The following is a 67,529-nucleotide window of genomic DNA, read 5'->3' on the forward strand; positions in this document are numbered from 1 at the left end:
GCAAGATATGGGAAATCATATTAGAATCTCATTTAAAAATCTCTGCCCTAGGGAAGGAGGAAGGCTCCAAACCACTCCTCCCACAGCCAAAGAGTGTATTTTAGAAATGGGTTCAAAGATTTTCATCCTGGGGTGGATCTCTCTCTCTCTCTCTCTCTCTCTCTCTCTCTCTCTCTCTCTCTCTCTCTCTCTCTCTCTCTCTCGCCAGAGACACTGTTCCTTATTTTCCGAGGTAATTTAATGCACGTCTCTAAAATGAGTACTTAAAAGAAGACTCCTGCATCTTCTCAGCGTGAACAACCAAAAGGCAGAACACCAGTCCTCACAAAGACTGGTTTTCCAACCTCTGCATTTCTGAGGTGCACGCTATATTTTGGTAGGGAGGTTGGGGTGAAGGGAGCAAATTTATTTCTCCCACAGCCTAAACTCTTTAAAAAGAAGTATATATCAGGAGTCTCAGGACAGATGTGGCGAAAGCACCTCTGGATGTAAGAGAAACATCTAGCTAGCTGCCTGGCTTTGCATCCTCCCTGCCTTTTTCTTTTTCTCAAGACTTGAGGATATTCCCTAAAAGCAACTCTTTGGGACCCAGCAGGTACCCAGAAATGGCTCCAGTGCCTGATTCTAAAGATCATCTGAGGAAGCTTCTCAGAGGGAAGGCAGAGGCTATGATGATGGATATTTTGGATTGCAAACAAAATGGCGACATTTTTCACTTCTGCCTCTGAAAGATACAATCCAGGGAGAACGGGGTTTATTTCTCACATCAGATGCTCCTCATCCCCAGACGCAGGCGGTTCCTCGCTTCCAACTCTGAAAGGGGTGATGATGGGGATGCAGTCTGAGGTTTGCATTTTCTGAATTTGTTTCCTTCTCTGCCCAATTCTTCAATTTGAAGATGAAAATGTTTCCTTTTACTGTGCCTGCCTTTGCCTCTGCCAGCCAGTCAATAGACAGCCTTCTCTTAAATCCAGGAATGGAAATGTAATATTTAGTTCCTGTAGCATCAAATAAAAGAATAACTTATAAAACTGCATTTTTATTAGAAAGATACCCATCTCCTTTCTCTCTCCCTCTCCCCCTGGGGCCATAAAAAGAAAGCTGGGAGGGAAAGAGGAGAGGAAATAAATACAGAGAATACCAAATACTAAATTCTGGGGGAAGCTGATGCTGGGATTCAGGCAGTCCAGGAAGGGCTCAGGGAGACGCTCCAAAGCTCAGCTTTCCTTTTGCTGGAGACCTGGGTGAACCTCAGCCCTTTCGAACTGCTTTTCTCCCTTCGCGGTAATGGACCACGAAGACCAGGAGAACGATTGCTCCTGGAAAAGAGATCGGCATCCTCCGGGCGGCTGGTGATTCCCCGGGCTAAGGCGGTGGCTGGTCGGCTTTGACTGGGGCCGAGCGTGGAGGAGAGGACCGCCCTGCGTTATACCCGGAGAGGCCGCTGGGCACCTGTGCGCCCCCCGCCGCGCCTCAGGCCGGGCTGCCTTTGTTTCTCCCGCACACAGCACTCCGCTGCCCCTGCGCCCTCGGCCTGCCTCTGCGGCAGCTGGGAATCAGGCAGCCCAGCGGGCCAGCAGCAAGGCGTTGCCTGAGCTGCCTCTGCCAGCAACCCCGGACGCCGTCCCGAGAATTTGCCCGGCTTCCAGGCGAGCCGCCTGGCCAGGCCCCACGCCGGAGCCGCAGAGCTGCTGCGGCCTGCTACACCAGCTCGCCTTTGCTTGGATTCTAGCAGACCCCCATCTTCGGCCAAAGAACCCTTTCTCAACACGGATATTATTCAGAATAAAAACTTTATTATTATTTTTTGTTTGTTTCTCAGAATGTGAGCAGCAAGGAATGTAGAACTCTCAAAACAAATCTAGCATTTTTCGCGTTTACAGATTGTGTTTTTTTCAGTTTTGCCAGATGTTACAAACCAAAAATCACTGTTTTCAAAAGCTGGATCCTCTCTGGTTTTATTGCATCATTACCATTTTTATAAAGGAATTATATTTCCCTTTCAAATAAAAAAATTTTTCTATGTACGCCAATACACTATTGAACAAAAGGCCCAAGAAACCTTCTGAACAATCAGGGTACAGAATTTCTTTAATATAAATACAGACGGATGGGGATAAATAATATTTAAAACTTAGATTATTCAATGCTTGCAAAAAAAATATAAATAAATCTGACTGTTCACCAGCATACACACACGGAAAGACGTACACTTAAGTCATCCTTGTACAGGGAGCCCCTGTTTCAAAGCGCCTTTGATTTTTTTTCTCGCTCTTTACAAGAAGTGCAATTAAAAAAAAAAAAAACTAAAAATTTTTTTAAAAAGTAATCGCTTCCCCTCGGGAGCCATAATGTACGAACAAATTCACATTGAAAACTACTAGAAAATTTGTTCATATACCCTGTTTCTGATCAAAGAGTGGAAAAGGTAAAGAGTGCAGGGCCAGAGGCCGAGCGAGGGGCGGGAAGAGATAAATATCGCTACTGATACTGACAGCCATTCCAGCAACCAAGATTGCTACGTCACATAAACTATAAAAACGCGTTACCAAAGAAAACAAAACGGGGAAAGGGAGTGGGGGATGAAGGGCGGAGGAGAGAGCAAAGGGAGGGGCTGGAAGAACCTAAAAAAAAAAAAAAAGGAACCAAAGGGGGTACTCTCCTGGCACGCAGCCCCGAGCCCACCATCACAGGTGGGTAAGCTTGGGCGCTTCCTGAATTCTTCCCTGAGAAGGATGGTGGGCGGTAAGGTCCGTGTAGGTGGGGTGCGGCTCCCCTGGCCCGGGCCCATGGTGGTGGCCGCTGCCCAGCGACCCTGCGCCCCCGTAGTCCATGGCGGCCGAGCCAGCGTGGGGGAGGTGAGTTAGGCCAAAGAGGGCCGGCCCAGAGTTGCTCATGGGCTCCACATAGCTGCCCCCCACGAAGACGGGGCTTCCCTGTAAGTGTGGGGTCCCATAGCTGCCGTTGCCCTGTAGGCCATGAGCGTGCGGGTCGTAGTCGGTGGTGCCGCCTGTGCCCGCCCCCGCCGCCGGGTAGCGCTTCTGTGGGGGCGGCGGGGGCGCGCAGCTGGGCAGGGGCGCGGGGTAGGAGGCGGGGTAGGCGCCCTGGGGGGGCTTGGAGAAGGGTGGGGGCGACTGGGGCTCATACGGGACGCTGTTGACCAGCGAATGCATAGAGTTCAGATAGCCGCCGGCGCCGGGGAGAACAGGGCTGCGACTTGGGGACTGGCCCTCTGAGGATGTCAGCATGCCCTTGCCCTTCTGATCCTTCTTGTATTTCATGCGGCGATTCTGGAACCAGATCTTGATCTGGCGCTCGGTGAGGTTCAGCAGGTTGGCCATCTCCACCCGGCGCGGCCGGCACAGGTAGCGGTTGAAGTGGAATTCCTTCTCCAGCTCCACCAGCTGCGCGCTCGTGTAGGCCGTGCGCGCGCGTTTGGACGAAGTTTGCCCAGGAGGACTCTTGTCGCCAGCGCAGCTCTCTCCTGCGAATACAGAGGAAAGAGAGAGGAAGAGCGGCGTCAGGGGCTGTCCACGGCCCCGCCCAGCCTCTGACCCAGCCCAGCCCCTCCTTCCTCCAGGCCCCAAAGATTCCTCCATCTGTCAGAGCCCAGAGAAGAGTGGAAACTAGGTGCTGTCCTCTCTCCTGGCCGGGGAAATAGTACAGGTAGCTAGTCCCTCATACAGCCAACGAACAAATTACAGGCTTCTCCAAAGTAGAAAGAACAAAAGCAGAACTCGCAGTTTGTCTTCCTGGTTTGTATTTCCCTTTTGGAGCTGTTAACTTTCTGACTCATTTACTGGTACTTTGAGCTTATCAGACAACAAGCTGCCTGTGGGCAAGTCTCACCATCTTCATTCCCTTCACGGTAAATGAAATGTGGGACACCTAATGTACACACTCAAACCTTCTTTCTCTCCCTCATTGTCTGACTGATTAGACAGTAGCTTCAACTGGCTACTTATTTATCTCCCAGAAGAATTAGACAGAGTGGAAACCCCAAACTGGAAGGCTTTCTCTGCCCAAAGGAAGGTTCCATTGAAGGTATTCATTTCTGGTGGGGAAGCCCAGGCCCCTCATGCTGGGTCCTATTCATTAGGATTCCCCATGTCATCCAGCAGGCTTCCAAGCTTTCCCCACTAATCTTGTGCCCTCCTGTCCTCCCTGGCCCCCCAAATCGTGGCTCTGGAGGCCCCAGATGCTCATTTTGAGAGCAGAGCACTGGCAACTGGAGAAGGCAGGGGCAAAGGTAACCAAGATGCTAGGAAGCCCAAGGCTGGGGGCCTTTCCTCCAGTGGAATCCAGTTCCAGGAGGCCCATGTGGTTCCCATTAGGATGACAAGTCCACATCACCTCCCCAGGAGATCTCTGGCTGCCTTAATTGTACTAAAACTGAGCAGGGCCTTCCCAGAGGTAAGGCAGCCACTCCATCTGCTGAAACAAAAACTGGCTCTGATTATAGGCTAAGCATTGATTCTGACTTGGAGGGAGACTAGGCCTGCCTTTATTCTGTCACATTTCAGTTTGGGGAGGATGTAACTGTTTCATTAGAATAAGGGAGCTGTGCAAAAAAAAAAAAAAAAAAAAAAAAAGAAAGAAAGAAAGAAAAGAAAAGAAAAGAAAGAAAGAAAGAAAAAAAGAAGAAAGGAAGACAGTGGAACTCAGGTTGGTTCTGCCTAGAGGTCCTAAAACAAGAGTGAAACGAGAAGAGATTCCAACTTCACTATGCCCCACTTGCCCTTGGAGAGGTCCAGAGAGACTCCCATGAGGTCTACATATGGAGTTTTCCGACCCACAGAGGCCTATCATCTCCCTAAGGTGCAAAGGTTCTGGAAACCTTTCTTTTTTTTCGGGGGTGGGGGAGGTTGGAGGAGTATGGGAGCAGTAAACTCTGGAAATCTTCTAGTGCTCCCTGACTGTGGCTGGAAGTAGCTCGGGGGCCCGATAGCCAGGCCTGAGGACCCTCCTCCAGAAGGCACCCCTTTACCTGAGCTGGAGCCGCTGGTTTTCTGCTTTGTGTTTTGCCGCGACTCTTTCATCCAGGGGAAGATTTGTTTAGCCACGGTGGGCGAGTTGAGCAGGGGGCTCTTGGCCGCGCTGGCGGGGGCAGGGTTGCTGCTGGCATTCTGAGTCGGGGAGACGGAGGAGGGGGGCGGGGGCGCGGCAGGGGTGGGCGCGGGGGGCTGCGGCGGGGGCTGAGGCGGCTGTGGGGCGGGGGGCGCGGCCTGGGGCGGCGGTGGGGGCAGGGGCGGCTCGCCCAGGCCTGGGGGCTGGCTGGGCGGGCCACTCAGGGTGCGCAGACACGCTTCGCTCAGCTCGTGCGCCTTGGGGTGGCCCCCAGCGCTGGCTGGCGACTGGAGTGAGCAGGCAGGTCGGTGGTACTCGCCGTCGGCGCCCAGGGCGGAGGACGCCGGGTACGGCTGCTGACTGGCATTATAAGCAAACCCGTTGGCTGCCTGGTAGGGGTAGCCACCGTAGATCGCCGAGCTGTCGTAGTAGGTCGCTTTTTGCATTGCGTTGTTTCACGATCGCGATGATCGCACACTCTGACAGGGGCTTGACACCCGTGAGGGCGCACATTGGCACGCCCCCGCGGTCACGTGACGCTCCGCCGCCAATGGCCGCCCTGCGCAGACCTGGGGAGGGGGGCGAGAAGCGCAGCGCGGTGAGGGCTCTGCGCAAATCCATCTTACTCTCAATAGCTAAGTGACATGAAAGCCATAAAAGAAAAAGTGGTCAGCAATATTTAGCAGCACGACTTGGCCCCGGGCGCAGGGAGCCGCGCTATAAAAAGCCGCTGGAATTTACTGGCAGCTACAAATATTTGCTTAACTTGCGTCTGGAGTTGGGGGATTTTCCGGGGAGAGAGGAGGTGAATGAGTGAGGGCTGGAAGCCGAGTCTCGGGATCCGGGGTCCAAAAGCAGAAAGGCTTGATAGGCTAGAAAGGAACAAGGTTGGGATCCTTCTTTCCCAGGGAAGAAGAAACTTAGGGTGTCCCTTCGACTCCGCTCTTTGGACTGTGCAGAGGGCCAGAGACTCCCCTCTGCGGATCTTGGGGAAGGGGCAAGGAGGCAAAGGGGATCTTTCTCCCACAATCAGTCTTTAGGACTGATATTTACCAAGAGAGGCCTGAGATGGGGCGACTTCCCACCCAGCCCCTTCTCGGACCTTCATGTCCCTAAGAGGGGTTTCCACAAAAATTTTTCCGGGCAATTGCCCTATGACTATGCTGGATTTCAGAAGCAGAGCATCTTAGGCAGTTAATCCACCCTTGTTCTGGGATATGACCCACCTCCTTCAAATGAGCTCCTTGTGGCCAAGAAAGGGGGAGAGAAAACTTTGGGTGGAACAGGGTGTGCACGCAGGCGTATGTAAAAAGAGAGACCAATACCAACACCCCATCCAGCAAGTCACAACTCAAATCCTGGATAGTTCTTTTACTCTTTTCCTTTCCCCATTTCTCAGGCTCTTCCCAGCAAAAAAAAAAAAAAAAAAAAAGAGGTGGGGACCTCTTTCCCTCACTTATAGAATGTTCCCAGACCCTTCTGCCTTGGACTTTCTGAGGTGCTGTTATTCAGGGCAACTATCAAATTCTACCTGTTAAAACATGATGGATTAGAGAAAAAAAACAACCCACCAGGAACCTGAAAAACCAGCGTTCATCTCCATGACCACGGCTTGAACTCTCCTTCCAACTTAACGATAATAGGTTCTGTCTTAGAAACTGCTGTGTAATTTGATGTATGGGGGTCATTTGGCTCTGGACGAGGGATGGAAGCACAAGCCATAAAATCCTGCCAGAGTTCCCTGATCTTTGTGTGCTGTTGTTATTGTTGACATTTGTTACTTGGCCTATTTACCTGCTTCAGAAACACCAAGTAAAAGGTAACACTGAAAATTTAAAAAGCAATTGAAAACCTTCTCAACCCTCTTTTATTTAGAAAGCAGTTTGCAGAAGTGAAATCTGTTTTCTTTTTATTTTCAACCCTTCCATGGTCAACCCTCTGATTCTCAGCACAGAGAAGTTCCATGTGAATTTCATATATTCACACACACACACACATACACACACTCACAATGTTAGTCTCTGTGACCATTTTTAAAAAATGATGGCAAATTCATGAAGAAAATGGTTTACAGTTCATGCCCCAACTATGTGTATTGAGTCCCAGAGTTATTCAAGTTTCCAGGAATAGCAGATACTTTGTTAACTAGAAAAAAAATAATAATGTAATAAGCAACTTCCAGTCGATGCTTATATTTTTGTTTTTAATAATAGAACCCTTTAAATTTCATTATTAAACCAACGATCTAACCAACATCTGAAAAACAGGCACAATTAATTTTCCAGAACCTCAATTAAAAATTACAGCGTCACTTATCCTGAGTTGTTGTACATCATCATGAGCCCTGGAGGATTGTTTCTTTTTTGGAAATAGATGGGAAGCTACAGATACCACGATTGAAAGCAAATAAAGGATAAAATAAAATTTAAAACCGAATTGAAATTTCATGTCTCAGTTTCCTGTTCTTTCACTGAAAACAGTTCCTATTGCATTTGGCAGTGTTAATGTCTGCCATTATACATTTTTAAGACACCAGGCTTGTGTAAAATAAAATGTCAGGTTAAGAAAATTACTCTAGACACTTGAACAGCAACATATTAGATAAAACAAAATTAAGTTGACTTTGAACATGTAATATTTCTAGTGATTTGTTAATCCATTTTCACAGCCTACACCGACCTGCTGCTTACTTAAGCCTTTTCATCAAGTTGTGCATTGTCTCATAAAATAACAAAAAATATCTTTGAAAAATCAAAGAGCATACAATAGCCCCAGAAACTTAAAATATGAGTTCAACTCTGAGATTTCACCAAAGTCCTTCCTATTGTTTGAGGTCGGCAAACTACCACCTTGGAGCTCACATAATTCCCCCACGACCGGGTCCCCAAAGTTTGCAAAGAAGTTGGAGATTTGCCAATCAGGAAACTTTGCTTTGTACCCCAAGCAAGGGCTTTGAGTAGGGGGAGATTCCTCTGCGAAGATCTGTTTCTGGACAATAACTCCCAGGTGCAAGATCTAAAGGAGAGTTGGGGAAGCTAAATTGAGTGCAGGAAGCAAGCCCTATTGTCTCTCTGGAAGATATGCCTAAATTCAACTCCTTCCTTCAGACGCCGCTCCCTCTTTCCACTCCCTCCCCTTCCTCAGCCTGCCCTCACCCCGAGTTTGAGCGGGAACGTCGAGTGAGAACCCACTCCTCCCTCCCCAACCCGGAAAAGTTGAGGCTGGGCTAGGGGAGAGGGAAGAGGTGGGGGCGGGGATGGGAAAGCGGCCTGAACTCGAAGTGTAAGGGTATCAGTCACTGCCGGGAAGGAAGCTCCGGCTTGTGAACTCTTCTTGAACCGAGATTTAAGTCTGCAGCCATAAATCACCGAGACGTAAACTCCGCCATTCAGCGCTGAGAGTGGCCGGTTGTGGCCCTGCTTACCTTAACTTCTGATGAGCGCCGCGAGCACCGGCTCCGGCTCCGGCTCCGGCCCCCGTCCCGGCTCCACCGCCCGGCCGGGTCCCCTCGGCACGGGATGGGCACCGACCCTCAGCATCAGCCGAGACGGCGGGCGGGCGGGAGACCCCGAGGCCCGGACGCCGCCGCGCAGAGCGTGGCCGCCTCGCTGCTCCAGCACCGCTCGCCCAGGGCGGACTGGGGCGGCTTGGACCCCCCTCCCACCCAACCCACCCACCCTCCCTCCCCTCCCCCACACCCCCGCCCCCTGCCCTTCCCGAGGGCAGCAGCCGCGGCCCGGAGATAGCGCTAGCGCCGGCGCGGGGCTCTGCCTGGGCTAGTGGCACCGACTTGGGTATGTTTCTTATGAATATTACACGCGGAGCAGCGTCTGGTCGGGGGCTCGGTGGGGGGTGCTGGGGGCGGGCGGGAGGGGAGACCAAAGCGGCCGGGGAAGCGCGGGCCGGCGTGGGGGATGGGGCTGAGGCTAGGGGAGGGACAGGAGCGAGAGGGGGAGCTCGGCGACGGCGGTGGCGGGAGGAGGGCAGCCATCCCCCACCCCCAGCGCCCTCCCTCCCCTCGCTCCTAGGCATCACGAAAGTCCAGGAAAATTATGCTAATGAGGACAAACGGCTCTCACAAAGGGGCACTCTTGCCGGGCTTTATTTTTTAGGAATCCGTTTGAGAAACCTTGTAACCCTCTGTCCTGGACATTTCGAGTTGGGGAGCAAGGGGAAGGAAAACAAGAAGTGAGTTCCACAGTCTTTAGGCAGTTTACTTCACCTGCCACCCCCAATCCAGGCACCCTAAAGCCAATTGGGGATGGGGGGATAGGAAAAGGCCTTTTTCCAGAGACTTCCCCAAGAGACAAATGGGCTGTCCTTGGTTATATTCCTAGGCAGAAACCGTTGAAATCGTGGCAACCAGGAGGGAGGCGTGGGGAGAGAGGCACATTTGCCCCGGCAATGAAATGGGATGCTCTGGGCTCAGGTACACACGAGGGTGCCTAGAGACCTGGGTCTCTAGCTCTTGTGAGCCCATTTCACAGTACAGACATACAGCTCACCCACAGGGAAGTCAGATAAAGTTCTGACCCCAACACAAACCAACATGCATGATTTTTTTTTCCTCATTAGTGGGATGGGGGGACGCTGAGCTGAGCTTAGGAAAGGCCCTAGTTTGCCTGGTAATATTGCCACAACTTTTAAAAGGGTAGTCTTCCTCCCAAAGCCTGCCTCAGCTCCCCGGGTTCAGAAGCAAACTCTGCAAGGGTATGAGTGTGGCAAAGAGAGAGAAATAGAGCTTTCGTGCAATTCCAAGGCGTCAACCGCGGGTCCTTCTCAAAGGAAGGTGTTAAAAATATAAGTAGTATGTTTAAACTGTCAGGGAGCCAAAGTGTCACCTTAGAGCAAAAACAAAGCCAGGGGAAAGGAGAGAAATCAAAAAGCACTCCCGGCCAGGGTGGCCTCATGCATACCAATGGTTTTTGTCATTTATGGCTGGGCAAGATTTATGACTCGGCGCCCCAAAGCTGTAAACAGAGCACAAAACAGCAAACACTTGCTCCTTATGGCATATTGCGGCAGCGCAACTTGAAAGGGAGGCCAGGCTGGGCCGCGTAGGAGGTGAGAGTCGGCCGCAAAAATCCGCTCCGCGGCATTTTCTCTTCAAACCTGCCCGGTCGGACGTGGCATTTGAAGAAAGAAGGCGTGGGTCAATAATCAACCCGCACTTTCTCCTCCAAACTGCTGACGCGACTCTCACCGCCTTCCCAGCTAAGCCAGCTGCAGCGAAGACCAGTTCTCCGTGAGAACCTGCTCGGCGAGGGGACGTGCTTGGCCGAGGACGCCTGAGCCAGGGCTGCGGGGCCGGAGCGCATACCTTTCCACCAGCGCCAAGATCTCGCCTGGCAAAACGCGGGGACTGGACCTGAGGAGCCGCGGGAGCTTAGATTAGGCCAGGGCTTCCACCTGCCCCCAACTAGGGCTCCAGAGGGCAGAAGTGGGTCTCCGACCTCAACACTAGGGTCTGGCGTCCTGGCACGCAAGATTGTGGGTGCCTCGGCCTCACGCCTCTGAAATTCAAAGGACTGGCTTTGGAGAAAACGCAGGAGAGATGATTAAAAAATAATTTATAACAGCAGAAGGTTTTTGTTGTTGTTGTTGGTTTGTTATTGTTTTTTAAGAGAGAATACTGCTTGTTGATTTCTACCTCCAGAAATTACCCGTCGCGCCACTATGCCCTTTCTAGGCAAATCCCGCAGCAGTGCACCGGACTCCGCCAAAACCATCAAGCTTTTCTTTGCTGAGAGGACTCCCGTGGCTCCTCCAATTCCCTCAAATTTCCGTGGTTCCCGATGTCTCATCCAGGGGACTAGAAGAAAACGTTTTCTCAGCACTAGAAGAATACTCGGATCAGCAAAGGCTCCCGTGGTGCCTTTCTACCATTCAAGGGGTGTCCTGAACCCATCTGAGAGGGCCTTGGGAGACTCTGAGGCTGTCTGTGCAGCCAGGGAGAAAGGTGAGGAATAATTGTTGGCAAGAAGAGGCATCGAAATCCCTGAATGGGAAGGAAAATTATTGATGAAATATACTTGCCTGTGGGGGTGAGGCTGGCATTATGAAGACAGGGGGACCAGCCTTTTTAATAACTAATAGTTTAGCTATAACGGAGTGGCTTTAGCTCTTTCCTGGGAGAAAAAAACGAACCAGTGCTCTATAAATGTGGCTATTGGCTTCTCACTGTGCACGCTTTTATGCAGAACCAGCTAGAGAGTTCATCGTTAGATATTTATTCTGCTTGCTGGCACTGAAGCAACAATAAAAATATGCCTCTAACAAACCTCTATTCCCTCTCTCATTCTTTCTAGCGAAGCTATATTATTTATGAGTCTTTAACTGGGTCAAAAATGCACCAGAACTGGGTCATAAATCATATAAAATGCTGACAAGTAATTGAACAGCAATTAAAACTTACATTTTATTTCCAAGGGGTGTTTTAGAGCACTTGAAGCAGCTCAGTTAAACACGGTTATCGCCAAGGCCGGCATGGGGGAGGGAAGAAGCGGCCCTTCCATTCCCGGGAAGTAAATCCCACTCAAGCAGGGGAAGCCTGATTTGATTTTTCAAGTACAGAAAGAACTAAGATTTAAACAAACAAACAAACAAACAAACAAACAAAAGTAAAAGGGGCAAAACCAATTCCTGACTCCTCGTAGGCATCTCTTTCCCTGCTCCAAGGAGCAGAGAGGAAAGCAGAGTTTCCTCCACCTTTCCAGGGAGTTTCCACCCTTCTCAGGATGCAGGGTCCCCGAAGCCCAAATAGGTCAGGCCTTCCCCATGATTTGGAAGCACATAGTTTAACTCTCATTTGTCTCCATCCTGGCTGCAGCTCCCTTTCTGGGGCTCCAAAGCCAGAGAGATGTCTGCTTCTGCTTCCTGAGGACTCTGCCTATGGACCTTCCTCCAACCCAGGGCTGCATCGTCCAGTTCTCAAACTCTCTATGCCAGCTAAAGGTGGACAGGGAACACCCAGACCAATCACACAGATGAAGCCCAAATCCAGCCCCTGCTCTCTCCTTCCTCTGTTTCCCAAATGTTAGCTCTCACACACACACCCCTGCCCCCTGCCAAGCCTTGCCTAGATCTAAGCTTTCTCTATCTCTCCCTGGGTAGACGGTTCTCGGGGGAAACAATGGGGCACCCTCCGGGTCAGGATCCTTGGGTCGGGCTGCGGAGAAACATGCCCTGCACTGAACAAAGTCGCCGGAAACATCATCAATAAAATGGCAGCGCATCTGCACACTTCATTCATCGATTTCCCTCTTCCAACTGCTCAGACAGCCCAGGTCAGTCGTAACCCTCCATACCTGGCAGGCAAATGCCACCAACCCCAGAGAGATTCCCCTGCTCACCCACCCAGCCCCCACCCCTCCAGGCGGTCTCAGTGCTTGGGCCACCTCGACTGGAACCAAGACAGCGCTTCAGGATTCTCCCTCTGCCTTAGGTTCAGCTCCCGGGACTTCATCTCTGCCCTGCTGCAGTGAACAAAGCCATCCTGGTGCTGGAGGCCACCGAGCCCACCTACTAGCCCCCAAGTATCCCCTCTTTAACACCGTCAACACTTCCCAGGGAATTAAATTCAGAGTCTAAGGCACTACTGGGAATCCTTCAAATGGTTTCGGTTCTAAAAGAGAAACAAAGGAAGAAAGAAGCTGAGGGTCCTCTCCATAAGCCAGGGTCCCCTTGCCTGACCTTTGTCTCTCACAGCCATAACTCACTCTAGATATGAAGAATCAGTGGAAATACCTTAAAATAAATTCCATCCTCCTGGTGTGGCCTCAGGTCCCATCAGCTAGCTCGCCCAGAACCGCTCCATGAGTGCTGAAAACTGCAACTCGCTCCGAGAGTGCTCTCCGGAGAAGGGGAAGGAGAAGGAGGAGGTGGGTACGTGGGGGTGGGGGAAAGCTCTCGCTCTGTAGAGAATCTAGAAAACGTAATCACAGGCGAAGCCTGCCTGGGTCTCCGCTCCAAATGCCACAATAATGTGCTGTATTATGTGCTCACGTGGTCATACGTCAACTTAAATCTTTTTATTTGAAATAGGGAATCACTGAAGGAACGAGGTTTCCAAGCAGAACATTTAGTTTTGGGGGAGGAGACGGGGGGGACCTTGACCAGCAGTCAGTAAGAGTTTTGTCTAGGCAGTAGGATGCTAGGGGCCATCGCTCCCCACACGCATACCACACAAGGCTGTTCTTCTCCACTTACATTTCTTTACATACACTCCAAACACAAGGGAACAGCAATGCTGTCCATATTCTTAGAGTCCATTTAAATTTCCTTAAGACCTCCAACCCAAGCACAAGCTGAATCCAGGACACCCAAGCACTCCAGTCTCCTCTGGCCCACAGGCCAGCACATCAAAAGGCAAGGGCCAGGCCCAAAAATGACTAGCCTGGTCATCAGACTTCCTCATGGCCTGCCATTGTATGGAGCTTGCTAACACCCACACCATACACCACAGCCACTGGAGAAACCAAAAGGGCTCATAATTACCTGACAAAAGATTAAAGCATCTGCTCCAAGTCCAGTTGGTTTTGTTCAATGTGAGCCCACTAGGAAAAATGTGCTTGGCTGAAGAATGGTTGGTCAGGGTTTTGCAAAATCTGGAGAGACCTAGTGCTCTGGCCAAACCTGCATTTACACATTTCCTCAGTGCATAGCTGAGTGATACATGAAATTATAGGTTTCTAGAGATGAAAAATGTAAGGGGAAATGATCCAATTGTCTCTGCAAAAGAGGAAAAAAAGAACCAACCTTCACTGGCATCCCCTGAGTTAATCTGCAAGAAGACTTGGGACCCTTTCTGTAGGGGGGGTCTTTCTGCCTTCCCCTAAGACAACTCCATATCCACCACCAGCTCTGCTCAGGAAGAATCTGGCTGAAACAAATAAACTGCCCCCCCCCCCCGTTTCCACCCCAACTCCTACCTTCTTCTTGGTGACATTGCTTGCTGATTTCAACACTTCACCTTTTCAGGAGTTGGCTAAAAAGTTCCTCTTTTCTGGTCTTATTTTCTGAACTTTGAGAGTACTCTGAGGTTGGTGAGCTCCTCACACCATATCCTTTTGTTCCTAGAGTGCGGGTCTTTGGATGGTTATGCCTAAGTGTGAGGACTCACTTGGTAGCAGCTGCAAGAGGCTGTGTGTGATTCCTCCCCTTCCTTCCTACTCTGCAGGGGAAGAGAAGGGGCCTGATAAGAATTGTTAGGCCCTTAGTAAGGGGGCCTGGTCATAGAAGTGTCCAAGTCAGAAGGTAATAAGAGGGGAGACCTAACGCCTTGGAAGCAAGCCTTGGCCTAAGCTGGTGGCAGTATTTCAATAAGGTTCTGTCTGTGGTATAGCTGGGAGAGGACCTTTATGTGAACTTTCCTGGCTCCAACCTAGGTCACAAGCTGGAGAACCCAAGGTGAAAACCTTCCTCTTCCAGGTTTGGGGATGGGAGACAGGACCAAAGGCTGGTTTTCAAAAAGCATTCTCCTGTACCCCAAGGACTCAGTCTGGTCATCCACATTGCCCTCTGCCCCCTTAAACTCTCTTCCCCCCAATCATTCTGAGCTCTCCAGATACCCTAGAAAAGGACCTGGAAGTATTGCTGAGTTGCTGGCAAATCCCCCCCCCCCCCCCCCGCCAAGCACATCCCCCCCCCCCCCCCCGCCATGCACACATACAAAGTTTCTGCAGAGGCATCAATTCAAAGATAAGGAGCCCCCTTCAGAACTCTCAGAACAGTCTTGAGCAAATTGAAACTCTTGAGGCCATACATCAATGGGAGAAGTCCTTGGTATTGCTTCAGAGAAATGCCTTAATGCCAGCAAGGCCCAGAGTCATCTCAGCTCTAGCCAGGAGCCTCCACACTGCTAACAACCCAGTTAATGCTCCAACTGCTGTTTAACAATTAACATTAACTAGTTGGGGTGTATTGGGTGATTTGATGGGAAAAGAATGGGGAAATCTGAAGAAGCCAAAGCAAATTTAACTTTTGAGGGGAAAATGGCTTCCCAAAGAGATGTTGGCCTGGGCAACCCACTCAGGGAACCAGCAGCTGAGAGTCCTCCTTCACCACTCTAAAATCCACTTTCCTGGGGCAAAGCTATGGACCTTTAAAAAACCCAGCTGCCAGTCCTCCTCCACTCACACCACCAGCCCCCAGCCTGGCCAGGGCTGAGAACCCATGCTATGGTCCGGCCACCAGAGCCAAAATAGTGGGAAAGTTGGCTTGGAAGGAGCAGAACAAGGATACAGGCCATTAGTCAATATTTGCAAGGCTGTTGGCAGATTAGATATATCTGTACTCAAACACTGCAATCTGATTCTCTATCAAAAATACACTTAACATTTTTGTCCCTTAGTCAACTCGAGTGTTTCCTCTACTCAGCATCAGGTAAGGCTCTCTTAGCCCACTTTGTATGTATGTGTGTGTATGTGTATGTAGATGACAGTTCATAATTTAACATGAGATTTTTTTTTGGGTGCAACTGCAGTACAAACGGGGTCCAAGTTCTCTGGACACATGTGGATATGTATATCGTGTTATACACGTGTCCCTAAACTCCTGCAACTATTTATACATGCAATTGTTTTGTTGTTTGCAGAGATGCAAATCATATACACACACTGAGTTGCAAATTCCTGAAATGTTCAATCTATATTTGATATAAACATACAGTAGCTGAGAAAGTAACACATCCTCACAAGGATGTGTTTACTACCTATATCAGACTTAGAGCACCACTGAATAATATGTTAACTTTAACAACTGACACCTATTTGGGGAACAAATTTTAGATAAGACCCAGGCCTACAGAATAGAAAACAAAATCTTAAAACTTTTTAAAAAGAATTCCTGAAAGAACAAGGCAAATTCATTCGTTCACACCAAGCTTCCGCAAGCTATTCCAGCAGCCCCTCCCCCAAACAGGCACGTAATTTATGGATCTTTTACAAGGTAATAAACCACAGTAATTACCTCCCTGCATCCCAAACTAAGAGAACAAATTAAGCCAGAACTTGAAAAGAATTTTAAAGAGTTTTCCCTTGTTCCAAATAGGAAAAGAAAACGCCGAGACCCGTGCTTTTCCTATAGCAAGAACCGCGGATCAGCCCTCGTGAAGAAACGAAGACCCGCTGCGTGCAAAGGCCTAAACGTTCCAAATACAGCAACTTCCCTCGTGCCGAGGAAAAGCAAAAGGATCCGATTAACTGCAAGGCTGTGACGCAAGTTTCCTCAGCCGAGAGCTGGGACTGGTGACAATTTCCGAACTCATGGCCTCCGCAGTGGCCTCAGTTGACAAGGAGAGCGGCCCACGCAGCGGCCGCGCCCGTGGCCTCTGCTTGCTTTCGCCCTGCTGTTCCGTGCAGTGGCTTGTTGGGGCTTGCAGGAAGAAACAAGCACACCCCTCTGACTCTCCCACCCATCTCTGGCTTCTGCAACCGCTCGTCCCGCCTAGCACCGGCTCTGGGGCAGACTATTTGTCTGCCTGAAGCCCCGCATTCGCAGGGCGTGCAGCTGAAGGGAATCCTGCTCCAAAACTCTTCCGAAGTTAAATATTGACCAGGACCGCTTTCAACCGACTGCAGTTGCCAGGAGCCAGGAAGTAAACTCCCAACCATCCGGTGCAACGCGGCGGGCGCGCAGCGAAGAGTTTGGCGCAGCGCTTACCTGGAAAGATGTTTAAATCTGAACCAGGAATTGCCTCCAACTCCAAGCGCTCAGCGAATCGCCTTGTCCGGTGTCCAGACGCTCTGAGGACAAATAAACAGCAGAGGGTGAACGGTGGCTGCGAAGGAAGGGAGTTGGAGGACTGGAGTTAGAAGCGCGGCCTGCGCGGGCGCCAGGGTGGTGGCCCCGGGGGTGACGCGAACACGGAGGAGTCGCCAGGGCACTCGTCCATGCGGCGCACTCATTGCTCGAAAAGTTCCAGTCTACAAATGGCTCAAAGATGGTGATTTATTTTTGAAAAATAAATACATACTCCATCTCCGCACCCACACTCTCTTTTTCTTTTTTTTGGGGGGGGGGGGTAGAGGGGAAAGAAAATGGACCCGACGGAGGAAGATAGGGAAATGGAAAAAGCTTTGCTGGTGGTAGGGCTCTGCTTACAGAGCTCCTCACGCACCCCAACGTGGGGAATGCGAATGCATGCTTTATTTTCTTTTGCTAACAAAGGGAAGCCTTGTCTGGGAGCATTCAATCACGGACTCTTCTGAAACCTCACTAATAGTGTTCGTTTCTGTTGGCGCGAAATGAGACCCGGGCTCAGTCCACCGGCCGGAGGCGGTCTTGGGAGGTTTTGTCTTCTGGTTCATTCAAGCCCTGGGCGCGTCACTTCTTGGTCTAGTGGGCTGGCGGGACTACTGCAGCGCCCAGTCCCTCAGAGCAGGCCAACTACGGCTGCTGGGGACTGAGAAGGACGCGGGCGCTGGACAATATCCGGTCAGGGGTCCTGATCTTTTCTCCCTTGCGCAGCGGCGATGCCCTAATTCTGCTGCGATCTCATCCTTCACAGCATTTGCAACCGTCTCTTGCTCTCTAACCAGCAAATGGTCATCGGGGCCGTCAGCCGACTTTCTGGGAGCGGGAGACGCTAGAGAAGGGGCAAAGAATCGTCCCCGCACTCGCCTTGGCTTGGAGTTCTCCACCCTGCTGACCCTGCGGGGCCCTTAGCATCTACAGCCCTAACCCTGTCCCCACCACCCCTTTACTCATACCCAGGTAACCTCTCCACACTCCAGCCTGCCCCAAACCCTCCGTGGTCTGTCCCACGTCCATGCAATCCTGCTGATAGCGTCAAGAGGGGCTACCAAATACCGGACGAGTCCCCTGACCCCTGGCTTAGGAAGCCCCTAGCACACTGAACAAGGTGTGGCAAACTGGCAGCTGCCCTCTGTCACCACTCGACCCGCAGCCCCCACTCTCCACCAGGCACTTGGGACTCAGAGTTCACACTGGGCTCCTTTCTCTTGTTCAAATTCGCCCTCGATGTCCCCATAGGAAGTGCCCCCTGGCCTTGGGGCTCCTGGCCTGACTCTGGGTGAGGTGGGGCTCGGCCATCCTGCACTCTGCCACTCAACTTCGCCCCAGAGAGATCCGCTCCGCCGCCATCCACCACCACCACCCCACACGACGCTTAGGAGTATTGTAATTATTATGGTTATTATTGTTGTTGTTCTTTCCTTATCCCCAAGCCTAATAGTCACGGCTGCTGTTCCCCCATAAATCGTTCGGACTAATGAGTCACAGAGAGATGTTGCCCAGGTCGCTCGCTCTGCAGTGGCCGCCGCCGCCGCCGCCGTGGCCTCAGTCTCCGCGTTCTTGGCGCTCGCTCGCTCCCTCGCTTGCCCGGCGCGAGTGATTTATGAACAAAGCCGCGCGCCCGTCCTGTGGTATCTCTGCAGCCTTCCCCAGCGTGAATCAGAACATTACCAACTGTCTGCGCATCCGTCCCACTTCATCACCAAAGCCAGGACGTGACCGCAGAAAACCCGAGCCCGAACTCACGTTTTCGAGGTCGTGGAGCGGTCCCCGGACTCGCAGAAACCGTGCGGGAAAAAGTCCCAAGACCCAACGAGAGCCCGCCAGGTCCGGTCTTCTCCACTGTAGGGCTCTCTCCTGCCTTCCAGGAAGAGTTAAATGCCTTTAAAGATATATCTGAGGGTGCGTGTTTTTTAAAAATCAAATTGGAAGTTGGAGTCTCACTTCTGAGAGATTCATTCCTAGTGAGGCCCTGACGACTCCGATCCGTTCCTGACAATCTGCATTAATTATTTAATGAGTCACGTGACTTCAAAGATTACAATTTCAATATCTCCCTCCAACAGGCGCTATACACCTTTATCAACAGCAACCAGGGTCCTTGTTTGGCTTTTTTGTTCCCCAGGCCTCCAGAGAGCATTCGCCCTTGCCCTGGTTGGGGCAAGACATCACCATCCAAATACCAGAGTGAGCATAGCGGAATTAGTCACTCTGGGATTATGAGCATCATGGGCTGTGGGGAGCCCACTGCTCTCCCAGTACCTGACATCCGTCCTCTTCTGAATCCAGTAGTCAGCCCACCTGTCTGAGATCCATGACTAGGGCGGTTTGGTTACAAAATCTCCCCAGGCAGCTTTGATGGTGCATCAGGCAAGAACCCACCCTTCTTTCCCAGCTGCACAGACTTGTGGTCATCTGCGTGAAGTGTAAGTTAAGATGCACATGTCCATTTCCAGCAGAATAGCTTCTGCAGAGGAAAGCTGCCTATGCACTTAACCCTATCCAGGGTGAGACCAAAGGCTCTATTCAACCAGCACACTCATTAACACAAGGAACTTTATGTGTGTGTGTGGTGGGGGGGCACTCAGGTGCCTCAGTTTCCTCATCTGGAAATTGAGAAGATTGAAACAAAATGGCCTCCAGGTCTCTTTCACCTTGGACATTCTTTCAATCTGGGAATCTCTTTCAGCCTCAGGAATCAATCCCAGAGAGAGTGGGGCTGTCCTGAAAGGGGGGAAGGGGTCCCCAAGTTTGGTGCCTTCAGAAGAAGAAATGCCAAAGTTCCAAGCCAGAAGTTGCAGACTAGAAGGTTTTACCACAGCTCCAGCAGCCTCCCTGATGCTATCAAGAAGACAGAACCCACATCTCTTCTTCCTTCTATTGTCTCCAGCCCCCACTCGTTGAGACACTCAGCAGAGTTATTCTTGGGCCAGTGTATAATATAGAGAGAAGGGGCAACAAGAGCAGCAGCTGGGAAAGGTGAACCTGTATTCTTCAATACAGGACTGTGTCTAGGGATGCAGAGACCAAGGGATTACCAAGAATGGTCTAATGCCTGCACAGAACCCACTCATTCTGATGGGAAGCCCTAAGTTTCTGCTTGCTGCATTGATTCTTTGGGGCTTTTCTTTCCTTCCGTTCTAGAGCTGCTGATCTAGAATTGCTAGAGAGAAGACAACAATGAGAAGAGCAGCAGTTTAGAAGCTTAGGAAATTAGGGAGACAGAGGAAAGATGGTGATAACCCCCCTATGGGGAGAAGGCTGAGAGGTGGAGAAATGGGGCATGCTGGGACAGCTGGGTATAAAGTCTTCGGTGATGCTGTGAGGAGGGCCCCACCCCCCACCATATATCTAGGTAATCTTCCCATGAGCTCCATCCTGGGTATTAAGTACTCTACTATGCCTGTCACAGTTGAATTCCTGCTGTAATAAAACACCGGGTATATCATAGATTTCAGCAAAACTAGGGGGAAAAAAGCCTGCAAAGTGCCATTTTTCTTCAAGGGGGAGAGTGTTAAGTACTTAATTCAAACTGTGACCATTAAAGTGTCTCCTATCCGATTTAGGTTGATTTCAGATGTTGACAAAACTTTTATCTCTGGAGTCATGCACAGCTTGGCTCTGTGACTAAAGCAGATGAGTGTGTATTAGAGGGAGGGAGGGAGAAAGAGAGAGAGAGGAGAGGGGAGCATGTGTAACGGTCATTTTGGTAGGAGAATTATAGAGCTTACACAAAATACTGTCTTTAAAGGTCAAGGGTTTGAGGGGCCAGTAGAGTTTGCTTAAAAAAAAAAAACAATTAATGAGATAGAAAATTTGTCCTCTGGGTGAACTCTTATGGTTGCCCTAGCAAAGGGCAGACAATGCATGATTTTGAAACACAAAGTGGGATTTTCTAAGCTGTTATAACAAGCTCCCTTAAAGGCCAAATCTGAAACAGGCAAAACACTGTGAAGAAAGTATGCAAACATATGTATTATTTTTGATAATTTTGGTTTTGTAAAACTCACCAATAACTTAATAATCAATACAGTTTGGACAAAAATGCCATTTTATGCTGGAATATCAGAAAAACTATCCTGATCCTCTCATCCTTTTTCTAGATATGAGCAAGTGAAAGAAAGTCACCCACTTTGCCCCCATACAACTGCCTCTAGCATGAAGCTAATGAATGTCCCCATACCCCTCCTTCCCCACAAAGAAGAAATATAAGAATTTACCTTAAATGATGATAATCTGCCATTTGAGGTTGTGCAGCTCCACACTCAATTTCCACCACAAGCCTAGGCATTTTATTTTTAGCAGACAGCCAAGATGCTGCATCTTTGCCTGAGACCACATTATTTGCAAGAAGATCCCTCTCTCCTCCACAGACTTTTCCCAGAGAATGCCTTTCAGAATTGCTGTTGAATCACAAAGAAGTATTTATTGTATGAGGTGATTAATGATTCCTGGGAAAATTGCTATTTTCAGCGTGATTTAATTTCGTTTTACAAGTACGTGTAGTAGGGGGAGGGTTAATAAGTTTCAGCAGCAGTTGCATTGCCTCCAGAAATCTCTGGCACCCGTTCACACCTTATAAAATGCACTTTATGCTAGGTTTTTCCTGACTTGGGAAGGCGTGTGCCTATTTGCCCCTGAATTTCTTGGCCACTCAGAGACTGGTGCTCACTTTCCTCTCCAATCTGTTTGTTTGTAGGTAGAGAACTGATCATCCTTGCTTGTATCATGCACAGGGTAGCAGAGGTGAAAGGGGTACCAGCACCGACACTTGCTAAGGGTTTTGCCATGGAAAATTTTTTTCTGATGGAAAAATGTGTTTAAAATTCCTCTGACTTTGTAGTAGTAGGTGAACACCCCCTCGCATTTCTGCTAAAATTACTATATGACCTAAATACTGTACTTTGGGGGGTGGGGTGGAGGGCAGCTAGCCCTTACGGTGATCTGCACCCTTGACCTTGATGTTATAAAACTGCATTCTAACCAGCTGAGCTAGCCAGTCAGCCCTAAAACTGTACCCTTTTTTAAAGATAAGTTTTAAAAGACAGTTCCAATATTCTGGCTAGTGTGAATTGGTTTTCTGTTATCTTGTTGCAGTGTGTCCCCCTGCAGTGAGCACCAAGTCAAAATCAGTAAACAAATATTAGGGTTATAAAGATTGAAAAGTGGGCTTTGATTTTTGACCTTTTGGATCTTGATCTCTGGGATAGAGCAGAAAGATTCCAAAGCATTTGAGGAAAGTGACCCTAGTTCAGAGTTTGGCTTTCTTCAGCAGTGACCTCATCCAGATCTGGTTTACTTGGGGGTACATTTTGGTGTGTCATTAAGCTTTTTCTTTCTTCAGAAGAAACTCTGGAGGGTATACTGGGAAAATTCACTATATTGTGAAAGCTCTTCCTTCAAAAAGGAGAAGCAAGCAAGAAAACAAAAATTCCCAAGTTGTAGTTAGTGAAGAGGACCTTAAGAACAGCCAAGAAACAAAAAGCAATCTCAACCCTTTGCACAAACTATTTTTTATCTCCAGAGAAACAGGCAGATTAAGTGTGAAGGTGCAATAAATACCAAAGGGACCACTGCTTTCCAAGTATGCTCAGAGTTCAGTGTGTAGAACAGCTGCAGAAACTCCTGGGCCTGCAGCACTGCATGGTTTCAGCTTTCATTGCAGGGAAGGACACGTTTCTATGCCTTACAGAGACTTGAAGCCTGAAAGCCTGGCCAAGTTTGGGAAGAAGAGGAGCCCTCTCAGAGCTCAAGAGCCTTCCTGCTCTTTGGAACTTTTCCATAGTGGGTCAAGCTTGACAAGAGTTCAGCTCAAGTTGAACACACACACACACATTCATACAAATTATGTCAGCAGTCAGAATCCAAGTGAACACAACTCAAGCCATCTACAGGGTTTTTACATGCAAGGTTAAGCATCTCAGTCCAGAGAACTTTTGCGGATTTTTTAATGAAAAACTTAGGAAACACAAATCTGTGTCTTAAATTTTTAATGTTTTTTTAAAATGAAGTTTATTCTTATCACATGGCTTTCTATATAGCCACATCACAATTTGTACAGTAGCACATAGGTCTAAATGTACTCCCTTTTCCCCCAAGATCGTGCCCCAGAATAAGACAACAATTATCATTATAACAATACCTTAAATAAATGCAAGGAAGGGAAACATGTCACACCTACCATAAAGGTCTACACATTTTGAGAATTAAATAATCTTGTGAGGTCCACAATGTCTACTCATTTATTCAGTTCAGTATAAGCTTGTATGAGCTGCCTTAATGGGGGAGGGGGAGATAAGGAATGTGGAAAAGGGTCTGTTTTCTTTTGCTTGCAACAAATGTACAATTACATGTCCCCAATCAGCATGGACTGTCCAGCTGACTGTAGCCATCTCAAAAGCATTTGATGCCAAGTGGTCCTTCTCAGGCATCTAAACCTGGCAGCCTTGTTCAGGCCAGCAGGTTGTTCTACAAGCCAGCATCCTGGACAACTGTCCTCTCTTGAGTGGCAACCAGCACACACTCTTACCGGGATAATGTCTTCTTTTTGGTTATCCTTTTCACCAAGTTGGGTTTTGTTTTGGTGTCTGTTATGGTCCAGACGGGGACGAATGGGTGGGGGGAAAGGGGAAGGAGAAAAGAAGAAAAAAACAGGTAAGAGATTAGGAACTGCTCTAGGTCTCTAGAAGATTATATGGAGGACGGAACGGGTGTGGAAGTGCCCGGGTGGGGGTGAGGTTGGGGGTGCGGACTCTGAGTTTGTGCTTTCCCTGGCGGGCCAGCAGAGGCCGAGGCCGAGTTGGAAGACCGCATCTTGGTGTTGGGCAGTTTGTGATCTTTCTTCCACTTCATCCTCCGGTTCTGGAACCAGATCTTGACCTGGCGCTCAGACAAGCAGAGTGTGTGGGCGATCTCGATGCGGCGGCGCCGGGTCAGGTAGCGGTTAAAATGGAACTCCTTCTCCAGCTCCAAGACCTGCTGCCGGGTGTAGGCGGTTCGAGAACGCTTGGGCTCCCCTCCGTTATAACTGGGGTTGACTGAATGCCCAGAACCCCGAAAGAGAAGGCCAAGACAGAGGCAGTGGAAGAGAGAGAAAGGAGGAGGAGGAGAGAGAAGGTGGGGTGGGGAAGAGCAATCGGACATCATCATTATATAATAACCTGACACCAAGTTCACGCAAGATACATAAAAACGGCAAAGAAAATGTTTCACAGGCTATTGACAACGGGAAACACCCGAGAGCCATAAAGAACGGCGCTGGGCATTGGGGCTGAAGAAAAGCTTCAAAGACACATGGCCTGAAGCCTCTGCCAGGGCAATTAAATTTATGGGGGCTATAATTACTGCCCTAACGGTTTGGCGTCTCGTAAATCTCCCGATAAAGGGACCCCGGGTACAAAAGGGTTCTTACGTTGGAATCAGGCGCTGGCTGACGCGCACGCACCCACATCCCACTACAGCCCAAGCCAGATGGGGGCTCCCCTCCCGAGGTCCCCTTCCCCGGGCCTCTCCCTCCTGACCCCCGCTCCGACCCTCCAACCAGGGCCCAGCCCCAGCCCACCCGCCCGCGCCTCCCCAGCGGCGCCACGTACCGGCGCTGACATGGATCTTCTTCATCCAGGGGTACACCACGGGCTCCTTGCCCTTCAGGCCCGGCGGGCTCTTGTCGGCCAAGAGCAGCGGGCACGCGGGGGCGCTGCCCCCTACCGGGACGCCCGGGGTGGCGGGGGCCGCCTCGCAGCGGCGCGGGGTCGCTGGGGGCGCCGCGCGATGCTGCGGGGGAGGTGGCGGCGGGGGCTGCCGCCCCGGCTGCAGGACATGGCTCGCGTGCAGGCCGTGCGCAGGACCCTTGGCATGCGCCGGGGGCTGCTCGGGCTGCCGCGGCCGCCCGGGGCTGGAGCCGCCGCGGTAGCCATAGGGGTAGGCGGCGTCCGCGGTACCGTGCGCGGGGTAGAGCGCGGCCGCGGGATAGGCGGGCTCGCGGGCGGCCCGCGGCGCGTAGTAGGAGGCGGGGGGCTCGCGGCTGCCGCCCGCGTGAGGGAGCTGGGGCTGCGGCGGCGGCAGGTGCTGGGTAGCGGGCGCCGGGGGCTGCTGGTAGCCGGGGCCCCCGCCTGGGCCGCCGTCCCCGCCGCCCGGGCCGCTGTGCTGCGCGTACTCCTCGAAGGGAGGGAACTTGGGCTCGATGTAGTTGGAGTTTATCAAAAACGAGCTCATGGTCATTAATTTGTGAAGTGCAAAAATACTAATTTTTCTCGCGTTGTCGTTTTTCTGGGCTCGGCGAGGCCCCTCCCCCTCTCGCCTCGCTTCCCATCCCCCTTTCCTCTGCGCCCTTCCCCTCCCCCCGCTGTCAAGTGCCCACCCCTCCCCCTCCCGCCGCCGCCACCACCACCAAAGTTCGCGCCGCTCCTCCCCCGCCCGCACGCGCGCGCGCGTTCCGTCTCAGCCCCGCGCGCGCCCCGCCCCGCGCCCCACGTGTAACGCCCCCACCAATGGGCTCGCCGCGCGCGCGGACCCGGATCAGGAAACGTGCGGGTGGGTGATGGATGCCGCGGTCGGGTCCCGGGCGGGGGGAGGAGGCGGGCACTTTGGCTCCCAGCCCCCCAAATTTGATTCCCTCTGGGAATTCAGAGCCTGTCAGGCTGTAAGTCCTCCGGGCCCTGTGCGTGCCCGACTCCTGGCTAGGCCTCGGGGCAGCCAGGCGGCCAGGGCTCAGCGCTGACCTCGGACCCAGCCTTGCTGGGCCTCGGGTCCTCCAGGGTTCGCGGCCGCCTGGGGAGGGGTAGGACATTGGCACCGAGGGGCGTCCTGACCCCGGGATAAAACGAATGAGGAGGACAGACCCGTTTTCTCACCCACTAACCCCCTTCCCCACGCTCTGCTCCTATCGTCTGCCCGAGAGTCCCTGCTTTGAGAAGCCTGGCGGGAGCCGCAAAGGGTGGGTGGGTGGACAGCCGAGAGAAATCGACTCGAGGATGTAAAGCGGAGCCATTCCAACATAACCGGAGGGACGCTTTTCAGATTTCCCTCCTTTTAGAGACAGTATCTGTATTGTTTTGTTTTCCTAAGAAAATTTGGAACCTTTCTAACAGCGTCTAATTAAGTGGAGATGTCGACGTAAGAGCTAAATATGCCCACGTTTACTTGGTGCGATTGTGAGAAAGAAGGTGGCCCAAGGATGGGAATGGATAGAAGCGAAGCCTCCACAGAACCGAGCTTTGAAACCAGTGTCTTCCTATTTCAGAACAAGCCCCAAACAAAAACAAGCTAAGGATAGGTTAAGCACCTTGCCGGGTCTGATCGCCGACGGGTCTTTTCCAGCTGAGAATTTTATGTTTTCTTTTTTGGATGCTGCTCTCTCATAGCCATATCTGAGGCTAGAGTTATATTTACAGGACAGTCTATAATTTCTGAATTGCTGAAAATTAGCATATTAACGATATTAGTAGCTCTAGAAAGGAGGGAAAGGGGACTGTTGCCTGCCATTTGGTAATTGAAATTTGATGTGTAAACTAATTATGTCATTATTAAGAAATAAATTACTTATTAATTCCACCTAATGTTGATCTTTGAAGTAAATAGTGATGCCTTATTCGTCCTGTGTGCTTTCCCTTTCCTTTTCTGAGTAACAGACACACCTAGACCCTCTACTTTTCAGCCTATATGCAAACTAGCATAGTCACCATTCTAAATATACTTTCATATTGGCACGGAAAGCAAGGATTTTTCAGCTGGTGCACCTTAGTTGATTTTTCAAAAAGCAGTATAAACAGTCTTCTCACAACTCAGTCTGGAACACAGACAGAGAAAGTTATAGCCTAAGCCTGGAGACACTTCAAAAGGAATGCCAATTCTATCTTCATTTATATCGGTTACTCATATGAGTTACTAAATGCTGGAATATCTCCATTTGATGGATAGTCATTTAATGCTTAGCCACATAAAGCCTATTATATGGGACTAATCTTTAAACTAATTTAGGAAAAGAGGTTAAAAAAGGGATTATGTTAGCTTTCTAACTAGAATCACCCTGAAGTGGTACAAAGAGGTTTTCCACATTGGGTGTATGTGTGTGTGAAGAGTCTGTCCATTGACATGAGGTACCCTGAAAATGTTTTGTTTTTAATGAAATCTGAGCCGCAGGCAGAAGTCAACGCTGAGTGTAATCTTTAGATATCCTTGCTAGACTGGGGGGTGGGGAGAAATCCTGTGATATGGCCGCCTAAACCAATATCTCTCCCCAGCAAGAAAAAAATATATATGCATAGGTTATATACTATATAGTATACATCATATACACATATGTGATATTTAATACAAATCTGGGCTCTCTAAGCTTCAGGGGGAATAAAAAGCATGAGGAAGAAATCTTGCCCTCCTCCTCATGTCATCAGCTTTAAGTACTAGGGTCTTAACCATGTCTGTTTAATGTTATTTACAGATTCTAAAACACAAAATTTGTGTTGTTTAGCCTCAGAACCTTCTACCAGGTTTCTATTTTTAAGTATTAAGAAGACACGGGCACTGTTTTGTGTATGGCTAACCTAAACCAGTTCTCTGTGCCTGTGTTTCGTGTGGTTCTATTACTTTGGGAAGATGGGCTTACACAGAATCCCCCAAGGCCTGTAACTTGTCTTTGCGGTTCGTATCATAAACACAAACGGAGCCAGGACCACCAAGTGTTATCTCACACACCGACATTTTGACATTTTACTGCAAGATTTATGGCTGTAATAAACAATCTCAGTACCTTTTCTGAACCTTCCACAATCTCCCTTTGCAAGCTATAGCATCATTCTACTGAATCAAATAATCATTTGAAAAACATTTTTGAAAGTCACCTCTTGCCTTTACATAAGATGCAAAACACCAGAGTAAAGCCAGGAAGAAACTAACATAATTAATATACAAACTGAAGTTTACCAGCATCATCTCGCCCGAGAAAACCTGGGATGCCCTGAAATCTCGAGCAGAGAGGGAGCATGCTAATCTTCACACACCAACTGGCTCCAGTCCCAAGTGGGGCGAAAACATTATCCTTTCCTTGGGAAACTGGTAAGCACATTTGCTCATTTCCACGTGCAGGGATAACATATATTCCCAACAAAAGCTTTCTTAAAATCCCATTCAGTGAAATAACTTTTCATCCTGTCCTCGCATCCCAGATGGAGAAGGAGAGTGAAGGAAGTCTGAGGGAGAGGGAGGGCGAAAGAGAGGCAGTGTTTGCAGCTTGGTTTGAATCTGATTTGAATCATTTTCAATATATTTGGGACAGCCTTTCCTCTTGAATACAACCCTGTCCCAAGTTTCAAAGTGACCGAACAGTGACACCGTGTGCATTTTGTTTCTTATTAATCTCACACATTGACAGTCTTTGTTAAACCACAAGGCGCGCCCTTCACCAGCCGACATTTTCATATTTGTTAGACGCGCTGACCTGAAGTTCACCTCGGCCTTGGACTTTGCGCTTTTAAAAGGTCTATACAGTGTCTTTTAGAGAGCAGGGTGCTTTGCCCAGGCCACTCCTTCTCAGGAAAAACCAAGGGGAAAAAGCAAAGGAAATGTAAACGTTATGGAAGGTATTGACAGTATTTGTCCTTTGTTCTTTAGAGTGACAGTCCCCAGACTGTTCTGTATCTGAAGCGCGTTTCTGGAGCGAACAGGGGAGTGGCAAAATTTCAAAATGCCTGATGATGGCATTCAAGGGCTTCTCCCCACCTACAGCAGGTACATGATTTTAGAGGAAAAACAGTTCATCAGCCATTTAACCAGTTAATTGTTTGGGGGTGATTTCCTTGTAGTAGTTTAAAATAATGAACACAACCCAGGCATAGGGACTGAAATTCATATTAGAATTAGACCTGAATTTTAACCAGGAATGTGTGAGAGGCCTAAAGACCAAAACCTCTGAATAAAGAAGTAAGCACATTAAAAGCAATAACTTCTTCAAGTATCCTTTTCTTTTACTTTAAAGACTGGCAGAGAGGTGTCCATGATTATTGAAGCTGATGTGTTTCTAAAGTGTGTCGTATGTTTTTAACCAAAAATACAATAAAAAGGTTTTCTCAAAGAGACATATAATTGCCTTGGTGAGTAATAGGGGGATTTCAGTTTTCTTCATTTTACTAGCCCAGATGCGGTGAAGTGTTCACTGCTGTAACAGCAATCACCACAGTTGTTTCCTTTCTTTTATTTCATCTGGCAGACCCCCATTTGGCTTCAAGTTCTTGGCCAGAGTGAAAACTTTACACATTGCACAGTAGAAGCACCCTGATAACTTCCATGAAGGCAGTATTTGGGGAATATTTACTTTACCACTGAACATACCTGGCACCATTAAATCCAATCAACCAGAATATACTGGGATAATCCTAGACATTCCTGCAAGAGTCTGCATTCGGAGTAGTTGAATTATTTTATCTCCAAAGTTAAAAAGAAACACGTAGGGGGGAAATAATTATCTATCTCTTCTCTGTCTCCCTACACTGTCCACTTGAAGGTCAGTACATAGAATAGGAAAATATGTACCCCACAAAATAGATTCTAATGGCACCAACACTTAAAGCTAATCTACATGCATGAAAAACAAAATGCTTTTTAGTTCTTCAGTTGCAACTCACACATGAGGCATGGTTCCAGTCTGCTTCCTTAATACACTATTCCCTTTCTTTTCTCCTCTCCCACCCTTCCTCCTTAGCTTGCTTTCCCTGTTTGTTAGCTTTTTAAAATTTTTTGCATGTACTTTTCCAAATTATTTTTTGGGAAACAGGTCTGTTATGGTGGTCTTATGAAGTAGTCTGGCATTTGTGGATTCCACCATCCTACATTTTCTATAGCTTAGTTATTCACTTATGGATTTGTAGCATGTCTCTTACATTAAGTTGTGGTTTAAAAATAAACATAACAAAAAATTTCAAGTAACAGGAACATATTCATGGCACAAATAAGCATTTTCTCACTGATGGTGATGATGGTGGGGAAATCCTTTCTGTCCCTTTCAGTAGGGTTTCCACTTTCTTCCCTCTCTTTCCCAGCTCTGAGAACCTTTTGCATTCAGTGGGTTGCAGTTTCAGAAAAAGCATTTCTATGTTTGAAAACTGCAAAGAACACATTTTGCAAGAAGTGCCTGTGTTTGCTCTTGTTCTCATGCACTTTAGGGGTCATTATATGTACTAAAAAGAAAAAATCTAGCCAATCAAAATCACTTTTCTCAAATAAAGGAGGGTTCCTGCACAATTCTCTTGCCTTTGAAGGTATAATAGAACATTGGAAGCTTGCTATGTTATTTCTTAAAGGTCCGTTGATGAGTTTTGAGCATTTTTATTTTGGGACAAACCCACAAACAGACTCCTGGTTCTCCAACATCTAAGGTGTTAGTGTTTCAGGAATCTATGCCTATTTACCTGCTGCTATTCCTTCAGAATGGGAGCAATAACTCAAGATGAAATACAGCATGTATTACTCTTGAAAGAGGAATTTTCTATCCTTTCCCCCGTAATTGAGGTCATTCAACCACTAGGGTTCACCTGGAGTCCATACTGTGATACACGCATCACTCCAAGCCATTTTATCTTTTGTGCTGATAGTCAAGATCGCAGCTCTAACATTGACATCAAACTCTGTCTGGGCAGATGACTAAGAGTGCTGCACAACGTAAACTTTTGACCCTCAACTTTTTGACCTGCAGTTGTAACGCACTAACCACAAAGATACACAAAGCGACGTCTCTTCTTTCGGGGAGAAGAGGCCTCCTAGGATCTCAGGACACCCTGCTAGTGCCACTGCCTTTTACAATTAGAAAGTGAACTGGATATATTTGTATGTTTGTGCCTGAATTTCCTGTCAAATCAGTCTCCTACCTCCTTATAACAGCACTTAAATGGAAATTAGATTAACTTGAAATCACTAATTATTCCATTTACAAGGAAAATTTGGATCAGAACAGGAGAACCTTGCAAAAAGAGAAAGAAATGAGAAGATGGTGGAAAGCAGGCAGTGGAAAATGGAGATACGTTTTTTCTTTATTTAAAAATAAAGACACAGCCCTAATTGTTTGGGAGAGCTGGACCAGGCTGGTGAGTTGACTGTGAACTTGTACTAAAGCGTGCTCTGCTGGCGATTCCTAGGGTGTGCAGATTTATCTTCTCTGCATTTACTTAACCCGGCAGTGAACTGCGCGGGCGTCATTTATTAGGCGATGACAGACTTCACCTCCAGCAAGGGCTGCTTCACAAAATCGCAATAATTACCTAATAACCTTCATAACAAATATTATTATTGAAAAGACCCGTTTGTGGGGAGGGGATCTGGTGGGAGAAGGACAAATTCCTTTGTGAGAAACAAACTAAACAAACCTGGGCAGATCTTCCAGTCCTGGGGCTTAGAATGGCTAGGATTGTGGCTCTCCCTGCATATATGAGTGGGAGCCTAGGCTGACCCCCTCAACCCTGCCTGGGAGCCCCTTTTATAGTTTTGGCATTGACTAGAAGGAAATTCCCCCCTTAGAAGTGAAAGGGATGGAGCCCATAATGCTCTGCACTCTAAATGGTGGGCAATCCATGGACAGACCTCCAGCCAAGGCAGGAGACACTGAGAAGGATGTCTTTTAAGCTAAAAGGATTGTTTTCCTCTTTAATAGCCTATCTTTCAGAATGTGATTTGCTCTCCCCTTACTGTTTGGATATAATGCTCTTCAAATCACAACAAACAAACATGACTCTGTTTCTGGTAGGAAATTTTGTCTTGCCCTTCAAGAGCCACCGACAAAGAAGCAGGGGAAAGAGCAGGAGAAAAGGAATCTTGGCATAATGTTGTGAAATTAGACCATGGAAACCCTAACAAACCCCTAAGTAAGTGTGACCAGAAGCTTCCTATTATATTTATAGTTCAGGAAATACTGTCTCTTCAGCTTGTGGAAATAAACGAGCCCCTGCACATTTCCGCCTCCTTCTCCTTTTACAAGGAGCACAGATACACACTCCTGCCACTGGCTGAGGCTGGATGTCTTCATAAAGCTCTCAGTGACAGAGATTTTTTTCTAAGTTCCTCTGCAAAAACAACCTCAAAGAATGCACAAGAACAAATAACTTATCTACTAAATGAGCAGATAACCAGCCATCCTCTTTACTATGCTGCTTATGAAAATAGGAAGAAAGAAAAAATCCTTCCAATAATGCTCACGTAAGTCTGACTGGGTGTTGTATTTTTAAAGTCATTTAACTCCATGTGGGTTAGCTTGCTCTCTTAAATTCTACTTAAGTTTTATAAAGACTAAAACAGACAAGTAAGCAAGCTGACAATATTTATAGCATATAATTTTTTTAATTTGTGGGAAAGATTCTCTATGTTGTTTGATGACTCCAACAACCATTCTGCCCATTTCTACACCCCCAAGGTGGGATGTGGCCACAAATATGGTGTGGGGGCTTCCTCTATGCAAGTTATTGAAAGGAACCTGCCTGCATTCCTAGGGCTCTTTTTCTCTTCTGCTAATTTCAGTCACCAAAAATTCACTCAAGTCAGATCACCAAATGAATAACTAAAATAGGATCATAACTCAATATTTTCCAATAAAGAACCCACAGCTCAGATCAGTAAAACAAAGAATCCAGAATTCTCACAGATACATAAAAAAATGCAAGAGAACTTACCCCCATGCAAAGTTTATATCCTGGTCCCCACTAAGATGTGGACACACCTTTCTAAGTACTGTAATACCAGTGTTGGTTCACTTTAATAGGTTGCACATAATGACTTCAGGGATTCTTCACCTTGCCACTATTCATGAGAGGCAGGACTTGTAGGAGGATTTCAATTTTTCAAAAACAAACAAACAAACAAAACAACAAAAAACTTCCCAGGTTTTGCTTTTTAAACCTCTAACTTTTTGAACATCTGTTGGACTTATGTTGAATGTAGGTGGCATCTGCATAGTAAAGTTTGTTGAAATTCCAAATCTATATTATAAAAAGTTTTACTTTCAGCACTTAGTAAATATCTTTACCAATTAACGTCTGCAGACAACTATCTAGCTCCTAAGGAGAAAAGCAGATCCCGTTTTTTTGTTTCACTTCTGAATGCAGTTGGAGAATTTGGCTCAATGCCTCAGATGTGACTGGAGGAAATCTGCTAGGTCCCTTGCCGGTACCCATCCAGAAAGGACAGGCCACAGCATTCCTGTTCACTTGGTTTGGCTTTGCCATTGAAGAAGGTGGGGGTTTGGGGCTAGAAGGGGTGGCTGGGGCCAAGATGGAATCTTACGAAGTAAAAATTTATTTCACCGTACTTCACCCACCTGTGCAATTTTGGAGAATGTTTTGGAAATCATAGATTATGTAAATTTCCTGGGATCAAAAAGAAAGAGCAACTAACAAAAGAAAGGCGGAAATCTCCTACTGACAAACGACCAATTTCTTCCCTGAACTACCATTTATGATGTGTCAGGAAAAACAACCTAATGGCGCTGGGGACTTTAAAGTTGGTCATTGAAGATACCTCAATTTCCCCCCAAACTTTAGGGCACAGTTTGAAACAGAAAATTTGCCTGTATGTTGAGGGGGAGTAAATTTCTCTAATCTTTAGTGTTATCAAGGGGAGTGCCTAAGTTGCCTTTTGAGGGTCCTGTGCTTAGACTTTTTAATTCTACAAAGAAGGAAAGGAAAAGGAAAGTAGAGAGGGAGAAGAAAGGCAAGGCAGAAGAAAAGAAAGCACTTTAACCCCTTTCAATTAGCCTGGGGATTCAAAGACTAAAGTTAAATCCGGCCATAAAGTTTATTGCTCCAGACTCACATGCGGGTGAGAACAGTCCCACCAAAATAAAAAGAACGCGCAGGCAAACTAGGTTCAGGGCCTGGTCCTGGGTGCGGGGTGGGGGGGTGATGTGCTGAGCACCTCCCCAGTTGGGGACCGGCGGTCCCGAGCGTCTTGTGGGCGCTAGCAACAAGGGCTCGGCCCTGCAACCCAGGGGCCCAGCCTGGAGGTGCAGCCCGCGCCTCGCCGGCCTCTGCCACCTCCTGCTCTGGCGAGCCAGCCTGAAACCCGGCCCCGAAGGCCGTCGCCTCAATTCAGTCCTGCCAAATGACCCCGGCCCGCGAAGACATATTGCCACAGCTCCGTAAGGACTCCCGCCAGGGTCCGCCTCGGCCCTGCCCCAGCCTTTCTTTCAAACTCTCCCGAGCGCAGTGCAGCCCTCGGCGCCCGGAGCCAGCGCCCCACTGTCTCCCAGCCCCCACCCCAGGGCTCCGCGCCCCCCCCGAAGAGCTGGGACCGGCCGGACCCAGAATGGGGCGGGGGGGCCCTGCCAAGCCTCCACACACAGGCCCACTTGCACACAAAAATCATCTTTTTGCACGCCGGCGGGAACAGCGGAAGTCATTAACATCCGCAGTGGCGCAGCAATTAAGTTAGGCCTGGGGATGCGGCGCGGCCACAGGCGCTGTTCACCCAGCCGCCTTTGCTAAGCTGGCTCCGGGCGCAGCTAATTTGGGCAGAGGAAGAGTTTGCATTCCCTTTTGGAATCCAGAGACAGCCTCAGAGTTATTGAACCAGAGAGAAAGAGAAAGAGCAAGAAAGAAAGTTTTTAGAGTACAAATAAACTTAAAAGCAGATCCCGTTCAGGAGGCAAGCTTACCTTAACTCAGAGGGAGCCATTTTTCAGAGTTTTGAGAACTTGTGGTTTGGACACTTCTGGACCTAAAATTGACAATTTGAATGACCAGGCGGCACACGTAGCCTGCAAAAGAGTCAAATGGAGTCCAGCGTCAGTGAGATTATATGTTATGTGGTATATAATGTTGGATGTCAACTCCCCAAAACCATAAAACTTACTTTAATGGCCCCACGTGACGTTTTATAGCCAGTGAGCCGATCTGTCTGTGCTATGGATGATTTTACGATCTAATTCATAGACAAAACCCTATTCATTTGGCACCCAAATGTCATATAGCCGGAACTGGGGCTTATAAAGTTTACTGTTTTATAACTTTTAAAAGGAAAGACGGCATCAGTGTAAGCAGTCGGTAAATGTGCATATCTCTAGCTGCGCTTTAGCGGCTCTGAGGAGTTTCCCAATCGAGCTAGGATGGGGTAAGTACCTTCCATTTGTAGCAAATTAATTGTAGCAAAAGAAGCCAACTGGGTTCAGGTTGAGGAGTGGGGAAAGGGTGCTTGGGTGAGTTAGGGGCAGAGGGTTTGGGATCCACAACCTGGCATAGCAGCCTCTTCAGCAATGGAGGCCTAGGACAGCCTTAGGAAACAGGCAGAATCTGTGTGGCCCCTGAGGGTGGATAACAAAGCCCTGGGCTTTTTCTCCTTCTTTCTCTCTCTTCCTCTTCTTTTTGTATCCAGCAAGTTAACTTAATTTCCTCAGAGATGGGCAGGGTGGACTTGGGCATTGGAACTGCTTATAACTTTTTCCACCTTCTGCCCTAAACTTTCTGATGGGTCAGAGTTAGGAAGGTGGTGGGTCAGGGGTTGGTCTGAAGTCTCCATGCACAGGCAGGCTGCTCAGGTAGCCTCAGACTCACCAGCTTCCAGGACTGGACAGACAGACAGAAAAGCAGAAAGAGCCGCTCACTATTTGGCACAAACCAGACCAAAAGAACTTACAATAGAAAGTTTATTTTTTTGTTTCCAGTCAGTATTTTTTCCGTAAAAACAAATACCAAAAAAAAAAAAAAAAAAAAAAGCTGATCACAGTTTGCTTAAACAGCCAGACTTGAACAATATTTGTAACTTTGTTCACAAAAACATACATCACTGAAGCTGCGCTTATAAGAGCCACTTCCAGAGTTCGTGCAAAGGGTCCTACAAAGGCACGCAGGGACACACCGCTTGGAGTCACAGTTTTCGTCACAGAGTCACTAGTCACACTACACGTCGAACAAGTTAAGTTGTGTCTCATCAAGTCACCTCTACAACAGCATTAATTACACAAGGAATATAGGTAGTTTGAATAAAAATATCTTTAACAGCTTGGAGCTATTGAGACAGGAACACTTCCACACACATGCACAGTTAAACAACTCGAGTGCAACACACAACATTGGCACTAAACGAGGTTGAAGGGAGACTTTTTTGTGTGTTTTTTTCTCTTTTCTTTTTTGTTATAGTTACTTCAAGTAACACAGCTTGTTTCATATAAATAAGTTAAAACATCTATTTTTTTTTTTTTTTTCAAGACAAAGCCATTCAGGACAAAGAGATGAACAGAAAGCAGATCTACTTATACAGGCGCTATAATGGCAATAAACAGGCTCATGATTAAAAGATGGATTAGGGCAACGAGAACAGGGCTTCTTCACAGAAGGAACACAAGGGAGTTTTAGAAAGTCACCTTAGTACTGACACTACGCGGGATCCGCTAATACCGCTCAGTACTTTGAACGCTCAATACTCAGGGACGGAAGGCCCCTCCCGCCGCCGCCATGCTCATGCTTTTCAGCTTATTATCCTTTTTCCACTTCATTCTCCGGTTTTGGAACCAGATTTTGATTTGTCTCTCAGAGAGGCAAAGAGCATGTGCTATTTCAATCCTTCTTCGACGCGTCAGGTAGCGGTTGAAGTGGAACTCCTTCTCCAGCTCCAGGGTCTGGTAGCGCGTGTAGGCCGTGCGGGCCCTTTTGCCTTCCGGGCCGCCTATGTTGTCTGCAACAGAAAAGTCAGCGATTTAGCCACCAACTCCTGAGCCCCTGGCTTCCGAAGTCCGCCAGCTGGATAAGCCAGGGTCCTGTGCAGGGAACCAGGGTGAAAGGCTCAACAAGTCCTCCCTCCTTGCCCACCCACTTCTTTCGAATTTCCTTCCCTCTTCCTTTCTAGGGCGAAAACAATACAGTCTGGACTCTGGGAACAGTCAGCCCATCTGAGTCCTGGAGGACCGCCCGGCTTTCCCTCTGCCCTCTCCTGCCCTCTGGCCCTGCCCTGGGCGCCCCGAGCTGGGGGCACAGCCGTCGCAGGCTGCCCACCTCCCAGAAACCCACCGAAGCACGGTCCTTTTCTGAGCGCCCAAGTGGCCTCCAGGTCGCTCTCCCTTAAAGTTCCAACCCCGCGAGCCGCCTCCTGTTCCAGTCGCGCTTGGGGCGCCTGCTTTCTTTTTCTTCTCTTTCCTTCTTTCTTCCTCCTGCCCCCAAACTTCAGAATCCCGCCGACTCTCGCCTCGACGATTCCCCCCAAGCCCCTTTTCGGGGGCTCTAATTAGTAATGCTGTTTCCCCAGCGTAGCCCTTCTCATAAATTACCCGCGCTGACAGCCCGATTCAGGGCCCCTACTGCCATCGTCTACCTCTCTGCGCCCTGCTCGGCTGTCCTGACCCGGAGCGCGTTCCGAGGCGCTGGGGTTCGGAACGGGTTTTTCCTTCCTCCCCTTTTCAGCGTCTAAACTTGCCTGGCCAGCGGCCGGTTCCCCCACTATTTGCGGGCACAGGGTGCTGCAGAAAAGAAAAGGAGGAAGGCAGGGGAAGGAGAAAGGCAGGGAGAGGATTCGCAGGGCTAGGAGAGGCGAGACCAGGAGAGAGATGGGGAGAGAGGGCAGAAAAAGAGATGGGGGGACCGAAAGGCGCTCCCTCCGGCCGCGTGGATGTAGAAAAAGGCTGCTTTACCATGACTTATGTGCAGCTTGCGCATCCAGGGGTAGATCTGGGGTTGGGCGGGCGGCGCCGGGCTCGGCTCGCTCTGCGCGCTCGCCTGCTCGCTGCCGGCGGGGGCGTCCTCCTCGGCTCCGGACGCCGTGCCAACCCCTTCTCTGCTGCTGATGTGGGTGCTGCCGGCGTTGGCCGAGGCGCCGCTGGAGTTGCCCAGGGAGTTTTTCCCGCTGTGGTGGCTGTCGCTGCCGGGAGAGGGGGCCACGGCAGAGCAGGGCAGCGGGTCGGGCGGAGGCGAGTGCGTGGACGTGGCCGGCTGGCTGTACCTGGGCTCGGCAGGCGCTGCGCTGGCGCCGGCCGCGTAGCTGCGGGCGCGCTCCCCAGAGCCAAAGTGGCCAGAGCCCGAGCGGCCGACGCTGAGATCCATGCCATTGTAGCCGTAGCCGTACCTGCCGGAGTGCATGCTCGCCGAGTCCCTGAATTGCTCGCTCACGGAACTATGATCTCCATAATTATGCAACTGGTAGTCCGGGCCATTTGGATAGCGACCGCAAAATGAGTTTACAAAATAAGAGCTCATTTGTTTTTTGATATGTGTGCTTGATTTGTGGCTCGCGGTCGTTTGTGCGTCTATAGCACCCCTGCACAATTTATGATGAATTATGGAAATGACTGGGACATGTACTTGGTTCCCTCCTACGTAGGCACCCAAATATGGGGTACGACTTCGAATCACGTGCTTTTGTTGTCCAGTCGTAAATCCTGCCTGATGACCTCTAGAGGTAAACTCGTGCACTAATCGGGGAGTTGGGTGGAGGCAAGAGGGGTGGCGCGCGCGCCCCGGGCGCGTGCCCGCCGCCCGCCGCCGTCGTTCAGTCGGACTCGAGCGCCACCCGCTGGAGGCAGGACGCATCGCCCCGTTTCCGACCCCGGGCTGCAAGGGCCGGGGTCGAACTGAGGTTACAGCCCATTATGGCAAAATTATTGCATTTCCCTCGCAGTTCCATTAGGATGTACCAATTGTGAAGCCGTCAGCTGCCTATCGCGCGCCCGGCGAGGATGCAGAGGATTGGGGGGAGGTGGTGACTTGGATTTTATTTACAACAACTTTATTTCCCCCACTTTGCAGCCCCACTGATTTGTTTTTGTGTCGAGGTTAGGGTCGGTTCTGCCCATCCTGCCAGCAGCTCTGAATTTAGAAAACACAGATATCACCTTTGGGGAAGTGGGGTGGGGTGGAGGCCATTTAGCCAATTGGAGAAATAAATCCTGCCCGTAGCAGCAGCTACAATTACGGCTCTGTTTTTGCGAGTGCATGAGGGACAGTGTCCCCGCCGCTCTTAAATGACAGGCGTCTATTAAAGATAGCTTTTGTGTAGTGTTTCTCCGAAGCGAGGTCAAATTCCAAACACTCTTATAAACGGAGTCGATTTTTCTTTCGAGCAAATATGGTTTTCGTGTCATTAGTTTGCTACTTGGTTTGCTTACATATTCCGCATGGAAAATCTTTACCATCTGATCCCGTTCCTAGAGCCAGCCGGGACCCAAGTCGGAGGGTTCTCGGTGATCCCAGAGAGTGGGCCCAGACTTTCCACAGCCACAGAAGCTGTTTGGAGGCTGGGGATCCGTAGGCAGAGCTATTGGGGTCTTGCTTAGACCTCCAAGAGTAAAATCAGGACCACAATGGAAGCATTTCTTGGCAGTGTCTAGTATCTCCGTAGTTCTTTTCCTGGGCTCTGAAAGACGAAAGTAAACCACAAATATAGCTGAGAGGCCAGGGGAGTCTGCCCGCTGGAGGCCCGGCGTCGCAGGCGCCCCTGGCACGTTTGGAAGCCAGGACTCTTGCCCTCCGCATGGCCCTGGGTCCCCTCCTTGGGTCCTGAAAGCTGCTGCATTGGCGGCGCCGGCTCTATGCCGAGGCGGGGAGCCGGAATCCGGAGCCGGGAGGCTTGGGAGCAGTGACTGCCGGGGCTGTAATGTTCCACCCACGCCCAGGTTGCCTCGGCTCGGCTGAGGCTGCTTCTCTTCTGCTAATGGTTGCACGCGGGGCCGAGGGACTCAGCTCTGTCGGGGCCCCCTTTGTTCCTCGAGCTTCTTCCTGTCTTGTCGGCCTGGGAGACCGCGACAAGAGTGGGGCGCCAGCCCTTACGCCCCTTCTTTCCAGTGGCCAGAGAGGATTTGGTAATGCCCTTCGAGACTTGGTGGCCAGGGACCAAGGCAGAGACGCCCACAGGCCAAACGGGGTTCAGCCCTGGACTCTCCTCTCCTGCAACCACGCATCCGGAGCTCGGAGAGCGCAGAGGCCCTAGCACAGGAGCCCAGGACAAATTCGAGGCGCGCCCTTGAACCCCAGAGCTGGTTTGGGCAGCCTTCGGGAGCGGGGCTGTGTGTACAGTGCGCGCGGCTCCACCGCTGGGATTGGCTTTGTGTGGGTTTTTGCTGTTGTTGTTGTTACTGGGTTTTTTGTTTGTTTGTTTGTTTGTTTGTAAGAAATAAATTCCCAGGCGCTTGCAAAGCTCCGGGCTCCCCTGAAGCTGCGGAAGCCCCCGATGGGAGCAGGCAGGGAGAAAAGTTGGAGAGCAGGCCAGGGCAAGGGGGCAAAACGGAAGGAAGTGGCAGCGCTGGCCTGGTCCCTGCCAGGGCGTCTACTCGCCCGCCTTTGCCTCAGAGTCCTCCCCGCTGGGCTGCGTGGAATTGATGAGTTTATTCTCTTTCTTCCACTTCATGCGGCGGTTCTGGAACCAGATCTTGATCTGGCGCTCGGTGAGGCAGAGCGCGTGGGCGATCTCGATGCGGCGGCGCCGCGTCAGGTAGCGGTTGAAGTGGAACTCCTTCTCCAGCTCCAGGGTCTGGTAGCGCGTGTAGGTCTGCCGGCCTCGGCGCCCGTGGCTCCCGTACGCAGCACCTGCAGGCGGAAATGGCCGGGCGCCGGTTAGCGAGGCTCCGGATGCCCACCCGGTCAGCCCCCTGCCTCCCGCCGGGGGTCCCTGGGCCAGAAACAGCCCGCCTCTTCTCCAACCTCTCCCACTATGTCTGGGGTTGAAAGCGGGCTGGATGACAGAAGGTTATTTCATACCAACTGAGATGTTCCCCACTTAAAACGACTTGAAATGGGAAGTTACTGTTTTTGAAAAATCTGCCTTGTAAGAAAACCATTACAGGTGAAATAATAGAAAGGGCATTCTTAATTTGGGACATTCAAGTCGTGTTTGTGTGAGGGTGAGTGATGTGGAACCCTGGAGCAGGGTAGACACTCTAAATTCACACACTGGTCTCTGTGAGGATACTACCGTGGCCAGCCATGTCAGAACTCAACACATTTTTTTTTTAAAGTTAAAAATGGTCAGCACTCTCAAATCTTTGCAAGTTCTCCCAAACTATATGACCCTGCTGAGAAAAACAGAGCTCCCTGGGGGGTTGGGGTAGTGGATTTTAAAGCAAAACACTGTAAGTTTTAAAATGTGCATTAGGCTCAGTCCTGCACCAAAGGGAAAGGAGATTCCCTGTGGAGTCTTTGGAAACCAGGGGAGAAGAAATATAGGCGGTCTGAGGTTTCTGGCAATCTAGGACTGTGTTGGGCTGTCCTGGTGCCAAAGGTTCCTATGGGTGATGGGGGTCCTCCCAAGCCAGGTGTGTGTGTGTGAGGCTCAGGCAGAGGCTCAGAAGAAGGCAGAAGTTGGCCAAGAGTGAGCTGAGTGGGAGGTGGAGGAGGGGAGGGAGGGGAGAGGGAAAACCTGAGGCTGGGGATGGGGCCCTTCAAGGCTTTGGGGAGACACTGGAAGAGGCCAAATGTGGGCCTCTCTCTGTATGAGTTCCTGAGGGGCAGAAAGGAGAAGGGTTGGGAGGTGGAGGGGAGTTAGAGGGCCCGCAGAAGGGCCTCTCGGCTAGGGAATCTGAGCAGGGTGGTACTAGATTGCAGGATGGACAGGATCTCCTCCCAACCAGCGTGTCTCTCTCTTCAGGTTGCCCCTGTCATGGGTCTCACATAGCGGAGCAGTGATTCCCCCCCTCCCCTAAGGGTGACACCTTAAATGAACATGAGTGCCCTGCCTTTCCTCCACCATGGCCTGATTGCCCCACTGGGAATTTTTTTTTTTTTTTAATCTCTTTTAAAAAGCCAAAGAAACATTGTTCATTCTTTCCTTCTTTCTTTCTCTGTATTCCTTTTTCTACTTTCTCTTGCTTCCTCTGTCTCCTTCTCCTTCCTTCCTTCTTTGCCTGCCTCCTTTCCCCTCTCCCTCCACTGCCTGGGGTGTGCGTGGGTGCAGGGAAATGCCTTACCCGCGCAGGAGTTCATCCGCTGCATCCAAGGGTAAACAGGGCTCGTGTACTTCCGGTCGGTGCCTTCGTCATGGAGGGCTTTGCCCTGCACGCTGCTGCTGTCGGGTTTGTACTGCTGCTCGGGAGAAAAGTGCAGGTAGTCCCCAGGGCCCCTCTGCTTGCCACTGCCCGAGGGCGAGGCGCCACTGAGGTCCTTATCAGAATAGAAACACGAGGCCCCGTACTCGTAGGACGCTCGGTTGCAGGCCAGGACCGAGTTGGACTGTTGGTAGAAACAAGGTGAGGTGTACGTCTTGTCCGGGAGGCTCGACGCCCCGTAAGAGGCCGGGAAGGGCCTCAGCGCGTCATAGCCGGCCTGGTAGAGGGGCAGCTGGCCCAAGAAGGAGTCCTGGCCGCTGGGCAGGCTCCCGGGAAAAGTGGGATTCACAAAATAGGAACTCATTTGCGCGCCCCTCTGCAGGACTGTGATTTGTTGTGTATTAGTACATCTGGCTATAACTATTAGTAGTCATCGAACTGGTTTGTTTCTGGATGGCCGAACGCCAAAAGCGACAGCAGCAAATCGCACCAGCTGACGCAGCGGCGGCCAATGGGAACGAGCGCCGGAGCCCGCTCCCCGGGGACCACGGCGACCGAGGCAGCAAAGTTACAAACAGCCCCCAGCCCGCCCGCCTGCCGCCCGCCCGGTAGATTGATGGGCGCGCACAGCCAGCCGGCCAGGCTCTCTTCCTGAACGCCAGCGGCGGGCACGGCCCAGGCAGGGGTGCGCAGATCAGGCCGGGGTAGGGGTACTAGTGCCCCGGCCGCTGCAAAGGCCCTGCCAGGCCCGCTCTTTCCTCCTCCCCTTTTTGCCTTGTTGGATTTTGTGGGTCCCCCTCCCTTCCAAACAGGAAACCTGACAGCCCAGCTCCAGGAGGCCTGCACTCCAGGCATGGCCCTGAGTTGCCCCTCCCCTTGCGCTCCCCTACTCGTGGGTGCGGGTTCTTGAGCTGGAGACAGAGCTCTGAGAAATCAGGCCTTCACTCCCTGCTCTTTAGTCCTGCGTCTTAGGAATCGGCGCACCTCCGTATTCTCTCCTTCTCTATTCCCACCAGGGGCCTGAGCCTTGCAGCCAAAAGCTGAAGGTTCACCTCGAGCGACCAGGACGCGGCCAAACATAGGGTGTTCCCGCCGGTCCCCTCTTCCCGCATAGGACATGTCTTGTTTCAGTCCCGAAGGGCTCCCATGCAATGGCTGCGCCTGCCTGGTTTCAAAGCATCCCCTCCAGCTGGGCGCCCCAGTCCGTCCGGCGTCCCGCCTTTGAACCCAGGGAATCAAGAGCCCTGAAACTACTAGTTTCAAGAAGAAAGCACCTCCAGAAATGCAACCGTGAGACTGGGATCCGAAGCCAGACCTGGGACCTATTCCCCTCGCCCACCGCCGCCAGAACTGCTCGGAACCGAGACCCAAAAATCCAGATGTGAAATTTCTCCATCCTCATTCCAGAGGCACAGGAGACACAGGGCCCCTGGTGGAGCCGGGCACAGAGGGCAGCTCGGCGGGGCCCAAGACCGCGGGATAATTAATGGGCTTGGTTTCCGGGGCGCCCGACAGCCGGCACTGTCCTGGGGCGCGCCCTCTTTCCTGCCCTTTCTGGGACTGTTCCGGGGGCTGCTGCCCACAGTCGCTCCAGAACCGGGAATCGTTGTCGCACCGGCTCCAGAAATCCTGAATTGCTTTTACCGCCGTCCCAGGCCTGACCGTCCCCAGATAGGACATGAAAAGCCTTTTCTGGGCTGGATCTCTCTTGCCTGAGAGGTGTGCCTTCTAGATAGTTGACTTTTACAGCACACGGATCAATCTCGTTTTGTAAAATGTGATACCGGTCCAATGGCATTTTTACGACTGTGTTTGTTGGGCTTGTAAACCCCCTTGAATTAGCTTTAAAATCCTCAATTCCGTGGAGGTTGAAGAAAGACTATGCGATTTGGATGGATTTCTGGAGACTGTAAGATTTGCAAAACCCTGGCTAACGCAGGCTGATGGGGTTCACGACTTGGGGGCCAGGTGGCAACTGGCAGTGCTCCCGTAGGAATCTGGTAACGACGTCCTTAATCTCTTCCTTGCTTTTTGATTTTTTTCTCGACCTCCCTTCACCCAAAGGGAAGAAATTGGGAAGCAACTGGCCTAAGATTGGCTTCCACAGAGTCCCTTGAAGGTGGCTGCTGCCCATTGACGGGGACTATGCTGGGGAAGCCTTGTCCCTGAACCCCAATCAATCCAGCCCAGGAAAGTTTTTCCTTTGCATATAAAAGAAGGGCCTCCCAGGAGAAAATAGAATTTCACGTTTCCCTCACATTTCTCCAGGGAAAGGATTCAGTAGCTAAAAAGGAAAACACGAGTCAAAAAATAAAAAGGGAATTTTTTAAAAAGCTGTATTCTAATAAAATCATGTTTGAATTATTCTTTTTTAAAATAATCAGAGGACTGATTTCAAGCAAAATATTATTTAACATAAAAATAACTGTTTTGTAGATTTTGATAAATGTTTACATTTACTATTTCTCTTTCATTCTTTCACGTCCCACACAGTGTTGGGGCTGGTGTCAGTTTATTATTATTATTTCTTATGCTTTGATGTGGATTCTCAATCTAATAATTGTCCCAGCCAATGACATAATTTGATATCTCTGCTAAGAGCCAGAAAACATATTTCTAGCTTCAGTAGGTACTAAAATGTAAAAATATATTAAATTAAAATCTTTGCATGTTAGTCAAGGCTGGTGTCTGTCATTCTGGCAACCAACCAATTTATTTCTCCAACATATATACACATACATGAGAGAGAGAGAGAGAGAGAGAGAGAGAGAGAGAGAGAGAGACAGACTAACCAATCAATTCAGGCAGGAATAGGAGCCCCAGACCCTCCATAAAGCCTGTCCTGGAATGGTGACAATGGTCACCCCTGGCCTCTCTCTTCTCTGTCAAAGCTACACAGAAAACTGACTTACCTTTCAGCTTCTCTCCAAAGGGGGCAGGACGGTGAGCAGGCCTCCCACAGTCCACCCTTGCCCTGGGCTGCCCATTGAGCTCCTCGACCTCCACCAGTCCGGAGGGCAGCCTGGGCATGTGGGGGGAGGGGACCTCGAAGGCCACCTTGGTCCAGCCAGATTGCTAGCCCAAGCCAGAGCCCAAAGCACACAGGTGCAGCCTCTGCCCATCATAGGCCCTCGCCTGGAGCCAAAGCCTGCCTTCCTTGCCATAGCCAATCCTCCTCAGGGCCAGCTCGGCCTGCAGGCCTCAGGACTACAAGTGGTCTCTCCGATTCCAGAATCCCAAAGCCAGTGCGTTACCCGAAACAGCGTGCTCCCCCAGGGCGCCTTGGGACGCGCAGTTTGGACAGCAGCAGCCATGATGTGCCAGGCGGCCTGTGCAACCAATCTCCATGGTGCGAGGGTGGGAGTCGGGGGAGGACCTGAGTCTGTTCCAGCGTCCAGCTCCTGTCAGGGGTGGCCTAGATGGGGATACTTCCCGGCTGGCCAGATAGGCCCTAGGATACTGTCCCCACCCCCCGCCCGTCTTTTCTTGTCCCCCTCTCCCGTGCCTGCTGGGGAATCTCTGAGGGGCCCGTACAGCAGTCGCGCCAGGCTGCAAGAGGCGGGCTGCGGCTGGCGCCGGTCCCGGCAACGACCACAGCGTGGCAGCAGCGAGCGCACGGTATGGTCGCAATAAATAATCTGCCCACGGCAGCCTCAGTCAGGCAGCCAGAGGCCCTAGGATGCAAATGCACCGCTTTATCCTCCCCGATCGCACCCACGTCGCGAGTGAACGTCCCAAACATCCACAACCCCTTCTTAATTATCTCATGCATAGCAAGATATTAAATTGATGGGGGAACAACAACCCCAAACCAAAACAAACAGAAAGAACTCAAGCCCAGAACCTTGGGATCATTTCTTGTCCCTGAAGCTGCCAGGGTAAATCTGCCCAATGCACACCTAGGCCGAGCCACGGTTCGTGCCACCGAGCTATGCAAAGCCGCGGCCAACAGCACCCTCTGCGCCTTCTCCCGGGCGGCTCCACAGTCCTCTCACCTCTCGGGGATAGGGAGCACGGTCACCAGCCCGCTGTGCCGAGGTGGGTTGGGGCTGTCCCCTATTGCCCGGACTCAGTTTGCGTCCTTCCTTCAACCTTATCTGCGGGCGCATGCCATCCGCACTAACACCACAAAGTCCTCTGCACCGAAACTTCTCGCCAAGTAATATACAGCCAATTAATCCCATCTTCTCCTCCAACACAGAATTCCACCCACGCACCTATTCCCCTCCCAGCGCTTCAAACACCTCTGTCACCGGAAAACCGCGCGGACGGAAGCAGGCAGTCAGCGGAGAACTCTGGATGAATTAGTAAGTTTTTCTTTGTCCCCCTGCCCCTTTCTCTCTGAAACCATTTCCCACAGAATAGAGGTGCTGTGTAGATGCTAATAAAATGCCTGTGGATTAATTCACCTTGCCCTCTCCTCTTTCCACCTTCCCAGGTCGGGAACTGCCTTCTGTTGTGGGGGGGATTTAATTGAACCCGTTGGGCCATCAATGAAAATACAAAAATCCAAACCCGAGAGGCTGAAGGAAAACGCAGAGTGCGGGGTGACTTCCTTTTGGGCTTTGCAGGGTCGCTGGGGAAGGGGCAGAGAAGAGCCAAGCGCTGCTGCACCGTGCCAGGGCGCTGTGTCACGGAGGGAAGGCGGGCACTTACTGCCATGGTGAGCGAGGGAGGGGAGAGAGGGAGTGGCGTGTGTGAGTGTGTGTGTGTGTGTGTGTGTGTGTGTGTGTGTGTGTGATGGGGGCGAGTGTGAGTGCGGAGCATGGGTGAGGGTGAGTATGCCCCTCTTCGAAGCCGCCCTGGGTGCCCTCTCCCACCGCCACCAGCGCCGGCTGCCACCTCATCACCTTTGCTCCTGTCTCCTCCTCACATGTCTCACCTTCAGATGGCGGTTCCCAGAAGCTCTTGTCCCTCTGACAGCTGTCGCTTGGGCAGCCCAGGAGACGAATTGTCCTTTTCCCTGGTGCCAGAGGACGCAGGAAATTAGCCAGGTTGCGAGTTGCAAAGCGGCCGCCACGGCGCCTGGAACTGGGCGCGCCCCACCTCCAGAAGGAGCGGCCCGGTCGGGCCTGGCCAGGGCTTCCCCTCGCTCGCCATCGCCGGACAAAGCGAAGCCGAGGCGGGCTGGAAGGCAGAGCTCCGAAGCAGGCAGGACGGAGCGGAGCAAAAGAATGCGGCTCTATTCTCGCAAGGGAAATTATAAAAAAGTTCATGTTCACGGTTCCCATTCACATGACCGACAGCGGCCAATGGAAGGGCCGAACAACTCATAAAGTTGTATTGCAAAGTTGTAAATTTTCATAAACAACAACGGATTTATGACCCTTTCCCCATCACTAAGAGGAGGCAGCTCTTACACCGGCGCCATCTTACCACGGAGGCCGCCCCGAGTTGGGGCTGCAGGTTTTGCAGATCATTTCAGCCCCGTTTTATTTAAAGAGCCATAAGAAGCGGAGCCAACCCAGGCAGGAGTCTGGAGTTCAGGTCTTCGCCGGCCAAGCTCAAGAAGCTGTGCGCTGTCCTCACCGCCCCTCGCCCCTCTCCCTTTCCTCAGCCCCCGGTCCTTCCCTGCACTGAGCCGCCTCTGCAGAGACTGCGCAGCCGGGGTCTGCGGCCCATACCCTCCCCGCACACCTCTGCTGCAGTGCTGGGTCCTGGGGAGCCTCGCCTGAAGGAGGGGTAGGGGGCAGTGGCAGAGCCCCTGAATCCCATTTTCTAGCCTGGGCCGGGTTCAAGGCGCATACAGATTTCAGGATAAGTTGCAGGGTAATACCCTTGTCCAAACCCACTCCACAGCCTTAGAGGAAAGGGCGAATTTGGAATTTGCTCACGGAATTTATGGAGGTTCATAGAACTTAATGAATCTGTCAAAGATTCCGTTTGCATGGGATCTAGAAGATGCTTGTGCACATACAAAAACCAGACAAAAGTCTCTACACAGAGAAAGGCACATATACAATTATGGACATAAGGAAATGTATACACTCAGTTATGGACACAGAAATGCATACACCCAATTATGGATATAGAAATATACACAATTATGAAAGTATGTAAAAATACACACAAACATAGACAGAAATACATACATACAAAATAGGCACATACATACGCATACAAATTCACACATAAAAATACACAAAAAGAGTTGTGACATGCATGTACACCAATACATGCATGTACACCGACACCAGGACCTCAGGTCAGTCCCTCCATTTTTGCTTTTCCATTGCCTCCTTGGGTACACAGACACAGCCAGGGCTTTTCCTCCAGCCATGCTCACCTCGTCTTCCCCAGGCCACTCTGGATAAAGCAGTGCACACTTTTTTTTGTCACCAACCATCTTTATTTTTCTGTTACATAAAACACGGTTAACTGGGCTGGGAAATGTGCCTTCCCTGAACCCCAGGCTGGAACTGAGGGGGACACAGGACAACACAAGGTGATGAAGAGCATTGGGGAGGGCACTGGACCTCCCCACCCACTACAGAGTTAGACAACACACCATGCTACAAAGTCACTGCATTAACACATCCTTCCCGAGTCAAGACATTGCGCTACAAATGAGCTCCAAGACTACAGATATGAAAAAAAAAAAAATCTTGTTCAAATATACAGTATTTTCTATTGTAGGAAAAGTCAGGGTATACATATTTGACACAGCTGAACAATAGGATACAGAGGCCAGGGGAGAGGACAGCGAGGCTGAGAGCATCTCCACAGTCCCACTAAGCAGAAGCTAATCCAGAGGTTTGCAGCCAGCTCAGGAATGCTCCCCTCTAGGAGTGAGGGGTGATGCGCCTGACCTGGGGGTGCCCAAGCCAGAGAAGGAGGGATTCTAGGTTGCAGCACTTACAATGCTTTGGAATAAATATATTATTTTTCAATTTAAATAGAAGCCAGTGCCCTGGTCCCAGGACCCCAGCGTCTTCTCAGCAAAGCCTCAGGGACCCCAAAGGCTGCAAGCAGAAGCAGCAGGGGCCTGACTGGGGAGAGGTGGGCAGTAGGTAGCAGGCAAGCCAGCCAGCACAAAATAGGTAGTTTGGGGCAAATAGGTAGTACTGAGAGTCATGTTCTTGTGGGTATGGCAAGTGGTGCTGGGTGTCTGCCAGTGTTGGGATAAGTCCGGGCTTCCTGGGAATGGAGGCCCGCTGGGGCTGGGCCCATAGGTAGTTTGGGGTGCCTCCCACCGAGGCCTGTGCTAGGTAGTATTTTGGCTGCGCCAGCGCGGAGGCCAGCTGGCTGGGGGTTGGGGGTGTCTGTTGTCCTCGGAGGCAAAGGGGATCCCCAAGGCGACCCAGTCTCAGAGGCCACTCAGTCCAGAAAAGTTGGGAGCTGGAGTGGGTGGTGGAGTGGGTGATGGGGTGGGTGGGGTGCGGGTTGAGAACTGGTTTGTTTGTTTGTTTTTCTTTACATTTTATTTTTATTTCCCCCCATTTTTGTAAATAAAACCAGTGAGTCTCTTAAAGAAGCTTTTGTGACTGTCCGGTATAGCCAGGGCTCCGGCTCGGCCCCTCATTCCTCCTCCTCCTCCTCCTCCTCCTCGTCTTCATCCTCCTCGTCGGCCTTGGTGGCGACGGCGGCGGCTGCAGCGACAGGCACGGCGCCCTCGGGGGCTGAGGCGGCGGCCGGACTCTCATCCTTATGCTCTTTCTTCCATTTCATGCGGCGGTTCTGGAACCAGATCTTGATCTGGCGCTCGGTGAGGCAGAGCGCGTGGGCGATCTCGATGCGGCGGCGCCGCGTCAGGTAGCGGTTGAAGTGGAACTCCTTCTCCAGCTCCAGGGTCTGGTAGCGCGTGTAGGTCTGGCGGCCTCGCTTCCTGTCGGGTCCTGAGAGCAGACGGACATGCGGACAGACAGACAAGCAGACAGGGACGCCGATAGGACAGTGCGTTAGCCAGGCTGCTGTCCCAGAGCCTGCACCTTCCTCCCCTCCCGGAGCCAGGCGCAAGTCCCCCTCCGCCCCACGCCCCGAACTGCGCTGGGGAGGAGGGGAGTGTTAGCGGAGGACCCCAAGTGCGGTGCCAGACAGGCAGGCTGCTCTCTACGGAGCGAAGGCACAGAATCCCAACTTTACAACCTCCCTTTCCAGCCGGCTACGCTTCCACAATGTCCTGTTTCCCCCTGACAAAGGGAAATTGTAAATATAGAGAGTGGGCAAGTGGGAGACGCTACACTTTTGCCATTCAGAGGCGAGCCTGACTGCTTCCCCGCCTTTCTAGGGAGTGGGCGACCCTCCCCAGCAGCCTGCGCCCCCATGCCCAGGACTTTCCTAGGGCATTCCGACCCTCTGTCCCAGTTCCTTCCCGGCCGACGACTTGAAATGGCCCCATGGCACAGGGGCGAATGAGGGGACTTGGAGGGCTTGGTCCTCCCTGCTTTTGAGAAAGAAAAGCCAGGCAGAAAGAAAATGAAGGAGGGAGGGAGAGAGAAGAAATGGAGAGCGGAGAGAATAGCGAACAAACTTAATGGTAAAATTCCAAGGCAAATTAAGTTAAATAAATTTACGAGGATCAAACCCATTAATTGGGCCATAAAAAGTTTTATGAGCCTCATTTACATACAATGCTATAGGCTCCACGCAATGGCGCCTCGGCTCTAATTAAAACCAGAAAGGCAGCGCCGCCGGGAGTCACGGGGCCGCCCGCTCGCAGCTGCCTGGCCCCGCTCTCCCAGGCCCCGCGCTCTGCGATCCCCGCGCCCGCTCCGCCAGCCCGCCCGGCCCGCCTAGCGGCTGCGCCTACCTGAAGACCGCATCCAGGGGTAGATGCGGAAACTGGCCTCGGCCGGGCCGTGCAGAGCGCCCTCGTCCGCCTTGTCGCAGGCGCCTTTGGCGAGGTCACTGCAGAGCCCGGGGATGTTTTGGTCGTAGGAGGCGCAGGGCAGGTTGCCGTAGGCATCGGCGCCCAGGCCGTAGCCCGAGGCAAAGGGGCTCTGGTAAAGGGGGCTGTTGACATTGTACAAGCCCGGTACGGTCGAGGCGAAGGCGCCGGCCCCCGCCCCGTAGCCGCTTCTCTGCGAGTTGGGCGCAAAGGAGCAAGAAGTCGGCTCGGCATTTTGGAACAGAGAAGCCCCCGCCGTATATTTGCTAAAAAGCGCGTTCACATAATACGAAGAACTCATAATTTTGACCTGTGATTTGTTGTCCGGCAGCTTTCAGTGTCGGTTTTACGAGGTAGCGTGATATATGATAACATTACACCCCCAGATTTACACCAAACCCCATTTTCTTTTGGACGGAGCTCGCCGCAGCACGTGACCGCCCACATGACCGCCTCGGCCAATCTCAGCAGCCCTCACAGGTGGTCTAGCTCCGCGGGGCCCGCGGCCGCCTAGAATGGAAGGGGAAGAGGCTCAAATATGCGACCAACGAGTCGGCCCGTACCCGGCGGGGCTGGCGCACTCTGCGGAAAAGCACCCGGAGGCTCCGCCGGGGCTCCCAGCCGGCCGCCAACCCAGGCGCTGGGGTCTGCGGACGCCGCTCGGGGTCGGTCCAGCGCAGCCCCCTCATGCCTATTAGTGAACCCCAGACCAAGGTTGTGGATCCTCCCTGTCGCTCTCCTGTCCGCTGACCCAGCCCCTGGAACCTGCACCCCGCGCACCCGCCCGCCCCACGGTGGCCTGTGGGCAGGTCTCGGCATTGGACAAATCGACTCTTTGCCCACGTCTCCCACCAGCCCAGGTCCAGCGGGCTACAGGCCGGACTTAGACTCTGATCCAGACAGGGCAGGCGCAGTGTCCCTTGCAGCTGCAGCGAGAACGCCACCGCAAACTGGAACCATGTGGTTCGAATAAAGTCAACGTTTCCCAGCTTCCTTTCCTTAATCGGCGGCCCACTGTTTATCAGCCCTAAAGGAAGCAGTGAAATATTTATCTATTAATGAGCCTCATTTGCCAACAGATTTATTAACGTGGGTTTCCCTTCCCTCCTCACAGACACCGCGGCCCTGCAGGCTGTGTGTGTTCACTCGTGGGCACCTGGCTGGCGTCCGGCAGCCCAATAAATGGCTGAACACCCTTTGTCCTCTACACAACTCTTGGTTCCTCCTGGCTCATGGGGAGACGAGTCTCTTTCCTGCAGCTTGGAGAAACCTCGGGCCCTGCACCTTTCCAAGCACCCCCATCACCGTGAGGTTTCTGGCAGCCTTCACCCCCGCCGCCCCTGGGCCTCCACCTCGTGAGCCTGGGTGCCTGGGAGCAATACACGCTTTAGAGCCGATTTGGAAAGGAGAGAGGGGACCCAGGTGCCTGGGAATTGCAGCCCACTATGGACCTATTTCTTTTGGAGACACCAAAAACAAATAGGGAGACCCCCTCCCCAAAGACCACCCAGCTGTTGCAGCTTCACCTTTCCAAGTACCGGCTCACAGAGAGCTGAGCGCACAGTAGTCTCACTCCCTCCCGTCCAGGCCCCCAACTTGTGGCACCTACCTTCCCAGGCCTCCAGCCCCTGCACAATGTTGGACCAAGCACCCGCCGCCCACCGCTCAGTGGAGGCTGGGGGGCGAACCCTGCCCCTACACGCCTCATAAACTGCCCAGGCCATGCTGGAAGCCCAGCACCTTTTACTGCCCAGCTAGATTGCACACCATAAACCCGACCTCACAATGGAATTGCCCCGGAAATTCTCCTCTAAATTATAGAGTTTGGTTCCTTGTGTACAAAGCACTTCCCATCACTTTCAGAGGGTACAGCCGCCCTTGTTCACTGCAGCCTCTCAGGGGGACCCAAGGCACAAAAGGAAGAGGGAGGGATCAGATTAGGATGCAAGGGAGCCCCAGCTTCTGCCTAGTGAACCGCCTGGGCTTGGGTGGGGAGGCACGGGCTGCCACGTCAGGTGGGCACTGGGCGGTCTCCCCCCAGGGTATAGAGATCATAGGGGGGCAATATCCTGAGATGCCCTTTATGGCGGATAGGGATGATACTTTATCTCAGATGGGGAATAGAGGGGGTAAAAAAACCCCAAATATTCCAAATAGCATCGCCTTCTGGCAGGAAATACAAACCTAAGAAAGTTAAAGGAAGACGAAATAAACAAGGAGAAGGCTAGGAGATCAAAGAGGCGGAATTAGACGGCTTTAGACCAATAAATTGTTCCTCGGGTGACAGAGCAAGACGCAAAGAGAAAGACCCCAGCCCTGCCGCCGCTGTCTGTCTAGACTCAGGCGGCTGGAGTGTCCCACAGCGATGGTGTTAAAAGTAGAACCTGCCCTAAGCAAGGCGACCCGACAGCCCGAGAGGAGGAGAGGAGAGCGATTTCGGGGAGCGCGGGGAAGGAACGCACTTCCCCGCCAAGGGAGGGCTGAGCGCCCGCGCGGCAGGCTCATCCCTGCCCGGATTTTGCCCGCGCGCGTCCAAGCGTTTCTGGCAGGACGCGCTGCCTCTCGGCCCCGGCCAAGGAGGATCCGGATACTGCCCGTAATGCCTCGGACCTTCTGGGCCTAGTCAGCCAACTGGGCCGCCTCCTGCGGGCACCGAAACCTCTCTTTCGTTTCTGTGCTTCTCTGTCCCCTCCTGCCTTCTGGGGTAGGATTTTAAAACGAAAAGGCCTGACAAAATCAGGCTTTTCATAAGGCCTCTTTAATCGCGTGTTGTCGAGCCACTGGTTCCCTAATTTGACTGAAAAGACTCAAATGCACCGGGTTATGCGTTATCGATAATAGTCACAGAAATGCTCGTTGGCGCTAGACTTGGAGCGGGCACAGGTAGGCAGGTTTCTAACCAGCCCAGCTAATTTTAGATCTTTCCCCCTGTTCTCCTTGAGCTGGCTTCCCATCTTCCGGCAGAGTGTATCTCCCCTGCTTCTCGTTACCAGGTAGTCCTGTATATTGAAATCCAGTTAAGAACGTAAGCCCAGCTCGCGCGGCGAGTGGCGCCCGCAGGAGAGCCTGGCGGCTGACCGTTTGCTTCTGCGGTGTTCCCACCCGCGTCCCTCGCTCGAGCGGCGCGTCTGTCTTCCACCCAGTGAGCTGTCCCAGCCTGGGCGCGGGGACAGACCCGTCCCCGACGCGTGCAAATGAGCTCGGGCGGCGCGGGCTCTTGCCTGGGCGAAGGTCCGCTGTGGAGAAGCCGCTCCCGGGCAGCCGAGAGGGAGCCGCCAGCCTGCCAAGGGCGAGGGAGGCCCCGCCGGGCAGTCCGCGAGAGCCCGGGCAGCCTGCACCTACCTGGGGCCTCGTGATCGGTGGGGAGAAGCGGCCGCCACCCATCTGTGACTTCACCGTTTATTTGTAGTTACATAAATCGAGCTTTCTGTCTGGGGCTTGGATACACAGCCCTGGGTGACTCTTGGGGAAGCTATTAAACCCTTCGTACGATCAAATGCTGTGAAATATGGTGTGTTCTATACAGAAATATGACGAAGGCTTGTGTCTGTAATACCAACGTGTGTGTGCTCGTATAGACAGAGAAAAGCGGGGGACAGGGGGGAAAGGGGGGAAAGGGAGAGGAGAGGAGAGGAGAAGAGAGCAGACGCCCGGCAGAGACGTCAGCCGAAATCCAGCCCCCGGTTTTACAATGTGCACAGCACAGAGGTGCGGCTTGTAAACATTTTGTGGACTCGGTGGAGACTATCACGACCCGAATAAATGCGGTGTGCGGCGTGTTCACAGGGCTCCAGGGTGCTTCGAAGGGTTTTCTGTTTGCTTTTGCGTTTTCCCTCTGAACTCATTCTACTCCCGTCGCTGGTCCTTGCACTTGGGCTCGGGGCCACCTCCGCAGAGGTTCCGGAATGTGGTCGAATTGGGGTCCCCTCCCCTCTGGCCTCCTGAGCGGGGGACTCCAGAGTGGCTTCGGTACCTTTACAGCCCAGGAAAGACCGCGGCCAGAGAAAGTAAGGGCGGCTTCCACGACGTGAGCGCCAGCTCTGGAGCTCGGGTGCTATTATTAGAATGGTTATTTCAAACATCACATTTATTTTAGAATAGCCAAAGCGGTTCCTTATCTGTCCTCCGGGATTCCCCATCCTGGCCAACTCGGCAGGCAGATCTACACTGGTCACTCGCCAAGAATGTCGTTATGCCCAATTTTCACCCGCCTAATTTTATTGTCACGAGTTCAAGTCGGCCGGGTCCCGGGGTCCTGGCGCTCTCTCCAAGTGCTGGTTTGCTGGGTTCTGAACCAGGGCGCAGGTTTTGGGGGTCTCTGGGTCTCCAGGGACCCGAGGCTACCGTATGCGCCCTCTGCACGCCCTCTGGGGGGGGCGGTCCTCCCCGTGTCGGTTCGCTGGTCAGCAGGGTCCCCACACCTCCCCGCCCCGAGGTCTGTCCCGGGCTGAGGACGGTGACCCTGGAGCCGTACCCGTTCATGGAGCTGCAGCCCCGCAGCCACCCGGAAAGCCGCAGCCCCACCGCGCTGGGCCCTCTTGACAGCGCCAGGGAGGAGCGACCGTTGAGGGTCACGCAAGTCCCCGCCGCTTGCTTGTTTAGCATCTAGGCTTCTAGCCCGGCATGAGCAGCGCGGAAAATACACGACTGCTTTCACACTCAACTGCGGCTCCCATTCTAGAAAGGTTCGTGTCAAGTCGACATCTTAGGAACTTCCCAGGGTCGCGGCGGCGGGAGATGGCGGCGCGGGCGGCTCTTGCGTGGAGCCACACTGCCATCTGCTGGCCTTCTCTCGGCACTGCAGCCTCAGCAGCCCCAGTCGGCCGGGACTTTGGCAGCCACCACCAGGCGGGGTGGAGGGCGGGGGGGGGGGGGGACAGCGCTTCGCACACGCGGGGGTTGGGGAGGCGAAGACTCAGTCCCCTGGGGGTCCGCGTGGAGCCTGGAATCTACGCCGTGGAGGGGGCAATGTCCATAAAAGAGCTGTTTCCGCAGCCGCTTTATCGGCTGCAGACAGAGCTAACAAATGAAAGGGCTTTGGTGGAATATCCTAATTGGGGCTGGACAGTTGTAAATTCATTAAGGACCGAATTCCAGACAGTTCGCAGGCCCGGCCTTTATGGCACACCCTTACTGCCCATTCTTTGAAGTTCCTTCTGTCTGCAACAACAGAGGGCGTCCCAACCTGGTGGCGGGGGTGGGATGGGGGGGCTGTCCCATCTACTCGCGCCCTGGTTCTCCCTTTACACGTTAGAACCCAGCCAACTTTGTAGAAGTGTGTGGGGGGGGTGGGGGGAAGCAAGAGAAGAAAAGGGGGGAGAAGCGAGGTTGAACCTCAGCCTACATCTGGAAGGCGCTCGTCCTCCGAAGTTATGGCCATCCCCCAACCCCCCAGCTCTTTACACCCCATAAACGGTAACAGCCCTCATTTTCTTTTATGGGGCTTCAGGGCTCATCGGTTGCCTTGGCCTGGCCTCTGCCAGGACTTGTGCTCGGGAGAGGTTTCTGGTGCAAGACCCGGATTCTCCTGGGCCAGGCTGGCAGGACGTGGGAGGGTGCAGGGGTGCAGGTCTTCGGTCCCCTGCAAGCCCCGAAATGTTTGCCCGGGCGGGCACGTTGGCCTGGTCGGGCCCCTGTTTCCCTCTGCAGAGCCTCCTGAAGACGTGCCCACTTCACCACTTCCCGCACCCTGCCGGGGAAGGCCCCAGGCGTCTCTCTGGGCTTGGGTTTGGGAAATTTCTTGGGGCACCAAGGTGAGAGAGTGGCCTTCCCACCGCTACTGACCAGCGATACCAGGGACCCCAGCTCAGCTACTTAAAGGCTTCCCCCAGTCCAGCAAGATAGACACAAGGCTGGGGCCCTGGCCTCACCGCCCAGTTTCCCAGCCTGCTTTCCTCCGCTGCTTGCGCGGCCAGTCAGCTGGCCTTGTTGAAAGAGCTTAGGCCCATCCAGGCTGGCTGCGGCAGGTCCTGGCTCCCGAAAGCCCGCCAGAGGCAAAATTGGGGTTCTTTCCTCCCACCCCAGTACGGCCCCCAACTGGAGAGTCTACCCAGACTCCCCTGCCCCAAAGAAGAAGGTGCAAAGAGCAGACCCGCAAAAAATAAAAAAGAATCAATATATTTTATTTGGCAAAAAGTTAAATATCATCTCAACACAACAATTTGGTCAGTAGGCCTTGAGGTAACTATTGCAAAATATACAGTGTATGTTTAGCCCGATGAAAACCCCAGATTTATCAAGGATACAAATCTACAGTAGCCCAATGGCGGTTTCATAGTGTATAATTTATTATCAATAAAATTAATTCCGTTACAATAAGCATTCATTTTCCCCCCGGTTTAAATTAAGCGTAAACCATAGGTAGTAACCTTCTGCACATATGTATAGCTCCGAATTTTCTCACTGTTTGGTGCAAAAACAATATTCAAGCTTGTCTGATTATGTACTTTTCCTCTAATATATAGATTATATATACAATGAACTAGACAGAACTATAGAGCATGTAGAGACTAAAATGCCCATATTTCAAAAGTGGAGAAAACCATGAATCTATGCTTCCTGGAGAACCTTTTTCTTTTCTTTTTAAAAATTTTATTTCACTAGGAAATCCTTACAGCTAGTTTACAATCATAGGATAACAGCCTAGTTATACAGAAGACATATTCCACTACAGAGCTATACTCTATGCAACTCCCCCCCCCCCTGCCATAAACAACCTGAGTTCAAATTGAATTCTAGCTTTCACAATCACAACGGGTGCATTACCCAGTACACAGAAATTTGAGTCACAAAACATAATTACCACAATAAAACACAGTGTTCAAGTATCTCAGCAGAGCGATCTGCCCCACAAAGAGCAAATTAAATTAACTACACAGACTAAAATCTATACAGCCTGCCAACAATTGTGCATTATAAAAAGGTAGTCCCCCCCCCTTTTGTTTTAAATCAGGAACAGGTAGATTTTTAAAAATATATATATACAAGCTAGCACACACAGCCGTCAGAGCTAATGCCCCCTACTTTTTCTTTTCTTTTCTTTTTGTCTTACAGAAAATGGAAAACTTACAATACCTCCTCCATCAAAGCGGCAGGCCTAGGAGCCAGCCTGAGCAGGGTCTGCCAGGGGGGAGATGAGGCCTGGTGATTAGAGCCGCTTTGTGCGGGGTGGTGGAGGCTGAGGCTGGGGTGAAAGAAGGGAGAAGGGGACAGGCGGCCCTTTCTCTTTCTCTCTAGCTGGCTCTCGTTTCTAAATGAACCCAGATGGCGTCACTCATCTTTTGCTCGGTCCTTGTTGATTTTCTTCATTTTCATCCTGCGGTTCTGGAACCAGATTTTGACCTGCCTCTCGGTGAGGTTGAGCAGTCGGGCCACCTCATACCTGCGGTCCCTGGTGAGGTACATGTTGAACAGAAACTCTTTCTCCAGTTCCAGCGTCTGGTGTTTCGTATAGGGGCAGCGCTTCTTCCGCGTGGAGCGCGCGTGAAGCCAGTTGGCCGCCGGGTTATCTGCGGAGGAGAGAGACACTGGGTTGAGAAGGAGAAGCACCCCCCGCGGGGGGCTGGGGAGCCTCCTAGGGTCTCTGGCCGAGGTGCAGGAAGCTGCTGAATTGGTTAGGGAGGCAGCCCAGCCTCAGACACAATGGAACCCGGGCAGACAGACGCACGGACAGTCACTCACAATTGCACGCAGTAAAACCTCGGCTCCCTCCTCCCCACCGCGGCCCTTCTTTCTCCTCTCTGGTCTTGTCCCCTTCCCTCCTTCCTCCCACTTTCTTTACATCGTATAAAGAGTGGAATTTAAAAACAGATCTCCTTCTTGCCACGCAGAGGGAAACCACGCTGCCCTATATTCGTGTACAAGATTAACACTTGTCTCCCTCTCACTGACTCGGTCTTCCCGTCCCCACCTTTCCTTCTATCTTCCCACTCCGTATTTGACCTTCCTGGAAGGCCGCGGGAACTGGCCAGGCCGGGAGGGCGCCCCAAGGCCGTTGATCACGTCTCCATCTTATTTGAATAATCTAGCATGGGGACCCTCGTGGTCAGTCGCCCGCAGCCTCATCTTGGGCAGGATTTATGCCGCCACCGGCTCAAGGCAAGAAGTGGATGGAATCTGCCTCCCCCCCACACCCCCCAGCATCCTGGGTCAGGCTGCCCCGCTGCTTGCCGTTGCTGCAGCCGCTCGCGAACAATCTAGCAGCACAAAAGACTCCCTCCGCTGCGCTGCTTTCGAAGAACGGCCCGAAGTATCTCAGTCCTGGGCCCGGGCAGCCAAGGAGAGGGGCGGCCGGTCTTGGCTCGGCCCAAAGCGCCCGCCCCGCCCCCTCTCGCTGCAGCAGCCGCCTCCTCTACCCGCGGCCCCGAGGCCAGCTCGTCCCTGCTGTCTGGACTTGGGGCCCCATCCGAGGCGTCCCAAACACCAACTTCTGGCTCTCTGCCCCAGCTCAGGAGGCTCCCAGTGAGGACGAAGGCAGGCTGGAGAGAAAGCTGTCGAACCGGCAGATCCAGGTGGCCGGCGTGGAGGCGGCGGCGGCGGGTTTGGAGGGAGGAGACACTTACTGGGGTCGATGGGGGGCTTGTCTCCGCCGCTCTCACTCTCAGCATTGTTTTCCGAGAAGGCGCCTTCGCTGGGTTGTTTTTCTCTATCAACTGGAGGAGAACCACAAGCATAGTCAGTCAGGGACAAAGTGTGAGTGTCAAGCGTGGGACAGTCACCCCTTCTGGCCGACAGCGGTTCAGGTTTAATGCCGTAAGGCCGGCTGGAGGGCAAGCCCGCGAAGGAGAGCGCGCCGGGCGTGGGCTCCAGCCAGGAGCGCATGTACCTGCCGTCCGGGGCCGCCGCCGCCACGGGCGCCTGGGGGTGCACGTAGGGGTGGTGGTGATGGTGGTGATACACCGCAGTGGGCACGGCGTTGGCGCCCGCCGCGTGCACCGGGTTCCACGAGGCGCCAAACACCGCCGCCTTGGACTGGAAGCTGCACGGGCTGAAGTCGGGGTGCTCGGCCAGCGCCGCCGCCTGCCGGGGGGGCTGGCCCAGGGTCCCCGGCGCGTAGCGGCCCGCGCTCAGCTCATCGCCGGCGTCGGCGCCCAGCAGGAAAGAGTCCACGTAGTAGTTGCCCAGGGCCCCGGTGGTGGCCATTGCCGTGCCCAGCGCCTGGCCGGCCTGGCCCGCGGAAATTATGAAACTGCAGATTTCATGTAACAACTTGGTGGCACCAGGGGGGGGAAGTACAGTCACCTAATAAGTTGCCGGCGCCCGCGCCCCCATTGGCCGCGCGCGTCACGTGTCCGCCCGGCAGAACAATAACGCGTAAATCACTCCGCACGCTATTAATGGTCCGGTGTTTTGCAGTCATAATTTTTATAGCAAAAGCCATATGTTTTTATGCAAAGGGATCGCGCTGCTCCACGATCGGGTTTGTTTTAATTGTGGCCAACGAAGATTAAAAGATCAAATCTGGCCTTGCCTCCGTACTCTCCCCTGGCCCCCTCCCACCACACACACTTCTTCAGCGGACTATTTTATATCACAATTAATCACACCATCAGAAGGCGCGGATCCCGCGTGCGAGCGCGGCCAGCGGAGCCCCTCACATAAAATTAGATAATAATTGAAGCCATAAAAAAGCAGCCAAATCGCATTCTCGCTCTACTGTATTTAAATCTATATTTATGATATTTCATAAGGAGTTATTGTTTCAGAAGCCACAAAGGCTGGTGGGAAGTCGGGAACAACCAACAGATTCGTTTGCTTTGCCATGGCTCCCAGCTGTAAAAATTTATGAGGACTTGGAAAGGTTAAATTAGATTGTTGTGTTTGGTTGGCCAGTTCCCTGTAAATAATCCCTGTGGTCCCCGGAAGATGTGAGTTTACCCCTGGCCTGCCGTGAAAAGTCAAATTCAACGCTGTATCCGTCTCAAACGGAGCCGCCACCGCCCTTGCCAGAGCGCGTCGGGGCAGGGACTGGCCGCCGACGAGGCATCGCCTGGTGTGACCCCCCCTCTACGCCTGCTCGACTGGAGCACTGAAATCCCGGGCACCCCCCAAATTCTCCTCTGCTTCTCCAACGAGGGCCCCACCGAGGAGCTGGCAGAGAGGGAGCAGCCAGCCACCCACAAGGCGAAGGGTTTGAATGCCTGGTTGTGCCATGCGCTTGGCTCCGGGCTCGCGACCCCGCGCACACGTGCACCCAGCCCGCCTTGCTCATGGTCAGCAGGGAATCACGATCCCTGGGCGGAGGCGGCTGGCGTCCCAGACCGGTGCTTTATCCTTGAAGGCCCTAAAGCACTGAGCTCTGCAAAGCCTCCAAGCTCTCCCAGAACCGAGATGGGAAAAAATACCAGACGACATCAATGGAAGGCGAGTTCGGCTGGCCACAAGGCAGCCCTACCTAAGGGACCCCACGACTCTAGGGGCTGGGAAGCCCCCACCATAGTGGCCGGTTCCTGGGCCCAGTAGAGCCTTCAGGGCTCCTTTTTTCATTTCTGGTCACCGCCCCAGGCCCCGCCTTGGTTACCCATGGGACAAAGTGACTCGGCAGAGTTACTCGCAGCTCAAGTCCAGGGCTAGAAATTAAAACGAGGAGGGGCAAGGGGCATTGACTTTAATCCCATCCCTTAGCCTGGCCAAATTGGGGATGTTATTTCTCACCCCTTAGAGTCTTTGAAGCGGGGGTAAATTAAAAGGCAGAAGCCATTCTGTTAATTGGAAGAAAAAACCCACCCCAATTCCGAACAGAAAGCAGCGATTCCTAGAAACGGGGTAATTAAATTCACGTGTGAATACTGTGCTTGCAAGAGTGTGTTTCTCATTAGCCCACTCCCCTGGCGGCGAGGCCAGAGGCCCCGGGCACTTCCATCTCCTTCTCTCTTTTCCCTTCATCCTCACCAACAGTTCCAGTAATCCCCTCCCAAACACCCTGACACATTCTTATCCCGGGAGAGGACCCCCAAATGCCAAGCTTTTCCCCAGAGGAAGGCTGAGAAACGCGCAGATACCGGCCTGGTGCCCCTTCCTCCGCCTGCGCCGGGAAGAGAGAAGTGGCCGACACAATGAACTCCGCCGTGGCCCATCCTGGCCGCCTCAGTCCCCTCCCCCCTTAATATTTTCCTTTCCCTGTAAATTCCTCCGCGTCATTCCCACCCCCACCGCAGCCCAAGGTGTCCTAAATATCCGGCAGTCCGCGGGGCCTCTGAGCGTTTCATTTTAAAAAAATTAATCCTGGAGGAAACCTTTGCTCCTAATTGTAATTGTCTGCAAACAGGCTGGGCACATCGTGCTCCCTTTTCCACTTTTTATACCCTAGGACGACATGGATTATTATTAGTAATTTTTTTTAAATAGAAAGGCTGTTCCTTTAAATAGTCTTAGCCTCCAAATAGGACAACTACTAAATAATTAGCAGGCGTCGAGTGTTAAAGCAGCCTTTACTGGTGTCTATAAGAGGAAAGGGGATCACAAAACCAAATATTTTCCCTCTTCAGCCCAGAGGTTTGGGGTCAGAATATTCAGACCTTTCTGTTTGTTTTTATTTTGGAAGTAAAAAGGACTGCATGTGCATATAGAAATTATAAATGTGTGGAATTACAATTTGCCCCTTCTCAACTGAGAGTTCTTCTAAAACCTTGATATCTGAAATAAATCCAATACCTTGATCTAGAAAATGGCAGAAAGGAGTTGAAGGGAACCGGGTGTGCCTGCCTTTCAGATAACAGGTCGGTGAGCTGAGCAATGAAAACAGTTCCTGGACCCCCACCCCAAGCTGGGAAAGGAAACACAGCTCTGTGGGCATGAGTCTGAAGGCATAATTGTGTGTGTGCTGGGGGGTAGAGAGGGATGTTTTCTTTTCAGTTTTCAGTAGCGAGAATGGTCAGACTGGATTCCATAGGTTAGACTACAACTTGAAACAAGGACTCAAATTTGTATCTCAGTGGCTCTGGAATTTGGGGTTCCTTTCACCTATTTGAAACAGACTGGCGCTTGGAAGGGTCCCTTTCTCCAGTACCCACTTTTACAATGGTGCAGTATCTAACACATTTTGAACCTGACAGAAGCCACTAGCAAGCAGGCAGTCAAGCTTTTCTCTAGCGGGACTCCATCGCAGTCAAAGCCTGAGCTAGGACCCGCAGGCCCGGAAGAGCCAGTAAGCAGCTTCCCTGCGGAGCTCCCTGAGTGGCCAGGCTCCACCGAGCCTCGCTGGGCTTCAGACATGGTCCCAGCCTCGAGTCCCCAGTGAAGCTGGCGAAGCCCTCGCTGCCCTCGGTGTGGACACAAAAGAACGCCGTAGATGCCCCCTCGTCGGATCTCCCAGTCAGCCGTTAGCGACCCGCGGAGAAGGAAACCAAGGCCGCCGCCATACGGTCGTGATCATAACCGAGGCCTTGTCTGCCCGGCGGCACACCAGGCCAAAACCCAGGTTGCTCGACAGCCGCCCCACGCGGGTCCTTCCACGGCGTACTCTGACCTCTACTTGAGAGCACAGAGAAAAATGAGATCCCTAGGCCATCCTGAAGCCAGCCCTGGACTTCTTCTGAAGGATGATTTGGAAAGGAGAGAAGGGAGCGAGATAGAGAATGGGACAGAGATGGAAGATGAAAGAAAAATAAAAGAGAAAGGAAGGAAGGAGAAAAGAAAAAAAGAAAAGCGATGAAAGAAGAAGGAAGGAGGGGGAAAAAGGAAGAAAAAAGGTAACTCCTGGGAGCAGAGGCCGCGCTTACAAAGAGGAGGGTAAGTGACAAGGCTGTGCACCCTGTTTCTCCTAGTTCAGCCTGGGTCTCCACTGGCAAAGCGATCTTTCCTGAGCTCACACCCCGGACTGGGGTGTGTGTGTTTGTGTTCCAGCCTTGCAAGAGAATGGCGGGGTCCCAGGCCAGGAGCTAGGCCTAGAGTGGGGGAAGCTCAGGATGGAAGTATGCGCCCCTGACCTTGAATGGCCCGGGGCCCAGAATTCCTACCACGCCCCCAGCATCTTCGAGGTAGCAGCTAACCTGACCACCGTACCTGCTCCGGGCCAGGTTTGGGGTGCGGGGGAAGCCGCCAGCTGGCATAGCGCTAAGGAGGAAAACACGAGACTTCTGCCTAGGGAAAGCCGAGGTTGCCACCGCAGGCCTGGCACAACCAGGGCCTTGACGCCCCGCCCGGCCCAGCCCCCGCGCGCACAGGTACCTGGAGACGATTTCAACTGAAGTAATGAAGGCAGTGTCGTGCTGTCGAGAGAAAGGTGGATCCCAACAACAGGAAACTACCTAAATCACCGACCAGTTCTGGTGCTGCCCGCGCGGGGCTGCCTCGCCCGTTGCCGCCGCCGCCGCCGCCACCACCGCCAAGGAGAGAACCCAGCGATCGCGCCTGGCCCAGCCCCTCGGCAACCTGCGCCCGCCTCTGCCACTGAGCACCCCAGGCTGCTGCAAATGCGTCACGGAGGAAGAAGCCACCGGCCCCAGTGAGGTAAGCCTGGTAGAGAGAGAGAGAGAGGGAGGAAGGGAAGGAAGGCACAAGAGAGAGGAAAAAGGAAGGAGGGGGGCAGGCTAGAAGAGAGCAGAGAATGAGCAGTGTGCATGCTGGTTTCCCAAGGCTTGCATCTCAGTGAGCCGGCGCCAAGCGGCGGCAGCCATGGAAGAGACTCAGGGCCAGGGAGAGCACAGAGAAGGGCTCCCTGTCTGGCCGCGGCCTCCCGCGCTCGCTCCCCGCCGCTCGCTCCCACCCCCCCAGCCGGCCGCCCGCCCTCCGGGGCGCGCGCTCCCGCGCCCCCTCCCACTTAGCACCCCCCCCCACCTCCGGCGAGCAGGAAACGCGTGGCCCCGCAGAGGGCCACCAGGTGGGGGAGGCTGTGCTGGGGGAGGGGGCGGCCCCATAAGCCAGGCCTGGGTCCACCTAACCACTGCCGCAGGCGCTAGCGGTGCCTTGTGGGCCTGGCCTGCTCTCCGGATTTAGGCTGGGGATAATCTGGGACCGGGGCACCCGCAAAATAATCAGCCTCTTTGAGGCTCCCTGGGGCTCCCGAAAGAAATCCTGTTTGGCTTCCTCTGTCTATGCAGCTCCCCTCTGAACTGAAACCACTGGTCCAAGACAACCACAATCCAGATATACTAGCAAGTCATAAAACTGAACAAAAGCCGACAAACCTTACGGCACCAGGGCTATAGGGCCCAGACAAATTACGACCGTCTAGGTAATATTTAAATAGATGCTTAAAGTAATTGCAGGGGCTCAGGCTAGTTCTCCTGTTGTAAAAGTGGTGGATGGGATAAAGTGGAAGGTAAAGATAAGAAGTCAAAAAAGAGGTAAAATTAAAAATCTTCATTCCACAGCTTTTATTCTATAAGAACATAACATCGTCTTTTTTTCCACGCACAGCAGCAATACAATATTAATTTATTCTGATTTAAGATTAGAAGTAAATAGAGCTAAAACTAACATTTATAATAATGATAGAATGCATTTGCTTAAAACAAGATTGGCAATTTTTCATAATAGACATTTGTACAGATTTGTATTTATAGTTTTTTTCTTTTTCTGCACCTACAGGTTTGACCCTTTTATGCATGTAACTTCACAGTATAAAGAAAATCCAAACAATGTCTCCCTTCACTAGTTTATTACGCTTGTCCCAGCCCTCCTAGGCTTCTGTAAATTTCAGAAAGAAAAAAAAGTGAATTTTTTAAAACTCCACAAAATAGGGAGAATGGTGGTGTGCTTGTCACACGTTACCAGTGGTAACAATTTTAATGACAAAAAAAATCCACTAATTCCATGTGTATAAACAAAACTACATTATTTATCTACAGCCAGAAGGATATGGAAATTCAGAGGTAAATGAGACATTTTAGTCAGGCAATGCAAGACCTTACACAAACTAGAAGAGAACTTTCCTTCTCTTGGTCGTTCTTTTTTTTTTCTTTTAAAGCTGGGATATCTTACAGAGGAAGGAAAAATTAATCTTTCTGACTCTTTCTTTCTCGCTTTCTCAATCAGCCAAAGTCAAGCCCTCTTGCCAACCTGCATGTGCATGCCTGTAAGCCCTTCTCTTGGCCAAGGAAGAAAGGAAGAAAGAAAAAAGAAACCCAGGGGCCTGTATCCCCTGATTAAACACAGCCCAGCACTCCAGGCAGGCGTGCCCAGTGACGGCTCCTTGCACCATTGACCTCAGGCCAGACACCTCAGCGCCAACAATGGGACCTCCGCCTTCCAGCTAGGTTTGCCCAAGGCTGGCAGGAAACCAGCACAGTGGAGGAGGACAGGGACCATTCACGCAGTGGGACCTCAAGACAGCAAACCAGCCCAGTCACAACTTGACACTTAGGACAATATCTAACTCTATAGAATTTTAGCACGATATGGCTTTTTCCCCCAGAAAACAACAAATAAACCAGCACCAAGCAAACAAAGAAACAAAAAGTCAGAACAAACCAGCCCTGCACAGATGTAACGGCCTGGGAGACGGCGAATGTGGGAGGGAGGAATGGGGCTCCGGCACAGGTGCGAGTTCCTGGGCAGAGGCTTGAAGACACAGGGAGGGGACCAGCGCTCTGGAAGCAAAAAACGTTGCCTGGAGCTTCATCAGGAAAAATTAAAGTTGGCTGTAAGCTCCCGGATCCGGTTTTCTCGGTTCATTTTCTTCAGTTTCATCCTGCGGTTCTGAAACCAGATTTTCACTTGTCTGTCCGTGAGGTGGACACTGCGGCTGATCTCTAGGCGCCGCTCTCGAGTAAGGTACATGTTGAACAGAAACTCCTTCTCCAGCTCCAGCGTCTGGTGCTTAGTGTAGGGGCAGCGCTTCTTCCGACCGCTCTTTGCCGTGAGCCAGTTGGCTGCGTTTTCGCCTTTGGAATTGCCTGGCGTTTAAGAGAATAAAGAGGGGAAGGTTAAGTCGAGGCCAAGCAGGCTGCGGTCAGGGGTGAATTCCGGACTTGCTCCCATAAGAGGGATGCCCTAAGATGAGGGTATGCCCCCCTTTGGCTTGAGGAGAATAAGCAATTCCTCCAAAAGGGATGGCAAAATCGAGTGGGCCTCCAATCTACACACCCTCTCCCAGTTTACACTTTTCTTCACTTTTCCCCAAGCACCTGTTTTAGCACAAAGCTGTAGGCACTTGCAGAACGAAAGGCCTGGGAGGGCAGACTGCACATCTTGAACTTAACGCCTTTCTCTGCTTCTGCCTATAGCAGACACGCATTTCCTGCAGCCCCCAGGCTAGGGGGGGCGCCGGCTGCTTACTGGGGAGGAGTGTCCGCAGCGTGGCTGTCTCACCCCAGCTCCCTGATTGCCTAAGGCCCCGTGAGGAGAGGGAGAAGGGCATAACTGGGCCAAGGAGGAAGGCACAAAAACCGATTCGAGGGTCCAGAACCCTCCCTCATGTCTCTCCAGGAGCCAGGGATGTGCAGCTGGATGATTCCGAGTTCCAGGGAAAGCGAAATGGCCCCCTCTCTGGCTCTCAGCTCAGGGCCCCGGCGTCCGGGCCGGATTTGCCTTTTCTTCTCCCCGCAACGAGGATTCCCGCCCCTCCAGCAACTTTGAAAAAAGCATGGGGGATCGTAAACTCGAACTTCGCCGGTTAATGGGCTTATTTATTGGCGCCGGCGGCTGCTTATTTTGGATGCCTTACAAACATCCGCGCTATCTGCGGGTGAGCCACTTTCCCTCCCTCCCCCTCCCCCCGCGTGGGCCGCGCCGAACAGGCTGGGCCCGGAGCAGGGTTTGGGGTGCTCCGGCCACAGGAAAGAACATGCACACAGGAGGGGGGCTGCTCGCTGGTGTCCTCGCCCCGGGTCAGGCTGATTGGAGGCCAGCGCCAAGGACATCTTGGTGTGGGGCGCTAAGCCGGACATGAATTTTTACTGTGTCCCCACGCCCAAATATTAAAAAGCAAGTTCACAAGGTCAGCCTGCCTGTAGCTTGGGCCAAGGCCGGCCGGCTGCTGCTCGGGCTCCTGGTCCTCTGCTCCTTCCC

General features: G+C 51.7%; 7 protein-coding genes across 8 annotated transcripts in view; all 7 read right to left on the minus strand.

Moving 5' to 3' along the window:
- Positions 1 to 2,078: 2,078 nt before the first annotated feature.
- Positions 2,079 to 23,483, minus strand: HOXA3 (homeobox A3). Of its 2 annotated transcripts, XM_063099812.1 has the most exons (5): positions 23,351 to 23,483; positions 21,042 to 21,224; positions 16,729 to 16,811; positions 4,988 to 5,636; positions 2,079 to 3,484 (listed from the first exon to the last, which is right to left on the minus strand). In XM_063099812.1, exons 4-5 carry the CDS (start codon positions 5,511 to 5,513, stop codon positions 2,688 to 2,690), a joined length of 1,323 nt encoding a protein of 440 aa, XP_062955882.1. In that variant the 5' UTR covers positions 5,514 to 5,636; positions 16,729 to 16,811; positions 21,042 to 21,224; positions 23,351 to 23,483; the 3' UTR covers positions 2,079 to 2,687. The 2 variants fall into 2 exon arrangements, with proteins under 2 accessions (XP_062955882.1, XP_062955883.1); XM_063099813.1 differs by lacking the exons at positions 16,729 to 16,811; positions 21,042 to 21,224; positions 23,351 to 23,483 and adding an exon at positions 10,388 to 10,452.
- HOXA5 (homeobox A5) lies at positions 23,393 to 38,012 on the minus strand. The gene is made up of 4 exons (XM_063099817.1): positions 37,412 to 38,012; positions 36,152 to 36,462; positions 34,448 to 34,549; positions 23,393 to 23,408 (listed from the first exon to the last, which is right to left on the minus strand). Exons 1-2 carry the CDS (start codon positions 37,971 to 37,973, stop codon positions 36,212 to 36,214), a joined length of 813 nt encoding a protein of 270 aa, XP_062955887.1. The 5' UTR covers positions 37,974 to 38,012; the 3' UTR covers positions 23,393 to 23,408; positions 34,448 to 34,549; positions 36,152 to 36,211.
- Positions 23,493 to 25,041, minus strand: HOXA4 (homeobox A4). The gene is made up of 2 exons (XM_063099814.1): positions 24,414 to 25,041; positions 23,493 to 23,858 (listed from the first exon to the last, which is right to left on the minus strand). The coding sequence occupies exons 1-2, from the start codon at positions 25,039 to 25,041 to the stop codon at positions 23,512 to 23,514; spliced, it is 975 nt and encodes a 324-aa protein (XP_062955884.1). The 3' UTR covers positions 23,493 to 23,511.
- A 2,026-nt stretch (positions 38,013 to 40,038) lies between the features above and the next one.
- Positions 40,039 to 42,116, minus strand: HOXA6 (homeobox A6). The gene is made up of 2 exons (XM_063099818.1): positions 41,675 to 42,116; positions 40,039 to 40,298 (listed from the first exon to the last, which is right to left on the minus strand). The coding sequence occupies exons 1-2, from the start codon at positions 42,114 to 42,116 to the stop codon at positions 40,039 to 40,041; spliced, it is 702 nt and encodes a 233-aa protein (XP_062955888.1).
- A 5,968-nt stretch (positions 42,117 to 48,084) lies between these two features.
- On the minus strand, positions 48,085 to 51,247 carry HOXA7 (homeobox A7). The gene is made up of 2 exons (XM_063099279.1): positions 50,502 to 51,247; positions 48,085 to 49,587 (listed from the first exon to the last, which is right to left on the minus strand). The coding sequence occupies exons 1-2, from the start codon at positions 50,878 to 50,880 to the stop codon at positions 49,271 to 49,273; spliced, it is 696 nt and encodes a 231-aa protein (XP_062955349.1). The 5' UTR covers positions 50,881 to 51,247; the 3' UTR covers positions 48,085 to 49,270.
- Positions 51,248 to 56,680: 5,433 nt separating this feature from the next.
- Positions 56,681 to 59,785, minus strand: HOXA9 (homeobox A9). The gene is made up of 2 exons (XM_063100898.1): positions 59,141 to 59,785; positions 56,681 to 58,087 (listed from the first exon to the last, which is right to left on the minus strand). The coding sequence occupies exons 1-2, from the start codon at positions 59,718 to 59,720 to the stop codon at positions 57,849 to 57,851; spliced, it is 819 nt and encodes a 272-aa protein (XP_062956968.1). The 5' UTR covers positions 59,721 to 59,785; the 3' UTR covers positions 56,681 to 57,848.
- Positions 59,786 to 64,879: 5,094 nt separating this feature from the next.
- HOXA10 (homeobox A10) overlaps positions 64,880 to 67,529 on the minus strand; it is a 3,707-nt gene continuing 1,057 nt past the window's right edge. The window contains exon 2 of the mRNA XM_063100897.1: positions 64,880 to 66,415. Coding sequence (XP_062956967.1) covers positions 66,141 to 66,415 — 275 coding nt within the window. The 3' untranslated portion in view covers positions 64,880 to 66,140. The remainder of the gene's footprint in view (positions 66,416 to 67,529) is intronic.

The sequence above is a fragment of the Cynocephalus volans genome, chromosome 6 (assembly GCF_027409185.1).
Source record: "Cynocephalus volans isolate mCynVol1 chromosome 6, mCynVol1.pri, whole genome shotgun sequence".
Classification (NCBI taxonomy): Eukaryota; Metazoa; Chordata; class Mammalia; order Dermoptera; family Cynocephalidae; genus Cynocephalus; species Cynocephalus volans.

Bases quoted from the DNA above. Each gene is read 5' to 3' on its own strand.
- HOXA3 (XM_063099812.1), bottom strand. From the start codon at position 5,513: ATGCAAAAAGCGACCTACTACGACAGCTCGGCGATCTACGGTGGCTAC. The intron at 3,485-4,987 runs GTAAAGGGGTGC...CTGTATTCGCAG, and splicing joins AACCAGCGGCTCCAGCTCAG to GAGAGAGCTGCGCTGGCGAC.
- HOXA4 (XM_063099814.1), bottom strand. From the start codon at position 25,041: ATGACCATGAGCTCGTTTTTGATAAACTCCAACTACATCGAGCCCAAG. The intron at 23,859-24,413 runs GTACGTGGCGCC...CTGGGCATTCAG, and splicing joins GAAGATCCATGTCAGCGCCG to TCAACCCCAGTTATAACGGA.
- HOXA5 (XM_063099817.1), bottom strand. From the start codon at position 37,973: ATGAGCTCTTATTTTGTAAACTCATTTTGCGGTCGCTATCCAAATGGC. The intron at 36,463-37,411 runs GTAAAGCAGCCT...TTTCTGTTGCAG, and splicing joins CAAGCTGCACATAAGTCATG to ACAACATAGGCGGCCCGGAA.
- HOXA6 (XM_063099818.1), bottom strand. From the start codon at position 42,116: ATGAGTTCCTATTTTGTGAATCCCACTTTTCCCGGGAGCCTGCCCAGC. The intron at 40,299-41,674 runs GTAAGGCATTTC...TTCCGCCTGCAG, and splicing joins GCGGATGAACTCCTGCGCGG to GTGCTGCGTACGGGAGCCAC.
- HOXA7 (XM_063099279.1), bottom strand. From the start codon at position 50,880: ATGAGTTCTTCGTATTATGTGAACGCGCTTTTTAGCAAATATACGGCG. The intron at 49,588-50,501 runs GTAGGCGCAGCC...GTCTGCTCTCAG, and splicing joins CCCCTGGATGCGGTCTTCAG to GACCCGACAGGAAGCGAGGC.
- HOXA9 (XM_063100898.1), bottom strand. From the start codon at position 59,720: ATGGCCACCACCGGGGCCCTGGGCAACTACTACGTGGACTCTTTCCTG. The intron at 58,088-59,140 runs GTAAGTGTCTCC...TCTCCTCCGCAG, and splicing joins CAAGCCCCCCATCGACCCCA to ATAACCCGGCGGCCAACTGG.